The following is a 72,089-nucleotide window of genomic DNA, read 5'->3' as shown; positions in this document are numbered from 1 at the left end:
ACAGCAGGTTTATTGTGTTCCCTGAAAAGATACCTGTGGAAATTACACCACACATGCATACACAAATGGAAGTGGGTCTATTCCATGAGGCAGGGAAGTTGTGAACCAAAAACACACTGCTGGTGAGGATGTCACATAAAATACCTGAAAATTGTCAAAACCTACAGAGACATATGTAGTCCTTATGTTGAGGACAGTAGTAGAGTCATGCATTTAAAATGATTTTGTTTTTCTGAAGCCATTCTGTTGTGAACTTGCACTGGTGTTTTGGGACATTACCCTGTAGTATCACTCAAGTTCTACAAAGTTTCACCTGACGTACAGATATACTCACATTATCCTGAACAATTGGGAATTCATCGACTGTTGGCCAAACCCTGATGCAGCAAAGCAGGCCCAAATCATTATGTTTCCCCCACCATACTTTATGGTTGTGATGAGGTTTTCTTACTGATATGCAGTGACCTTTTTATGCTAGATGTAGTGTGGTGTGTTCTTTCCAAATAGTTCAATGTTCATTACATCAGTCCACAAAACATTTACCTATAATGCCGTGTCAATGTGCAGTAAGTAGCAGCTTCCCTCATGGTGTCCTGCCAAAGACACTCTGCTTGTTCAATGTTTTACACACTGTAGATTCATGAACACAGATGTTAGGCAGTTCCATTGTAAATAAAGTAGCCACAGTCCCAAAGTGTCTCCATTTGAACTGTAGACTGGCAAAATGATGTCTTTGACATTTGAAATCCTTTCCAGCTTTATTCTTCTTGTGCAGAGCAAACCCAAAAAGTTTGTCAGTCAAAGTAATTCTAGTCCACACCAGATCAGAATTGTTTTGTGTTTTTATTTTAAGCAAATTTTATTTGTTAATACTTTTCACAAATTTTATGACAAATAATTGCAGAAAACTGTGAAATTCAAATATTTCAAATAATTCATATACTTTTTTCTTGCCACTGTAAATTCTCAATTAAAATGACAAGTAATAATTCTGCAGTAATAACTATGTGTCTTAAAAAGATTAGTCTATTGACAATTACTCTCTTTAACTGCCTTTATTTTTCTGAGAAGGCCATGATGCCTGCACAGTATATTCATCCTGGTATAGCATGCACAATAACAACTCTGCCTCTGTTGTAGAAGTAGGGGGTGTGGGGTTAATTAGGGGAAAAGTGTAGGACCTTGACCTTTGGGGTCATGCTCAAAAAGCCAATTCAAAAGCCTGACATATGTTGACTGGCTCTCCTGAACAGGGATAACAAAAAGAAGAGAGTAATGGTGTGTGCAGTACACCACCCCTCACCCAACCCCTGCACCCCCATCAGGAACAACACAGGTCTGTGATTTGTGATAAGAGCAAAGAGATCTTCCCCTTTCCACCACTGGTTCATCTGTTTCACAGCTTCTGGCTAACTGTGCATCCAGGAAAAGAGGGGGAAATAATGACAAGGAGCCTTGTTTCTTAATTGAACACACTTCCACATTTATGTTTTTGTCGATAGACATGATAAACCAGCTAAGTACAACCGTCACACACAGCTTTTTGATGTAATAGAAGTACCATACGTCCTACCTACAATTCTGGCATGACTAGAATGTGGTGTTAATATGTCAGGTCTGATCTGACAACTGTAGCCATAGCCCGACTGACGCTGATGTTGTAATTATTAAAGGAATTTAGACTAGGCTGCTGCCGAGAAAACGGTTTCAGAAAATGTGCTGCTGCCATTAGCTTATCCAGCCCCTAAAGTTATGGAAACAATATGTATGAAAATGAGCTGGTGAGTAAGATCCACTCCCCAGCAAAGTGTTTTGTCCCATAAGCAGCCTGCTGTTTCTACACTGATGAGAAGCTTATCCTGGGTATGTGGCCCAATAGACTGCCATTTTGCTTCTTTTTAAAGGTTGAAATGCACAGCTGATTTAATAGTTTCCCAGAGCAGTCGGCATGGTTACGGGTGCGGAAAGGCAGCAACTTAAATCTTCCAGTTGAGTCTCCGTGAACTTGCTGTAATCTTTGGACAATCTCTGTATTAACATCCAACTTCTCTCCAGCTCTCCCTCTGTTGCCTCTTCCACCGACTGCCTCACACCACAGACCAGCACAAAGAGGGTTGTTCTTCTCTCTAACAGGATAAAGGCTGGTGGATTGATCACATCATTACCGATCACATCCTTCCTTATTGCCCCTGACCCATCACCAGTCTTTTCAACAGACTAAACACTGACATGAAACAAGTACCAGTGCAGCAGGCCAGCCCGGGTTTCAATGAGTTTTTAATACATGGAATGACAATGGGAATAAAATGGCAGGGCAGGGACTCAGGTGATTGCTTACTGTTTCTCTATGTATATCCCTGGAACTTGGGGGGAAATGTAGCATGCAATGTGCTAGTGTAAGCCCTTTAGCAGCCACTGGCCCTGATTAAAACAGCACATTAAGATGCCACAGGCGCCTGAAAGACATCTTCCAAACTCCGGGTTATTTATTAGCTGGCCCTCCTAACACGTATTGACTGGCCTGAATTAATGTGCTCTTTCCACTTTTGCTACTGTTGATATGTTTAGTGCTACCGCTATTTGGAATAGTGCTTGTTACTCATGACCTCAGCTTACATTAAGATACTGCACATGTGTTGGAGTATGAATGTTCAGTGACAACACTGACATGTTGCTTAGCAGTGATATTGGATAGGATTAACCCCCAACTCCAAGTCAGAGCACTACATTGTACTACACAGCATCAGTTCTATTTGGACAACATTATGTTAAAAAGGGTCAAGGATGATAAATATCAGTAGAGCCATGTCTCTGCCCAGGACTGTACTAATGTAAAAAACTTCCCCATTGGTCATTGTATACATTGTATACTGTACGGTAGTGAGTATGACACTACTTAAAGTTTGTGATGTAGTTGTTTGGTGAGAAAAACAGTGCGAGGAGAAGGTTGGAATGGATGGATGGGATAGAAAACAAAATTTTACCACAGACTATTTCTTCCTTGTAATGACCATTTCTAAATGTTAACCATGTGTTTATTAATGTAACTTCACAACGAAGGCCAGGCAACCTTGGGTACGTACTCATTTTAAGCCAATTCGCAATCTTTTTACTAAACCTAACCAAGTTGTTTTGGTTGGATTTAGTTTGTAACCAAACTGGATAGCTTAGCAGAAAAAAATGAACTTACTTGTACAGTCCCTGAATGCCTCACATAGACATTGAGCGAGTAATTGCAGGGACGTAGGATGCGGAGAGGTGGTTGACCTAGTGGTTGACCAGTGTAGGGACGCATCAATTGTATGTGGTGATTGGAAGCTTAATACCTGTTTCAACAAGAGAAGGGACAAGACACTGTCACAGCAAGTCTCAGCTACAGTATCATCAGCCCATACTCACCTCAATTGATGGCAGCTGGATTCTCTCCCGCATGTGAACTCTAAACACATTCTGGGTGTATTCTCACGATTTGCTACAGTTCGCAAAAAGACATGACTAATATGAAAGTGTCATTTATAGACGTTTTGCTACCTGATGATTCTGTAGTTGCATTGGTCACAGAGCGAGTCACAGAGAAGAGTTGGAAAAGTTTAACCTTCATGAATTCTGACAGCAGAGACATAGAGCCACGGACGATCACCTCACTGTGTTTACACTGAACACAACAGTCTGAAAGCACGTTCATGGTTTCATGTGCACTGAGGAATTGTTAGCGATTCATTTTCCTTCCAGTTAATCCAGATAAAGCCCTGTCTTATTCCGAATCAGTCTACAATATAGAGTACTCATCTGTTTATGTCCAGTGTGTAATGTTGCCAAGTTCTGAGATCTCAGCACTGTATTTCAAACAAAAACCCAAAACCACACTCCCATCTGCAGGGCTTAGAATCCTCTGAGGCAGACTGAGAATGACTGTCAAATATGTTGGGAGAGTGTTTAGTGCTGTGAATGAATTGGGAAATGCAGTTAATCCCTTAAACAATCACTGACCATTAATTAGCACAGTCATAAACAATATCATCATAGTGCTGCTGACAGAAAACTACTCCATGCTTGGTGTTTTTAGCTGGGATTTTTTTCTCTGCACAGCCTTTTTCTGCATCAGAACCCATACCAGTTATTACAGCATAGCAACCCTTTAACACTGGAATATGTTACCCACTTTCAGCCTCAGAACATTCTCGCCATGTGTTTGTATTTACAGTCACTCGTGAGTTTTCTGGAGTCAAATCATAGTTGAGTCATTTAATGTTCACTGAGAGACTTTAAGGACCATTATACTCTGCTAAAAACCTCAAAGAGCACAGCTAAGGCAAGGTCCAGGAAGTGTGAGTCACAGACTTCCATCTGTTACTGCCCTACCTCTTCAGAGTCTCCATACTGCTCCCGTTGGTGCAGCAGCATCTGAAGCCCTAAACTCCAGGGACCAGTCAGCTCTACGTTGCTAACCTTAAAGTTGCCTTAACTTAGTTTCTGGGAGCCAAGCCAGGCTGTCTGGCCAGCCTGCAGAGAGCAACAGAGGTGGGGGACAACAAAAGTGGACCCTTCATTCCTCCATATGGCAGGTTGAAAGCGGTTGCTGCTGGAAGAGAGAGGAACCATACACAGCAGCTCTTGGTGCTGAGGAGCTGCTTGTTATATTACAATGAAGTCTGGGAATAAAATATCACTTTGGCTCAGAATTATGCTGTAGCATGAAGTCTAGAGGGAGTTAGTGTAGGCATTGAGCCAAAGTATATCAGAGTTCAAGACATATGCTACGAGAGAAGGATTTTTGTCTTGTTTATAACGCTGATACACATTGAAATTGACAGCTGTCTAATACCCAGATGTCTGTTTTAAATCCATGTGACAAAAATTTATATGACCCTACTGAATGGAGAATTTGGCCTCACTATACGTTAAACAAACATCATCGTCCACCAGCCTCTACAGGTGATTGCTATGGCAGATTGTCGGTTCTAATAAACTCAATCAAAACCTAATCCTTTCTTTACTGTTTTGTCAATCTTAACCTGCAGCTGTTGCAGCACTGCTCACCGTCACAACTGGGCTTCTATGGTGCATCACCCTGCTGCACATTTAAGACTATGATGCTGAATTCACACGCTATGATGACAAAATGCACAGGGCTGCACACTAGCATTACCTAATGATAAATAACTTCAAAGAACAAAACATTAAGCTGCTGATATTGCATTATAAATAACTGGCCATTTCAGCTGTAATTAGTGAACATTTAGTGAGTAACCTGCTAGTTAAAGTGTCTCTTTGGTGCACAACCAAAGACTGTCTATGAGGGAAGATGCTCTGCTGTGTAAGACTACTGTATACACAAAGGGGCTGAGTGTTTCTGGAGTTCATCCAGATGATGTCTTTGATGTTTAGCTGTTATGTCCACATAAGTTGACAACAGGACTTATTTTGTATTCTTTCTTTTATTCAAATTATATAAATAATTTAAGCATAAAATCTTAATATTTTTAGTATAGTGCATCAGATTAAGACCACTTTTCATACACGGATAAAAATAAAACAAGCTGCTTCAATACAGCATAAAAGCAAAGTGATCAATATTATAAAATCATATAAAATAACATAACATGACTTGATGTCAAAGGTGAACTTTACCTTTACAACCCGATACTCTGTCCTTAGACAAACACCCCCAACAAAACCCTTTATCAGCAAAAAGAAGCTGATCAAAGTGCTGTACAAATTCAAGTATAATAAAATATATATATATTAGTGAACGTTAAGATATTGAGAACATAAAAGTGTAAAACAGAAATTACAATACTGTCTAAACGTCCTAACCCACCATTAGATTAGGTCCTTGTTTTACTTCACATGGTGTCACTTTTGTCTACAGAAGCAATTTTTTTCCAGCATTTTGTTTTTTTTAAGATATGTACATATTTCCTATATTTCTTAGTTGTATTTTAATAAAGAGAATAATGAGGATAGGTATAAATATATGTAATCATAATACTATTGCCAAGACACAGTACTGTAGTTAATTTGAAGTCCTTTAGCCTCTGTTATGGTGCACGCTGTTGCAGCTTTGCCATCTCTCTCTATATCATTTAAACTTGGACACACAAACAAAGCATTTTTTACCACCGGGTTCTATGTTGCACAAGTGACACGACTCATAATAATGTGACAGCTTGTTTATCATGTATACAAAGAAATGCAGGAGAATACACAATATATATCAACTGAAACAACTTAAGCAAGCATTGGAACAACATGTACTGCCGTGCGTTTGACCCAGTGGTCAGACACTGCATGCATTATTCAAGCAGATGCATCTCAAGGTACTGTGTTATACTTGATAGAAGTTAATGCGCAAAAACCTGCTCACAGGAAGTTGTTCGAGTACGAAAACAAAACATCCATTTGAAACCTGTTTGCCCCGAACAGCACAAACACCTATTACCTGACTAAGTACCTGGTAGACAGTGGCGTCTTCAAGGTAACACGTAAAGGTCAGTTGGCATCTTTGCAAACCCCTGAATGTCACCCGTTGCAGCAGATTGACAAAATAATATGCACCCATCGCTTTATGCTTGTGGATGGAAAGAGAATAGAAAAAAAAAAACATAAAGGAAAGCATGCGGGGCGCATTTGGGCTTTTTCCCCCCTCTTTCTTTTTAATCAGAAGAGAAGACTGACATGTCCAATCATAACAAAACATCAGCTGGTAAATGGGCCTTCGCAATCACTGTCAGCCAGCCTTCATTAGAAAGACCCCCTTTCCTGGACATCAATCAACGCTTTATGGACTGATTCCTTCATTCATTATTTAATTACAGCTATTTCTTTATTTATTTAACCACTGAAGACTTTTTTGTGAGGCTTAATCACTTCTTTGTTGGCAATCACATTTCTACTTCTTGTTTATGTCAGTTTTTCTTTCTTTTACCCTTTTTATTTATTTATTTATTTATTTCGGTAACAACTTTGTTCCTCAGTGCCCACTGAACAATAGCTAAGACGGAACAGAAGCGTCGGTCCTATCCCCACCACAACAACTCAAAGGGAAGTGGTCACAGTGCAGAGTGTCGAATATTTGATCAACCCTACAAGTGATCTGCTAAGACTGCATCGCTCTGCTCTCTAATTCGAGTACGTTCAATGAACTCACATAACCAAAAACAAACAAACAGACAAACAAAAACAACATCGCTAAAAGTGGCAAGCCCTCTGCAGAAATCACATGCAAAATAGCCAACTGTGGAAATCTGGAATTATTTCCTGAAATTAAGCCCATTAGCCGTGAAATTATTTGCTTTCATTTAAGGCGCCGTGCAATCCAGTTTGAGGTGGCACACATGCACGCCGCACCTCTTTCCAATTTCCCACTGATCCCGCGGAACCGAACATCCACAAAAGAAGCGGCGTGGGTCACCTAAGTATAGAAATAAAACGATATATCCAGCTGAGAATGAGATTGGAATGTAAGATTAGCACGGCTTTATCGTGATATTCACCCAAATCCCCGATGAACATCAGCAGCCAGCTCACTTTTTCTCACAGTTTACGCTCACAGAGAAACAGAGGGAGGAATCACAAAGCAGAATTCTACATGGGAATGATCAGCTGATAGTGAATTCATGATGGATTTATTGGATATGGACTATTACTGGAATTTAGATAAACAGCAGAGAGTATCGGATGCCTGCAGTTGCAAGTGTGTTGGAGCTGTCTTCTCTTTCACAGCCTCACTGTTCTCTAACTTGTATCATCATTAATCATGTTAGGATTAATCATGTCAGAATTGGATTACAGATGTGGTGAGATAGGTGAGGAGGAAACACTGTTTCACCTCAGGTGATTGGAGTTGACCTTCCTTGCCTGTAGTAGCTGTTAGTGACCTTAATGGCCCAGTGATTAGGTGCTGAAGAATAACCCCAAGACAGCAGTATACGCCAGACGTCCTAAGAATGTGTCAGAGCTGAAGTACTCTTCAGACGTTGTGCAGGTCTAATTCACAGCTACAGGAAGAACTAGCTTAATGTTATTACTACTACCACATTACTATCATTGTTTCACTTTCAATAAAGACATGAAACTCATGACCATGTTTCATCAGCTTAGAAATGTTTGTTGTTTGTTAATATTAGTAACTTTGGTGAAGATCAGATCAATTTATTCAGAAAATCATAATTGGAAAAAGTTCCATTACCTTGTCTTTCTACTGTAATACATGAGAGACACAACCTGGGGCTAGGTATAACTAAAAAAAGTAAAACATGACAGGTGCCATGTACATAGCTGAAGATAAAACTAACCAAACCTAAATAATAATAATAAATAATAAAAATAGATACTTTATTGATCTCCTTGGGAAAATTCTTTTGGGACAGGCTGCCCCCTTGAGGCACCAAGGGTTCAGGGTTCATTAGGCTCAGGTTTAGGTCACAGACAGTCAGAATCAGTTCATCTTTAAAACTTCAGTGCTGAAAGTAATCCAGCACCCACAAACTGGTTGGAACTCAACATACACACATACAGTACAGAAATCCACAGTTTGTTCAGATCCTGAGAGGATGGAGGAAGAAGAGAGACTTCTGTGCTTGTCCATAAATCCAAAAGAGTCTGCTGTAGCCTGGAAAAACTATGTCGGACTGCAGGTCACTGTGGAAGGTGTTTGGACCGATTGGATCCCTGAGAAGCGCAAACTTTGAATGAGGAACTGGTTTCTACAAAATGAGAAAATGTAAAAAAAAAAGGTGGAGTGCACTTCTAAAATACTTGGTGTGTGTCTACATGGACTACAGAGTCGTATAAATGTACCAAAATGAGCAAAAATGGATTTAGCAATATATGGGCAGTTAAATGTAAGTGGCAAGTCACATTCAGATTATCTCAGTAAAGCTTTACTAAAGGTTTTATGCACCAGTGACAGCCACAGTCAGAGACTCCATCACACTCTTGGGAACGTGATATGTCGGGACCTCTTACTTCTATAGATCTATATGAATGTAATTTTTTTCTTCTTCTGTCTCTAACAGTTGTGTCTTTAAATGTCTTATATTTGTTATTTAATGTCACTTATTTAAATCAATAATTGCCACATGTTTCATCCACCACTAAATCATATTATTTCCCAGGTGTGTGCACACCCCACCTACAATCTCCCTCACTTGTCATTGACAAGTGTTAAAATTAAAGATGGGATGTTTTATGACATCAGTGTGACTGTAGGCCTGGGCGCATCCAACACTGTCCTTGGTTACATGTCTGGCATATGAGTCTGGAGGATGAGCTTCACTCAGTGACATGTCTTCTGAAGATTCTGAGAACGCAGTTGATTGAAACTAAACAATTAACCAACCAGGTTCTTTGTGTGGTTGGTCAAAAATGTCAGTCAAGTCTTCCAAGAAGCACTTACAAAGCAAACATTCAGACTATGTACTGTGTTGATACTGTAGCTGTAGTATTTAAACTTAAATACTAAGCTATGATTTCAGCCTTTGGTTGACCAGCAACTATAAACATGTCTATGTGTGTATCAGAGATACACACATAGTATCTGCACAGGATCAGCAGGTGGATAATTATAACAGATCAATGTCTCAGATTTAGAGTCAGATAAAAAAAATTCAGTTATCTATCAATTGTTTAAGACTTTTCAGATAAAGAAATCATGTGTTTTATTCATAAGAAGTTAATTGATTTAGAAATGTGTGGCAGAACAACAGACAAAGTGAAAGCTACAAGGGTGAATGCTGGCACAAAGTCAGAGACCAGCTTTGGCGGTAATAAACCGTTAGCACAGGTGCTCCTCTGGCAACTTGTTGCCATGAGTTGTGGTTCTTGACACAGGATGTTTAGTTCAAACAAATGAAGAGACCAAATGAGTGCATGCATCCAATCTACCAGCAGAAGACATGTAGATATGGGTTCGTAAGCCACATCCTGTGGCTGAGTGACAGTGCTGGATGTGTCTTCACAAACCATCCAGGGCAACGTTTGCTTGCTGCAATTCAGTGCTGCAGAAATTGAACATGCCCCGAGCACTACAGCAGGATGTGATGTCTGACCAGTGGCACTGGATGGAGGGAGACCAGTAGATGTAAAGGTCATGACAAAGTAGAAGTCCAGTGAATGGAAATAGGTAGGGGCACAGCCGAGAGTCTCCAATGACTGCAGGCCAGTGGTGCTAATACATAATGAAGACTTTGAGGAACTGATCCTAAAGTCCCTCTAACCACTGGTTAATCCCTCACTCGACCCACTCCAATTCCACAATCTGCCTCAGCCCAGAGTGGTTGACGCCATTATCGGCCTGCCTCATCACATCAAGCCCACCTGGATAAACCAATGGGTACAACTTCTCTGTGGAGTGATATATACCTAATGACTTCAAAACATAGGTCCTGTCCTGCTAAGGAGGAAATGTAATGGATAAGGCAAGTCATTTCCTAACCCTAACCCATATAAAGAATAAACGTTCAATAACTCACTATTAGTTTCCATCCTTGATTAACTTATTCATCTGTGTCCTATACATTAGTTGTTATTAAATATTATTTTAAAACACTGCAAATATGTGGGAGTTTATTTGGATTAATTGGCTGGACAACCGCTTCTCTCAAAAATGATCGGCGACTGGACTAAAATGGACAATTATGTCATTCTGTCATTTTAAACATCAAACATAATACTGTTCAATATCCACAACGATGTGTAATACTCATCAATTATCATACATGCACATTATAACTAATTTGTAGCTATGTCTTTGTGGTTATTTAGAGTCTTTTCCTGAGCAGCTTGGGGCTGTTTCTCCCGGGCATTATTAAAGTTCTTTGAATCTTGGATCGTGCATCTTGAATCTTGTTAACAGAGACAGTCTAGAAAGGAGGGCACCTTTAAACCATATTAACATTTCCTTCTGCATTATATATGCAAACACCAAGGCCTTGATCATGATTAAAATAGGAAGTGAAAGATTATTGCAGCCAGTCTGTCATCCCCAATCTCTGACACTGTTTTCCTGTATTTTTACTAGATTTGTCCATTTCTTTGTTCTCTGTGTCATTTACACTCATTTGAACTCTGCTGCTTCCACTGTTTTTTTGTTATTTTATTTTACCAGAATGGTAAAAATAATCTTTTTATTATATCAATAACGAAAGTTCACACTTTCTGAGTTTTTCGCATTAAAAGCTTACCTTTAAAAGAAACTTTGCAATGCTTTTATTGGGAAAGTTTTGTTTTGATGGCATTAAGAGTAGTTAGAGCACTGTGATCTATTGCATGGTTCCCCCTAATTAAGGTCCAATGAGGCCAAAAAAATTCAAATGGCTGAACTTGACCCACAGTGACCCCATTATACTGATAAATTAATGGCGTCAAAATACTGAAAGACTGAAAGATGTGTTTTCCTCAGTTACTGCCCAACTTTAGCCCTTGAGCAAGGCATGGAACTACTGCAATAAAGCCCATTCACACTAGTGGTCAAACAGTGACAGGCAACATAAAATAAATGCACCTCAGAGGAATTGTTGCAATCAGTATATTTGCTTGTGGGATGAAGAAAAATTGCACAAATCATTTCTGTTGACTTACAAATTCATGCTGTAGCAAATTGTCTTGACAGCACTAAGTGAACGCAGAGCCAGAGTCCAAACCAGAGGGAGCTGTCATAGCTTACTAGCTGTGTTGCATCATCCACTTGTATTTAACCCTCCGAATGTTTAAGCTGCTCCACCAGACCATGATGTGCAGGCGGTTTTGAGAAAGATTGTGTAAATCAAGTGCATGGACCACCTTGGCATGTTCCTAGCGAGGAGGACACATTTCACAACAACAAAGATTCATTCATTTGCTGGCGTTGTTTTGGTGCTGTTTATCACAAAATACAAGCTAAACCAAACACCCCATAACAATCAACAAAAAGGTATGTACATTATGTAAGTTTAAGTTGTAATTCAGCCACTCAACAGTTTGTGGTCACCTTTGTCTGATTCTCTGAAACAGATCTGGACTGCACCACACACATGCACTCTAACACACCATGCTGTTGTAGCATGTGCTGAATGAGGCCTGGTAATATCCTGCTAAAATACATTTTAAAAAAACATTACATACATATATACATTTTATATGCACAATATCTCTCTAAAATCCTAACATAAATCTCCACTGATGGTACCTTCACAAGTTTCCACTGTCTTTCTGTCTTTTCATCTGATATGAGCAGTGACCCAGAGAACTCAGTAGCATTTCCGCACAGAATTTATGTATGGCTTCCACCTAGTGTAAGTTTCAGGTTACGTTTCTGGATGGATTCTCTTAATGTTCTCACAACATTACATAATGTGGATGGTGAAAAACAGAAAAATTCTGTCACAGAGTTTGCCACTACCCATTTTTACTTGCAGAGACTGAGCCTTTTATTGATGCTCTTATCATACCCAATCATATCCCCTCGCTGTTACCAATTAACCGGTATAGCAGTGACAGTATAGCTTGAATATTATTGAAGTTTTCAATAAGCTAAGTCCCAAGCTTCTGGAAATGGAGTTTGTACATGTGCTGTTCAGTCTATACATCCACTGCAGATCATACAGAATGCAGTTTAATGTAGAATTAAGAAAATAGCTGTTTCAGTAAGATGATGCATTTTAAGATTCTTTTACTTAACTATTTAACCCCAGGTTTTTTGTTAGTATGGTCCTGGTAGATCCCTTCATTCCACAGGTCCCACATTACTGTGCTAAAAACTAACCCAAGGATCCATGTTCATCCTGTAATGGTTAGTTGTGTATTAAAGGTTCTGTTCAAATAAAGTGGACAGACAATATAAGATTTCCAAGTCAGACAGCCTAATGATTCTGCCATATTATCTTTGGGGGTCCCAACCATTGGATGGGTGATTCGATTCCCTGCTCTTCCTGTCACATGCTGAAGTGTCCTTGGGCAAGGTACTGAACCTGTGTGTGTGTGTGTGCCTGTGTGCGTGAATGGGTGAATGAGATGCAGTGTAAAAGTGCTTTGAGTGCCAGTTAGGCAGAAAAGTGCTTTATAAGTGCAGATCAGTTACTATTACTACAACTAAGGAAAATCCACACTTCTGGTTTTGTTGATGCCTGCGGAGATTTCCATTGGAACGAACCAACCTCAACCTCCCTCAGCAACATGTATACCCTCCACACCAAAAACGTGTTGAGAAGATTTTCCTACACACTGACAGTGACAAGGTTAGGAATTCTTATTTTCCTCTAAAGTATCAAAGCAGAAACTGTCCCACAACATGTTAACTTATTGTGCTTTGACTTACTGTAAAAGTTTAACACAAATGGAAGAACATTTCTGAGTTCCACTAAAGACAAACTTGTTTTGAAGTGCTGATAAAATTTTGGATAGTCCCAGCAATGATGTATATTAGAGTTGAAATGCAATGTTTAAATGAAAATCAACAGACAACAAAATGTTGAAGATTGGTTTACTGTAGTACTACTGTACAGTAACAATGGAGCTATTTCATTATATATTTCATATTTTGATATCACAGACACCATGCAGATAACCTTAGGATCTTCTGAAACACAAGCCAGCACACATAAACACTGCCTTAACACTTGCCTGGCCCTCACCCACCACCCCACTGTGTGGTATTTCCTTGTACACAGAACCACACCTCTACTTCATACCCCCTGTCCCCCACCCCCTCTATATTCCTTAATGATGACCTGTGAAGGCCTCCTTTGGTGGAATAAAAGGGGATAATTGGCTATCATTGTCCTCCCCCGGCGCTGCAGCGGTAGTGATGGCAAAATGCTGGTGTCCAGATGCCCAGACCCCGGCTCTCACAGCCTTAATTAGATTGAACCTGAGGCCCAGGAAAAGCCTTCCAACCCCTTTCTGTTTCAATATAATAAGACACACACACACACACACAACATTAGTATGCCATCCAAATCTTAGTCATACACACATTTTTACAATCACTTGCACAAAAGTCAGCAAACACACCTTTTAGATCGCTACCCCCCTGCTTATTTTGCCTTGTGACCCCTTAAAAAGAACCACAACAGCACAATGGGTCCTCACAGATGTTATGTGTTATAAACGGACAGATGGTTTAAATTACAGTATACGGTATAACACTATGTGGGGTTGTTGGAAAAAAATGTTTGTTGGATATACAGGGCTGTGACATGCTCCAGTAGCACAGCATAGAGGCTATTAGAGTGTCTCCTACCATAGCAACACCAGACATTTTATTAATTAATCACTGGTGGGTCATTGTCTAAAAGTGATTCATAATTGTCATTGCTGGGTTACAGTCCAAAAGTGGGTCACAGGTCTGTACTGCATGGCCCACATGTGAATTGTGAGCATGTCATGTTTGTCCAAAAAGGAACAAAATACTTCATTTGCTGCACTTTACTGCAGGACCACCTGCAGTGATGAAGAAGAACTATCAGTTTTTTCTTGAGGATATCCATTTCACTGATGCGTTTTTAAAGGTTTTTTAGGGAGAAGGTACAACTCATTGGTGGTTTTAGTCTTTAAATGGGATGTGTTCAAAATACCAAAAGTATAGAATAAAACCAATTAGTCCTTATTCTGATTAGCTCTAATGATTAAAGACTAAAGATGTGCAGAGAAAGAAAAACATGCACGCAAACATTAGGATAAAAACACTCCTTTAGTAACCACCCACAGAATTATCTCAGCACCCCCTGAGAGGTCCTAGAGTCCTTGTTCTGAAACACTGATCTACAATAGATTAAGGATACAGTATGTTGTCTTGGATGTGACTGTACTTTAGCAAACAACTGTAAGTCTTGCAGCACAGAGAACAGTGTGGGGTTCATAAAGCTCTGGTCCATTAAGTATTATATGGTCGTTGGCAGGAAATGCCCGAGGGAATAAGCGCTTAATCTGTAAATGAATTCAACTTTGCCATAAGCAACGTTTACCCAAGTAATTTAAAAAGCATAAGTATGTACTGTCAGGTATCTGTGCTATTCAAATGACCTGTGCTCTCATTCCTGCTCTGTGCTAAATTTACATTGAGATTCATTCATTCAAATGCATCCGAGATTAATCAGAGCTAATGCTGCTGCGTGCTGTAAAAAGGACCTTTAAGCATGGTAACCAAGCACCCTTACATGTATTTACATTATTCATGAGAGCGATTTGGATAATGCTGCATTCCACTATTCCTCCCTCTATGGCGTGTTAACATGTATTAAGAGTGATTTGATGAGATGTGGATTCATGGCAAATGGGGGTGTCGATTACCACTGGAGTTAATAGCATTGAGTGAGCAAATGGTGCGAGCAAATTTCATGCACTCGCGGAACTTTTATGTAATTCTTTAAGGAACAATACTTTTAAAGCCACGCACGGTAGCAACATGCACATTTGATTCCCGAAGCTGCTATTTATCAGCCGTGAGTAGATGCAAAAGCGTCGACTCTGTTAGCATGCTAACCTGTGTGAAGTTTGAGCCTCTGTGATTAATTGGCTCCTCGGGAAAAACCACACAACAGGAGCAAAACACCACGATACAAGCATGTTAACATCTAGAGAGTGCAATTAGCAAAGCGCTTATCCGTGGGAGCAGCATTCCTCATAGCTGCTGGTGCCACGTGCTACTTCCTGCTGCATGCTCACACTCAAGAGTTCCCCTTGTACGGATGTCAGATTGTCTCAGTATCTACCTATTAACTGTTGTCTCGTTCTGCCATTTCCATCAGAATCAATCAACACCTCCCTCAAGTGGCGGAGAGCCAGAAAATAACGTCTACTCTGTGAGTTTGACAACTTTGTCACCGCCAACCATTCGGTGAATAGGAGAGAAGGACCTGAAAACAACCACGGGTGATTTCACACGAGTGAAGTAGCAGACATAGCAGTAGGTACTGTGATACAGAAGGTTTTACACTGAATAAAATCATATTAAGGAAATAAAGATTATGACCTGCAAACAAGGAGCTCCATGTCTGTATGAAGGCACTGATATGTAATTCATACGCTCCCATATTCACCTTCAAACATGCAGCATATTTTGTGAAGACTATACAGAGCACACAAACTAACAGTAGCAGTAAGACGTTTTTATCCAGAGCAACTTACAGGTGACATACAAGGTACAAGGCAAAGACAGGGTAAGCGTAAGGAGGTCTTGCCCCGTACTGAAGGTGGGCCAGGATTCAAACCGTTTAAAAAAAATGTTGATTGATTGTTAACTTGTTAACTGTTAATCACATTTCGAAGGCAACAGATGACCTGGATACCTGGCCGGATACTAGATAATGGATAAATATTATAGGTTAATGCTTGTCTGTTAAATCCTGTTAAACAGGGGTCTCCCCATCATGACACACTCCTGTGGATAATTTTCCTTAGGAAAAACATTTTGGGGATCCTACTGTGACAATGTTTCTCATGCATCTACTGTCAAATATCTACGGTAGACATTAATCATGCAAAAATATTTGCTGGCAATGTGGAAACTTCTTTCACCTTTTAATTGTAACATATAGAAATCATGCTGACACCCAGGTCTAATTTGAAAAGTGGGTCACAAGACGTTTTGTTAGTTTGGACCATAGGTAAATTCTAGTATGCAGCTATTGAATTCTTCTGTTCAGGACTAAGAAATGTTGTGGATTGCCAAGTATGGATGCTTGAACCTTTTTATATTAAAACAGAAGAGATTGCTACTCCATCCATGCTGTTCAATTGACAGGTGATGTCTGGCAAGTATATATTTTTAACAAATCAGTGGTACTAAAACAATATTGGTTGTACCACGTTTGGATTTCTACAGTATGCTCACATTTGCCCCTGGCAGCAAGCTCCACAATTGGCCAAAAGAGGCTTTTTTCATCTCATAACTTTTAACAAGAGAGTCCCTCAAAAGGACAGTTGTTCCGAGCTCTGACACTATCAGGGTAATCTTCTGCCAGACGAACATGATGCTTATCTCAATAATGACCATCAAAATTATATTTTAATGCTGAGATCGGCACCGGCAGTTGTACCCCAGGGAAGGACTTCTTAGAGACGAGTGCAGCTAGATGTTATCCAGTGTGCTTGGTTATCAGATCTGCTGCAGAGGATGTGAGGCTTCCCAAACTGTGTTGAGGGAGGGGAGAGAGAAGGGAAAACCATCCTGCTGCCCAGGACAGTGTGGAGGGTGGATGAGCTTGATGCAGCACACACATACACACACTAGCAGCTGAATGTTCTCTCAGTGTGTTACACACTGTCTGAAGACATGCATCAATATTAAAGCTCCTCTCGCTGTCGGTCTGTCTCTCTGGCATGCAGCTCACCCCAGGGACAGGCATAGATTTTACTACGATGAATGCAAATGAAACCTCTTCTTCTGCATGTCTGACACAGTAGCTTGAACCCTCTGGGGCAATGATAGTCCTCAACAACCTCCACCCCACTCCCTACCCCTCCATTACACATATCTTCCAACAGCAACACTGCATCAGAGATTTGAAACCTGATCAAGCCAGTTTTCACTGGATGAAAAACAGATCCCATCAAACTGTAACAGAATCAGATAATCTTATAAAAATAGGGGAAGAGCCTAAGTGCCTAAGGCAGAAACGATTTGAGCAGCTGCAGCTAAGGGGCCTGGAGCCTACAGAGGGACCCTGAACTAGCAAATTCCAAGTGTGAAGTCCTCTGCTACAGTTGTACTAGAGACACTTGGATGTGTTGTGTGTCTGTGTCTTTTCCACTTGGCAAAGTTGATACAATGCTGATGATCACTGTTCATAATCCAACTGGCTTTCCCTGTTAAAACCTGCAGATTTACAGCATACGTTCATCCAACACCTTTGCTGAGACTTACCTATCTCAACAGCAACTTATCAGATTGCAGTGAAATGTGCCAGTGACCTTGTCCTTTGACCTTCCCTGTGTCTCATAAGTAGGTACAATAGGAAGTAACTGTTAGGCACGGGGAGTGATTCAATCAACTGTATAGTTTACTTTATCCACATCTATCACGTCCAAAATGCTCTTTTTAGTGGCAACTGGACTTGCTTGTAAACCTTCAAGATGCTTTGTCTCTAATTAGAAATGGTTCATAATTTCCAATGAGAATGCATATTTCTTTATCTTATCTTATCTTATCTTATCTTATCTTATCTTATCTTATCTTATCTTATCTTATCTTATCTTATCTTCAGTTCTAACTGACTGGCTTGGGAAGCAGGCTTACTGAACAAAATCAAAACGAAACCACTTTGGCAGTGATGAAAGAACTGCATTATAAATATCTGATAAGTGGTATTGTAGACCTCCTTTTCTATTGAGACAGGGTTGTTCCAGTTTGACATTAATGCTTAGTACCCTTCTTTGTTTAGAATGTGAACATAAGGATGCACCAGACACCTGGCACTCTCAGGTTTACCAAGCAGATATGAACAACTGTCCAAACCTCAGCATATAGATGACCACAAGACAAGACAGAGCCAGAAGAGAACAGAAAAAATGTACAAGGGGCTGAAACGAGAATAAGAGAGGAAGGGGAAGAAAAAAAAAAAAGATAAGAGAAGAAGGAAGAAAAAATATGAGAGGAGGAGGCCTATTTATCAGTCTAATTATGAGAGACAGATCAGAGGCCCAAGTGCATAGTGGGATGGTCTGAGTCAGGGAAAAGAATCTGGCCGGTCGCGCTGCATATTAATAGAAAGCAGAGGGTGGGGAGGAGGAAGCATTTTATTAGAGAGACTAATGGTGGATGCGAGTAAACCTCTTTTCCAATATCTGGGTTGCTCTGACCTCTCTCATCTCCATGGCCTCTTTTGAATAGAACAGCTCTCAGATAAGCTGGAGCACTGCAGGGCGACCTTCTCAGATTTCAATATGAGACACCAGATTTTAACCCACTGTGCACCAGGGAGGAGAATATCAGGAAAAAAATGGTAGCCAGATGTATTGTGAATAATGATTCTTGAAATTTGCAAGTGGCGTTAGTAATGCACTGGGGAAATTTCAACTGCTTCACCGGGTCCACAGTCAGTCTTTTTTGCCGAGGCAGTAGATGCTGTTTGCTTCCCAGTTTGGAAGAGCTAATGTACCTGTTTGTCTTAAGCTCAGCATTGACGGTGTGAGGGATCGCACTCAACACCTAATCATGGTTTACTATGGCTTTTGGTGATAGAGTGTTTCACATAATAGACATAATGTTTAATATTTTGTTTTCCTTAATCTGTGCTGGGTACTACACTACTACATTACTACAAGTAAAGCCAGGTCACTTTGCATTCAAGAGGATTTTCATTTCTTGTAAAAGTCTATGATCAAACATTTCCTGATCCACAATAACAATACCCCCATTCATAGAGAATGAAGGGGTCACCAGCAGAAGCCAAATGAACACTAGAGATCTGGCATCAATGTGTTAGAGTCTAACAGTTAGACAGTACTCTCTACTAACTTTATCAAAACAAAAATGCATTTTCATTGGAAGTATGCCAAGTGCACACTGTCTCGATTACCTAAAATAAGTAATAGATTACTTAATTAATTCTGACTGACTTAAATTATTAGGAATTTAAGGACCCATCAGAGATTGAAGTTGAAGTAAATTTTTGTTTGCTAGTATTAATACTTTTTAAGTATCATTGTACACCTTTTACAGGATTCAGGTTTCACACCTTTTTATTTTAGTGATTTGATTTTAATATTGGTAGCCCAGGACTTCTTTATAAGATTTATGAAACACATAAAAAAAAAAGCAGGAGATGATTCTGGCAAATTGGTCAAAGCTGTCATCAAACTATTTCCCCTTCAGAAAAGAAAGCTGCCCTTAAATCAACCTGAAAACTGTCTGGTCTTGTTGGGATGTTGGAATTTAGGTTGGAATGTGGCGGTTACAACCAGACCTATGGCAGACAACACTCTCAACGAAACTGAGAGAGAAGGAGAGTGGGGCGGGGGGTTGTCCGTTAGAGAGAGAGAGACAGGTTTTAGGAACTTTCCCTCTGATAGCATGCTCAGTATGTACAAATACCACAAAGCATTCACCAAACTGCCCTTTTTCTTTTAATCTCGCTACACAGGAATATTGCAATAAGCGCTAAATCTGATCACCAGCCCAGATTTCCTAAAGGTCACCTCATCTGTGAGTGAAGGCAAAGAGAGGGAGAGAGGCAGAGTGGAAAAAAACTGGATGGAAATTTACTGCTCAGACAAAGAAGGACAAGAAAAGATGTTATCATTAAATATAGTACATACAGGAATGAGTTTCTGCCACATGCAGAACTGCTAAACGAAAGAGGATCATTTATCATCAAATATATTCATCATATTGGGGCAAATATAGACTATTCAGGTATCAGTGTACACAAAAATAATACTGCACATAGTATATATATATATATATGTACAACATTAAGTGTAAAATAGTTTTTGTATACTAACTAGGCTAACTTGATGGTACAAGCCCTACATGCAGAGATCATGTCCCCAACATGGTCTTGATATAGTTTTTATTGTATTTTAACACGTTTTTGATACTAATAATCGTAAACACTCCACTTGTTTACAGCCTGCATGTGCACCTGACCAAATGTGTTTTTTGGCATTTGAGACTTGTGGTGATCGTGCTTGATGTTGCTGGTGTCCACCTCAAATGAGTTATAGTTAAAAGAAACTAGCTATTGGATAAATATTATTATATATTCTCTCGTGATCTCTTTATATACCAATAATAACAGAAAACATTCTGGAAATGTACAATTAGAAAGTCTTACATAATAGAGTAGTACCGTGTTTTTGTGTTTTCTACTTTAATACCTACTGTATATCATGACCCAGCCTGTACTTAAGCAGGAATACCAGATTTAGAAAACATAGCTCAGCAGAGTATGGGAACTGCTGACCTGAGCCAATTGTAGTACATGCACATGGTTTATGAGTTGCATGCTACACTCAAATTGAACATACAGTGGCAAAAAAAAGTTTATGAACCTTTTGGAATTTTATGGTTTCCTGATTTTACTACTAAAATGTGATCTGATCTTCATCTAAGTCAAAAGTATATACTATAACTATAATTTGCCTAAAATATTAACACAAAAAAGAAAATCTGATCTTTCATATCTGTATTGAAAGCAACCATAAAAACCTCACAATGCTAGTGGAAAAGATATTCAACCGTTATAATAATAATAATGGCCTCAAAAAAGCTAATTGGAGTCAGGTGTTAGCATAAATTAAGAAAATTAGATTGGAGTTGTGGACTAGAGCTAATTCAAGCAGGGCGTTTATGACAGGACACCACAAAGGAAGCTACTGCTACTTAAAAGAACATTGCTGCACGCCTGAAGTTTACCAAAGAGCACATTGACACTCCGCCGATTTTCATCTAAGTCAAGAGTATTAAAAAATATAATGTGCCTAAACTAAAAACGCAAAATAATATGGATCTTTTATGTCTTTAAATGAACAACCATAAAAACCTCATACTGTGAGTGGATAAAAGTGTGTAAACCCTTAGAATAATGACCTCCAAAAAGTTAATTGGAGTCAGCCATTAGCACCTGGCCAGCTTGCAGTGATTGGGAGAAAGATGAATTCCCAAGTGCATCAAATATTCTTCAGGATAATACGCGAATGTGTATATGTCAGCTGAAACTCTGTAGTTGAGTTGAGTGATGCTACAGGACAATGATCCAAAACACCAGAACAGAGAACGTCCACAACAGAATGGCTTCGAAAAAACAAAACCTGCCCAATAGAGATTAGTCACATTATATTTGTTAATATTCTTGACTTAGATGAAGATCAGATCATATTTTATGACAAATTAATGCAGAAAACCAAGAAATTCCAAAAGATTGACTGTTGACTGTTTCTTGCCACTGGATGCTCCTAGAAAGATGGTGCCATCTTGTGCTACAGCGTGTCTCTGGGTCCTCCAGGAGCCTGAACGCCTCTTCACGACCTTCAACAATTCATGTCCTGGTGTCCTTATCCTAATTCTGTCCTTTTTAATTCCATTAGCTCTGCTCACTCTGCCAAGTCTGTTCTTTTAGTTTGGTCTTTAAATGTATTAGTAGGAAGCATGAGTGAGTATTCAAATGAACATTTTGTGGTCTGAACATGAATTTCGGCCAGGGATACATCAGAAAGAATAACAGCATGGTTCATCCCAGTCATTGTGGAGAAGAGGTGCTGCTCTGAGATTTAAAAGCTGGTGACTTGGAGGGATAGTTGGCAAACTATTGTACTGAACAAGCTCACATGCTACTCAGCTAAGCTCAGATGCTGGGCCTCCCTGGTTTTATACAAGCCTGTGATTTGGTCTAACCTCACTTCCTTGTTGTATTGGAGGCTGGTAGGTGTTAGCAGGCCGGGCTGACAGAAAGATGGCAGGGAGATGTTGCTAACTGGCAATGCAGCCTGCAATCAAGACAATGCAGAGTGTTTGAGTCTTGTCAACAGCAGACAATCAACCTTGCAGCAGTAGTAGTCATGGAGCTGGATTTCCCATGTTTCTTTTTCTGTCTTTCCCATCAGGCCAAGCAATCCTGTCACCCTCCTTCAACCCTCAGGCCTCCTCTAGATAATTGCAGCAGTTACTCCACAATATAACGGATATATCCAAGATTAGAAACAGAGACAGGGACAGATTGAAATGCAGCATTTTAATTGAGGACATTTACTCTGTGCATCTGCATTTTCAACAATAAAACTCCCACTAACCAGTGGTGTACACCTTGCAGCGTTTCTCCCTCACCGACTGACCTCAATTTGTGGACTTCATAAAAAGGTGGACAGATATCTGGCCCCGTGGTCTAGGAGGTAATTACTAATGTTACCACTTCTCCTTGGGGAGGGAAGATGCGATGCCTCGGCCGGCGCTCCTGTTTGGAGCCAGGCCAGTTATTTCATGTGGAATCAGGCAGCATTAACCTCCTGGATGCAGATTCATTCAGTTGTAAATTAGCAAGTAATTAGAAGGCGCTCGTCATCTTCCTGAGACACTGCAGATGAAAAACATATCAACAAATGACTGGAAAGAAAAAGAGCCACAGTGGAGGTAGGTTTGGATGTGGTTTGTGATTTTATTCTTGGTATTATTGTATATGTTTAATGTATTTTTCTGTAGTGTTTTTTAATACGTTCCAAAGTTAACAGCCATCACATTACACAAGATGCAAGATTGTCACTCGAATAAATAGCACAATTCCACATTCCGCCAATAGGATTAAGTTATTTAGAAAATATTTAACTGTTAAAAGATGTTAAAAAGTAAATAAATTTAATTCAATTCATTAGTTTTTTAGTTTACATTGGTGCTCAGAGCTGTGAAACCTTCCCTGAATTCCTACAATGAAAGGCTGAATGTGTTCTTACACCTAAGTGGTGAGTCTTGCACTCAGCTGAACACCAGCGCATAACCTTACACAGTTTGTAGTCCTAATATTTATCTGCATGCACGTACATGTTTGCCAGCAGAGTGGTTAGGTTACACACAGAGGCACCACTCACACTCTCACAACCAGTTGAGGTGCAGTGGATAACTGCATTTGGGGATTACACAGTGATAGCAGCACCGGAAATCTCTCTTGCTGTGCGTGGTGTTTGTGTGTGTGTGTGTGTGTGTGTGTGTGTATGTATGTGTGTGTGTGTGTGTGTGTGTGGTCGAGCAGGATGATGCTGAAGTGGATTATGTGCAGGTTGTGTAATCCACAGGTTCTCTTATCTCTCCAGGGTAAAAACCATCACTCTTTGACTTGTAGGTCAACACACAGCTGTGTTCCTGTAGTGCTGCGAAGTTAGTGTATGTTACTCTACTGCACTGTGTAAATATTATATATATTATTATATATAATATAATATATATTATATATATATATATATATATAAGTATTAGATGGTATAATTTATATTTAATCTGTTAAAATGGTAAAAAATAAGTTAGTTTTTCTTTCATTTTATTACATTTGTGTTAAAGTTTGTATATGCTGAAAGCATCCATGCTATGGATGCCATATGGTTTCTCTGCAAATATCCTCATTTTGGGCCAGTCATGGTGAATCATCCCTTTAAGTCTATCCAAATCAGACTGGTGGCGTAGCCTTTCTGGCCTTTCAAAGTTTGAAATTTTGACCTTTAATTAAGAGACTCCCTGCCAGGCCAATCAGTGGAATGTCTGAAACGTCAGAGCGAAGCGCCAAAATATACCATCAGCTGTGGTTTCGTCAAAATCTAAGCAGCAGCTTGAGATCATTTGCGTTAAAAATGTTGACATTTAATCAGAGCGCCCTCATTAGGTCAATCAGTGCAGTTTTATGTCACCCCACTCACAGTCTTTCCAAAATTTCCATTAGACTAGTGGGTTTATTTACCTTTACATATATTTTCTAAAATGGCTAAAGTCTTAAAGCCGCATTAGGGGACACAATGACAGTGAAGTTAGAATGATCAGCTGATCCCAGGGCTGTGTGGCCAGTATGTAATAAGCAGATGTAAATTGACAAACTGTAACGCTTCCGGTGCCAAAAGGAATTTACAAATCAAAATAGCTGACTTTAAGCATTTGCCTGTTGCTGAAGGTCATAAGGTTAATAGTGCTAAGACGCTACATGACACACCAGGCATCTGACCTTTGTACAGCCCTTCATACTGTCTTATCAGTTCACGAATAAACATGGCTGTCAATGAAGCGCAGAAGGAAAATGTGATGTTCATCTGTGCCGTACGTGGGTTTGCTGAGCTGTTTGCTTTCGCTTTGCACATTTGAATCTATAGGCAGAGATCATGCATATTCAGTATCTATGGTGTAAGGAAATAGACAAACAATATATATATATAAATAAATTCTTATTTCTTTTTGAATCAGGACTGTACGAAAGTGGTGTTATTTGACTTTTCTCAGTTCATTTTCTGTGTGTTTTGCAGGGGAGAGGAGAAACTTTGGTAAATCCCTCCTGGTGGAGGCTATAGGAGCTACTTTGTCTTAATTACTGCAGGAGGAACAAGACAGCCCAAAAGCAATCATCTCTGTTTGTTAAAAGAGACGATGTCTGCCTGAACACATTACAGCTCCACTGTCTTTGGAGTGTATACAAACAGAGCAGGGAAGGAAAGGAAAGGTAAGGTAAGGAGGAGAGGTGACGAGAATAATGAGAGTAAAAGAGGGTGAAGAAGGGGAGGTGAGAAAGGAAATGAGATCAGACAATGGGAAAGGAAAATGACATGATAACATGAGATGGAAGAGGAAAAAAGTGGTGGACAGGACAGAAAGGAAAAGAGGCAAACAGATATTAGGGAAAAAGAAATACGAGAAGTGTTCGTTTGTTTTTAAAACGAGGAGTGTAGATGAGAAGAAAGAAAAAGAAAATGAGGTGAGAGTAGATGAGAGCCATAGGAAAGAGAATGAGGAGAGGGGAGGAAAGGAAGAGGAGGATTTGAAGGCAACGAGAAAGGAGGAAAGGAAACAAAGGAAGAATAAAACAGATAATAGATCAGAAAAAACAAGGTAAGGAGACAGGACACAAGAAACGAGAGGAGAGGAACAGCACATGGAGGCAACCACACAGAGGAAAACGGCTCCCAAACATCATCCTCCTCTCCTGTCCCTCTCTCCGTTATCTGATGAGCCCCTTCCCTGTCTGTCATGGCTGGATGATCGAGGTGGCCAATCGCGCTGTCGCTGCCCCCCTCCCTTCCAACCCCACCCCCTTTTCCTGATGCAAATAACCTCCCCACGGGTTCAAGGTGGGACATCAGTCCCAACTCCATTCGCTGAATTTATTACCAAAGGAAGGCGGTGGGGGGGGGGCCAGTATACATGCAGAGGAAGGAAAAGATACTCTCTTCACTCTGCACCTGCCCAACACCTTGTACACCGGCCCCTGTCTTCTTCTCCTCTCCTTCTACGTCTTCTTTTTCCCCACTGCTGCATTCCCTGGCGCCTGGGTGCACAAAGCTACACAAGCAGAACATCCCATTCACCTAAAGGATGTCCTGCCGTGCCTCGTGATGATGATGGCTGCATCTGCCGGCCCATTCTGCTCCTCATGGTCGTGTGTTGTCTGCCAAAGATATCGTGACTGACAAAGAGCATACGGTTGCACATATATATATATATATGTATGACGAATGCCTCTCGTGCTCACGCTCTAGCTGATACACTTGTATATAGTTTGCAAATTCTGTGATCCATTCAAACACATGCTGAACTTGTACCGTGGTGGTTTGACGCCCCACTTGCTCTTTGCTGGAAGGCTTCATTTCTATAATCACGGCCAGTGTGTGAAGTAAAGGCTATGGAACAGGGCTGGAGCAGAGTGATAATTGTACAGATAGTGTCACTCATGTTTCACCTCTCTCTCTTTCTCTCTCTCTCTCTCAGTCTATAATCTGTTTTTCCCCCTGTAACCTCCTTCTCTATTTCAAAGCGAAAAAACATCGCCTTCAGTGGTCAGATCCATCTGATCCTATCTCTTTTCTCTCGCTGGCTTTAATGTAAGCAGATTCCCAATCAGCCGAGATGAATCCAATCAAGGCAAAGGGGGAGGCGCAACAATCTAGGGCACTTTTCCCAATGACTGCTGCAGGCCAGGAGATTAGAGGACAGAGGCAGGGAGGGAGAGGAAGGGGAGGGGGTTAGAAAGCCAGAGTTTCTATGATGAAGAAGAAGAAGCCTTCTTGCACATGCATTCATCACCTTCACCTCCGTTTGTCAACTCCTCTTAGATACAGAAATGCTAATTTCCCTCCTCCTCTCCTATTCACTTCTCTCTTTTTTATTATTTCTACCATATGGACGCCAGCGAGAATGGGAGGGGGCCCAGTGTTTCTTCAAATCTGCATGACTACTGGTTGATTTATCCTCCGACTTCTACGCCCTCCCTTCCCTCCTCTCTCTTTTCCATCTCTTCATCCCTCCACCACCAACGCCCGGTGACGGCTCTCCTTCTTCTCCTCTCTTTCCCATTTCCAAAGCTTAACTTCATTGTCTCAAGCCCCACTCCGCTTTCATCTTAAGACAAAGATTTATGTAAATCTTTGGGCCGGGCGTTAATGCGGAGCGCCGTGTGAGAAATAGCATCCCTAAATCGTGGCATTGTTGTTGAAAATGACAAGGCAGGCCCGTTAATCCTACAATGCGATCATCCAAATGTGTCATAATGCCGTGTGTAGGCAGGCGAATCTGAATATCAAAAAGACGCCACGCACCTCTTATACAGCGCCTTCAGTACTTGCACCACTAACACACTACTTCCCTCTATCTCCTTCTTTCTCTGTCTCTTTTTTAAAGAACTCACCCTGCTTGTCACTTCACTTGTGTTAAAAAAGAGAATAAAGCAGAAAACGCCACAATGGGAAGTTTGTTGCACAGGAGAAATCCCCGTCACATTTAGCTCCTCTTTATTATTTAGCTTGTTTTCTGCCTCACGCGAAAGCTCCGATTCACTCGGATAATAACAAACTACATCTGTGTAATTGTCTAAGTGGCTGCGATTGTGAGTTGAAGCAAATCGATGGCTTTCGCTTTGTCACAAAGATGTATTTATTTCAGATGCGGCAATATGAGGCTTTGTGGTGGAACAATATACAGATACAAAGGGAGACAAAGGGCTGCATCAACACGCTGAGTCACGTCACCACATGTATGGAGCATTTAGCTAACAATCAGTTACCTTGTATTGCTTTATTTGGGGATCTGAAGAGGAGGCAGTGCCGCTCCTCGCGCCGCACTCCTACTTGATCAAATTGAGCCCAGCAGAAGCCTGATGAGGATTCATTTGCTGGGGGAAATTGACAGTGGAAGCGTGGCAGAGACCGTGGAGCGTGATAGCTGCTTTTTTTTTTTTGGAAGAAGCCATGAAACAGGCATGTCAATCAATTGCACGGGGACAAGGCGGGCGAATGATAATGTTAATAATTACCAAGCGCGTCGAAGGACTCCTCCCTGATTAGCCATGAAACCTCTGTCATAATCAAAACCCAGCCCCAGCCCTTCTATTCACCCCCTGACACTGTGACACTTCCTCGTCTGACCTCTTCCTTCTCTCCCCCTCACCACCACCACCTCCTCCTCCTTCATTCCTCCTTCCATCCCGAGGAGGAGGAGCCCAGCGGGGGTGAATTTGTCAGGGAGAATGGCGACGTTGATCTTGAAGGCTTAAGACCCTACTGTACCTGTCAACAGTGTGGCTGTGGCGCTGACGACCAGCGGCTTAAGTCATTTGAAGTTGCTTTTTTTTTTTTTAATGAGGAGGGGAGGAGGCACAGCACGCGCCTGACAGCCAGTCAGGGTCTTGAAATAATTCCATACCTCTGAATAACCAGAGGTGTCTGTCTGACTTAATCCAGCACACCGATCCCTCACACACACACACACACACACACAGGTGGCAGATAGGGGAACATCCTCATCCTGTCATAATGCAGTTCCAACTCTGAGTAAAGTTACAGTAACAAACAAGTATTTCTTCATTAGGCTCTGTAACTAATGATCAGCATGTTGGTGGATATGAACCAGGGCAGCAGCAGACAGTTATTTCATATTATTATTGTCACATGTTTAATAGATTATTGGTTTGTTTTAGTGAAAACAGTTTCTTCATAATTCTTTTTGTGGTGCTTTCACTGACGAGCTGAAACTGGAAACTTTACTTCTAAAAACGACAAAATGATTCATCTATTACCACAATACTCCTTTAATTACTATTAATTACTATTAATATAACTATTTTGAGCTAAACATCCTAAATTAATTTTCTGTAATCGTTTCAGCTCCCCCTGTATATTAATGTCACTACTTGATTTGGTATTTCAGCCCTTAGAGATTTGTTTGGGGTGTTACCTGATTCATCATTTCAGCTATTTTAAAATAAATTACTTGTCATTTTTAATCTCCCTTTTCAGTGAGGCTTCACTCTTTGCTTGCCCCCCCCCCCTCCCTAACCCCCCTCTCTCATATTGGGTCTCATTACTTCGCTCTCACTTTCTTTCTCTTGGCTGGGATAATCCCCCCTGTAGGGGACTTCAAAGTGCAGGCCGGCCAGGGAAAAGCCTTAATTACCCATTTGCCTTGAAACTCAAGCCAAATCACAACTCGCCCCGGTCCGTCCGACTTCGCGCTCCTGCCTCCCGCACACTAATTGTGGGTCTGGATTTCTCTTTCTCTATTTTTTCCTCCTCTTCTGCAGAAATGGAAATATGAAATTAAATCAAAATCAGAGCGAGAAAAAACCTGCAATGAAGCAGGTGATGAGAGTGTTAATGACCTCTTTTTTGGGAGCTGATTTGCCTCCATGTGTAGTCTTTCAGAAGAAGGCAGAGGAATTCAGTGGTGCAAGGAATCATTATCTCTGAGACAGTGCTGCTATCGATGTAGATTTCTGTAGATTTCTTTATATTGTAGATGTTGTCATTCAAGTTACAGGAACACAGAGCTTTGTGAGATAAAAACTAGGAATGATCTCTGCTCATCTGTTTGGTGTTGCTTTTAATAGAAACGCCACACTTGAGCTGACCAAAGGAGATTTTGTCCATTTCTTTAGCATCAGATTTAATTATAAAAACGTGTCATTTATCCATTGTGCTCTTTGAAAAAATGTTGAGCCCTGCTGATTGATGGCGAGGTTCAACATTTTAACAAGTAGCACTGCCACCTCTGAAGTTTCTGACAAGCGATGTCAATCAGAGCAGCGAACAACAGAAACGGGTGCCATTGTGGATGATAATTGTGCTCGCAGTGGTTTTTAAATGAGCTGAATAAACTGGAGGGTTAGACATGTTTTCACTGAAGGTTACAGATTTGATTATAGACACCCAGAACAAATTCAAATCTACTTAGTGCACTGTATATGTAGGGAAAGAAGCCTTTTAATGACTGCAGTGAGACAACAGTGAGACAAGGGAAGTATTTACGCTAGTTAGCAGTTCAGAACTATGTAGAATTAGTTCTGTTTTCACTCGGAGTTTTGGGTTTATTAACACATGATTGAATTAATTAGTTTATGGACAAAACATCCTATGTAATTAGAAAACTATATCTGTAAACAGAATTTTGTCTGAGCGTCAGTGTTATCTGAACCTCTCTCATCTCTCTCTATTGACATGTGGGTGACAAATGAAAGGAAAAAGTGTCTAAATAAGTGTTGATACAATGTTCCGCTGGACTGGAGCTCTGCTGGAGGGGTGGAACACTTTTCTTCCCTCATTTGGTGTTTTGATGATGGTGGTGAGCACTGTCTTGGTCATCAGTCTGAAATCTTCCATAACTCTGTCCTGTTAGCTTGAGATCCGGTATAATTATATAATTAATTATAGCATAATTATAATTTGTAGTTTCATCATTTTCATATTCCTGTCCTGGATGCATCCAGTGTTATGTTCCTCCAACCATTTATTCAACTTTTCCTTACATTTGTCAGAAGATGATAAAGGACTAGGTAGTATGCTATATATTATATGTTTTAAACAGGGAGGCTGCAAACACTGTCACTGACAGCTAAAGATGTTATTAGAGACAGTCACTACTATAAGAAAGTCCAGTATAGCTACACATAGTTATACTATGAATGTTGGTGTGTTGATGTGTAAAATATTAATATACACTGTGTGGCCTGATGACCTGTGTCCTGAAAATTGAATTTCTATACAGGTAAAACATAATAGAATATATTAAACAGAGGAACACAATTGCGACCAGATTACAGTTTGTTATAATAATGATGACATTATTTTATTATATAGATATTATATTTAGATGGAAAGTTGCAAATATGTTGATTCTAAAAATATAAATAAATTATTTATTTTCTGAAAATATATCTTCAATTAGTTTTTGATAATCTGTGTTATCAAAAAATGCATCTCTACAGCATAATTGTACCTTTTTAGTGATTGTGTTTTTTACAAAATGCTTTTGCAGTTGTAGTTTAGCTGCACAGGAATGTAATGTGAAATATTTTGTAATATAGATAATGTTAGAACACTTTTCACTGAAGGTTTTAAATTGGATTGAGGGTGATCGGGGGTATTGAAAAGGAGCTGTAGTTGGTGCGAACATTTCTGTGAACATGCTGAGTGTGTATCTCCCTACATGTCTGTGCTTTCTGTGCACTGCTAATGCACCTGAATTTGTCACACAATAAAAAGGAGAAGTAGACAGCAGGAGTCTGCAAGCCATGTTTACTGGAAGAAGCAAACGGCGTTCACTGGCTGCGTCTCACAGTGACATCATAGAGAACACCAACTGTAGCCTATGGGAGTCAGTTTATAATATGTAAAGAAAGTGACATTACAAACAGCATCATATCCCTACTCCGAAGACCTGAGCCCTTCACCTTTGCATTTTAAAATTATTTTCTCCAATTTACCCCAACATTCTGTCAGTATGTTGTGTTAATTAGATTTCAATTGGAAGGAAGAACATTATGGAAATGTCCCATTACTGGCTTAACATTGCTTTTGGAAGATGGTGGTGATCGGAAACTCTGTCCCATTCGGGGTTATATTAATAACCAAGCTTTTTCTGTGAGATTTAATAGAGTTAAAGATAAGAAGTGTAGAACGTTAGTCAAACCTAACCATTCTCTTAAAGATTTATGTTCAGCAACTAAAATGCGACTGTAATCTGCATAATTGGATCGATTCGATAGCTAGATTTATTAATGGAGTCACAAAGAAGAGGTGGCTGGGGTGGATGGAGGGCGAACAAAGTGCATAACTTCCACACTACAGACCAGAGTGTGGCTTAGGCTTGGGCCACAAAAGCGCTTTTGTTAGGGTTAGAGAAAGATGGTGGTTTCATTTAAAGATTAATAGCACCTTAACAATTTTCTGTGTTAAGCCAGACCAGTCTTTCTTTAACCTTAACCAAGTGCTATCAGTTCATAAACCTAATTCTGTAAAAGGTTAATGATGCTCGAGTCACCTCAGCTTTAAGTTGGCTGCTGTTCTTATATTGGTGGATTATGTGTTCTGTCCCAGCAACAGTGTATTTGCACTTAATATGTAGAGTAGTTGAGTTTCCTGTACTGTTTTTGACAGATCTGCTCAAAGAACAAAAAGAGACAAACAAGCAGAGGATGGAGAATTGTAACAGCTTGTATTTGTGCTCTGTTCTCATGCCGAGAAATATATCAACGGGGGAGGAGGAGGCATTTGCCCAAAAACTGACATTGGAGGTCACAAAGGTCAAAAAAGAAGAACCCTCAACCCCGATACACAGGAAGTCACCGCCAGTGCCAGTTAGAAATCACAAACAAATTAAATGAAAAAAAAGGCAAACAGATGAAAAACAGTGCAGTCATAGAAAATTATGTACAACCAGTGGAGTGGTAAACAAAACACTGATTTGTGTTTTTGTTGCTAAAAGGCTGTCAAACAACCTTTTTATATCGTCTTTTGTACAGCGGATTCATTATTACAGTACAGATTCATCACGTTCTGCTTTCTCCTGCCCAGTGAGAGGAAAAGTAGATAGTGGCAGCCTGTGAATTGTATATTCACCATTGGAATGAAGTCACCCTCCCTCTGCACCCGAAATAAGAGCAAGATGTCCGCGGGTACTCAGAGTACCCTATTCACAAAGGATGCACACAGCCTGCTAGTTTAAAAAAAAAAAAGACAGCAAGTGCCTACACATGTATTTCAAACCATCCATGAAGAATAATCCATTCCAGAAGAAAAGAAAATAGATACAAGTCAGGATTCTCATGTCTTTTTTTTTTTTTTTTTTTTGGCGTTGTTGTTTTTTTGTTTTTTTTTTTTCATTTTTGAAAAACAGAACCAACGTTCTGTGCTTTCTACGGGAGACAAGCTCCCCCTGCTTACTGAGCACCCACCGAACCACATCCCACAGCACCCAACCCTCCCACAACCACCAGCACCAACACCAGCAAATCCAAGTGGCTAACAGCTCAGTCATTTTTTAATTCATTTATTTTTTTTTTTATTTCATTACACCCAAGGCAGAATAAAGTTACTAAAACTTAAGACTTTTACAATTACAGTGACAAAAAACAGTTTAAGAGACCCACAATTTAAATTGGACTGCAAAACAAAAAAAACAAAAAAAAAAAATAAAACACCTTTTTTCTATTTTTGTAAAATGCCCAGGCATTCTCCAATATTACAAATACTGGTATACTTTTACAGTAAACAAGAGAAATGTAATATATATTCATATATATTTATATATATATATACTAAAACCCCGTCACCAAAAGAACAAAAAGAAAAAGAAAGAAAAACAATATACACACCGCCACTATGGCATTCAGAGAAACTTTAGAAGCATAAACTAGAAAAAAAAAATTGTTCAAAACACACATACACACAAATATTATTTTACCCTTGTACTTGTTTCAATACTGTAAACGTATTTTAAGACAGAGTGCACTAAATTATTTTTTTAAGATTCTGTTGTTCCTGATTTTTGTCCTGTCTCTTCCTTGACTTTTTCTGTGGCTTTTGTCCACTCCTGGAATTTTCTGTTGAGGGACAGATTCATGTCCTTATGAGTGAGGAATTTGATAAATATCTATATATAGGTTTTGTGCCTTTATATGTACATATGCATACATATATATACACACACAGACACATCAGTATTGTGCTGGGTATTCCTATACCTAAAGTCAGCATTGTGTCATTTGTGGTAATTTAAATAATTCTGTTCAAATGTCAAATTACACATTAAAGTTATTAATATTTTATACTTTTTTTTTCATTGTTCAATTAGATGCTTCATAAAAATTGGTGCATTTGTCTGAGACAATAAATAGGAAGATCATTATTCAAGGCACACTCTTGTCAAATTGAATGGCAGTACAAAAACTGTCCCAAATTAATTTATTATTATTATTTTTTTTTAATTTATAGTGCCAGCATTGGAAAAGTCAAGCCTAACAACCCTGGGCACTTCAGCAACTGGAGATCCCAAGCTCTAGACCCTGTAGTACTTTTTTCTGTATGCGAGGCTGTGTGCGTGTCGGACGGAAAAATCATAAAGTGCGGGTCTGTTGTAAAGAGCTCTCAACTTGTTACTTTCAAATCAGAGCTGATTTCAAAATAAAAGTGCCACTATGAGAAAAAAAAAGGGGTTTTGATAATTAAAATAACAAATGGAGTTTACTATGAAATGAGGATAAAGCCAGGACATTCAGCCAGGTAGGGCGTGGAGGGAAGGGATGGATGCTGTAAAGGCCATAGATGTCCTTTATGATTTCAACATAGAATGAAATGGAAATGCCTCTGGAACACAGGAATGAGTGGGTAAATAAAGAAAAGTAGTTCACCCTGAGATGTCCCTATGCCCACTCTCATTCTTCCATCTCTCTCTATGCATAATATTCTTGCATGGCTTCATGCTCAGTTTACCCCTAATAAATAATATGGCGTAGATCATATGGCTTCATGCAAAATATAATACATGGATGTAGGATTGTAGGTATGATGGTAGTAAGTGGAGGATGAAATGAAGAAATGAAGGATGGTTGTTGTAGCGTTGTCAGGGCTTGGTACTACATACCAGTCAGCAGCTGCCTTATTTAGATTCTGTATCTTCTGACTGGTTATGTTCTCAGGAGGAGACAGGGTTTATGGACCTTGGGATCCTCTTTAATTTTACATTTATTGTCAAATATGACACTCAGTGCTACATATCCAATTATCTTGACATGTTTTAGAGTCAGTTCATGCTACAATGCCAAAGGATTGTTGTCCGCGTATCATCATCATCACACAAAATAGACTAATTCTAGCATTCTCAGTTAACGCCACTTTCAAATTGAAGATTGAATTCTGCTTCTCTTCAAGAAATCACACATTTAGCTTAATATACAATTTCCTACAAGCAGCGGCCAAAACAGTTGTCTTAAAATTGACTTTTCTCTTCTAAAAAACTCTCAGGATATTATATGGGTTTTTAAAAAACAGATTAACGTAAAGTCAAAGTCAAAAAAAAAAAAAAAAAAGCCTAACTAAAAATGTACCTGCACATGCCAAAATCCAAAATCCAATAAATACAGAAATTATTGCACAGTTAAAGGCTCCACATATGTTATAACTTAACTGACTGATTGCTTAGAAAGGAACACCAACTGAGGCAGTTTAGACAGCTTCAGTTGGTGTTAAGATCTCCATTTTCAATTTTTTCTCAGTTGGCAGTTTCTTAGGCAAAAACACAAAATTAACCCAAAATTAATATTTCAGGAAAAGAGTATCCAGCTACCCCATTTGTTTATTTTAAAAGTCACAGAGTGGTGCAGAGTAGAGAAATAAGGAACCTACTTTAGGTTCTTTCTGCTTGTTCAATTTTGACCTCATTGGTCATCAAATGTTCTCCATGCCACTTTTTCATATGTTTTTCCAGAGTGCTGTACACGCTGAAAGGCATTTGACAAATGTCACAGCGGTAGACCTCCTTACCAAGCTGGCCATGTGTCTTCATGTGGCGTGTGAGCTTGGAACTCTGGGCACAGGCATAGTTGCAGAGCTCACACTTGTAGGGCCTTTCGCCAGTGTGACTGCGCCGGTGCACTGTCAGGTTGCTACAGTTCTTGAACACTTTGCCACAAAATTCACAGGTGTCACACCTCCTGCTGTCCTTAGAGCTAGGTCGGCCTGGGCCAGCGCCTCCGCCCAGATGAGGTGTGCTGCCTCCACTGGCAGTGCCACTACGGCCTGACAGGCCGCCGTCCAGCAGGTCGCCCGGAGGTGTTGAGAACCGCAGGCTCCCGTTTTCTGACGAGTGCTCGGAGGAGGTGGCGAATGGAGATTGTCTGGAGTCAGTGAAGCCTAGGAAAGGGTCTTTGATGAAGTGGCGTGAGGCAGCATAACCCACCAACCACTGGGAGTAGACGTTCTCAGAGGGGATGTGGGGTGCTGGGGGAATGTCCAAGTCCTTCTCAATTTTGATCCTCTTATTTGAGGAGTTGGACAGGCTGGGGCTGGTGATGGGGGTGGGCTTACGGGGGAACAGGCCTGAGAAAGAGTCACTGGAGCCACAGTTCCGGCCATTAATCGTCGTCCTCTCTTCCTGCCGGTGGTGGTTCATCTCCCCAGCCACTGAGTCATCATCCCCAGTGTCCCGCTGGCCATCTGAGCCCCTCTTAGAGAAGGGCATTCTTTTACGATTGTCAACTATCAAGTTATTGTACTGCTGTATAGAGTTGAGCCCTGTACCATCCACCATCTTCTCAAGGCTTAGTGATGACTTCTCTTCTGAGGGTGGTTTAGAACCATTCTCCCGATTCCGGTAGAACTCAGACTCCATGCTGAAGTTGGATTCTGGTCGACTCTCATTCTCAAGTTCCTCTTCTTCTTCCTCCTCTTCTTCCTCTTCATTGCCTTCCCCCTGGAAATCTCCATCTCGATTCTTCATGCCCTCACCTGTGACATCACTGGTGCCTGGCTCTGGGGAGCTCGTGGTAGACAGTCCATCATCTGAGCGCCCTGTCAGGGATCCAGCCTTGTGCATGTGGGTTTTCATGTGGCGCTTCAGTTTGCTTGCTTGAGAGCAGGCGTGGTCGCACAGCTGGCACTTGTATGGTTTTTCTCCAGTATGGCTGCGCCTATGAACCACCAAGTTGCTCTGGAACTTGAACGTCTTACCGCAGAACTCACAGGACTTGATCTTGTTCTGTGTTTGGGGAGGGGTGGTACTGTTTGGGGGCATTGGTGGTAAGGGAGGCGTGCTCAGAAAGGGTGATTTTGGCCCAGGCTGGAAAGGATTGGGGTTTAGTAGTCGGTGCATAGGGTTGGCCCTGCTGGGTGACAGTGGTGGTGTGGTGCTGTTGGTGTTCCCTGCCAACTCACGTAACCGCCTGGAGAAGTCCATAGACTGGGACTCCATGGCCATGGGCGTTAGCCGCATCACCCTCTCAAAGGCACTGGGGTGCTGGGAGATGAGACCCATTTCCTCTGCGCTAAGGCGTTCCAGCCGATGGGGATCCAGATGGTGCCGGGGAGGTGGGCTGACGAATGGAGGCGTGTTGGGAAGGCGGTTTTCCACAAAGCCTGGGGGAGGTTCCCGGAGCAGGGGTCCCGTCATCCTCAAGAGGTGAAAGGGGTTGTTGTCACCAAGAAAGCTCGCCAGAGGTGACTGTGGGATGGAGTCGTTGCCCAGTGGTGGAGGCATACTGATGCGCGGAGTGAGGGCTGTGCTGGAGGGGTTGGACTCCAAGTAAATGCGAATGCCATGAGTGTTCTGCGCATGCTGCAGCAGAAACCAGGCACTGGGGAAGGGCTGCTTACATGTTGTACATATATAGCTGGAAGGCTCTTCCCTGCCACCTGCAACACACAAACAAAAGGAATTCAATAATTCAGCCAAGACCTTCTCACTCTAACTACATTTCTACATAGACAAGCATATCTGAAAAAAACATTTGGCAACAACAAAATAAAAACGCAGATTTGTCTAAAGATCTTATATACTGTACACAGTGTTATGGCTTTGCATATAAAACATTTGCTGTGTGTAAACTTTTCTTGGTTGAAGGGCAGTGAGATGTGATAAGTGTATGTGCTTAATACTCCCAGTAGCTGAAAGGCCTTGGCTCATCATGTTGTCACATAAATGCTACGTACTTATCAAGCTTTTGACAAGTGCATTTTCACAGTTACACTGCACTGTCCAACGCTGGATCAACATGTTTTAAGAGGAGTTTAATCTCTCACTCTCACAGAGAGCAGCACCCACTGCGAAGTTCTGAATTACTACAGTGCATGTGCCACTGTTCGTGCGTGCGCGCACACATGTGTATCTGCATCTGGACTAACACGTAGTGTAAGCATGGCGGTGGATGGTACGTAAGCGTGTGTGCATTTGCGAGTATGCTGAGTGAACGATTCGAAGAAAGCTGGGAATCGCTCCAAGCAGACGGTCTGTAATGTTTGCTGAGTTAGGGATGCCAAACTCATATTGGTGAAGCCGGAGGATGTGCAGCTTCAGGAGTTATTAAAGGAAGACTGATCACACGCTAACAAACAAACATCTCGGCTTCTTGGCTGAAATAACATAACAGACAAATCAGGGTGAAATAAGTGCGAGGAGTTATTAGCATTCAAAAAATGCTACTGTAAATCAATCATTCCTCGATATTTTATAATGTAGTTTAGATCCACATCCTAAACTGCACACACTGTACCCGTCCCAGCATTTTAAAAGTCACAAATCTGTTTGGGACCTTAAATATTGTGTACACACAATACAGGGCAGCAAATATGTCAATTAATTTCAGGAAATTATTCAGGATGTTAAGAAGAAAAGGAGCAGTAACCCAAGAGAAGCACAACAGTTATATGCAACCAGGCTTAATATACAAGTAATGAACACTAAACTAGCTGAGGAGCACTCGAGGAGGGGTGGGGGTGCTCTCATATTTATTAAATGAAAGCTCATAGTCTTGACCTACTACACTAATTCCAGATACTAGTGAAAACATATGCTGCTGTTAATTGTTTCACTTATTTATATGTGTGTGTGTGTGTGTGTGTGTGTGACACTTTCTCAACCCAACACACACATACACTAAATAAAGGCCTGCATGCTGTATATAAATAATACTATTAGTGTTATATTTAAAGATATTGTGTGCTGTGATGATCACATTGCTAATGTGTTAGCTTCTATAACACAAAGATCATATAAAAAATGCTCAAAGAATATTTAAAGCTTGATGGTGCTAGAAAATAACAATTGTTAAATGCAGGTCAACCTTCTAAAAAGTGATCTAAAACAGTTTATAACAGCAATATTTGATCCTGTGACCTTTTGAAAAAGAGCAGCGCAAATAATAAACAAAATAAAATTAATTTAATAATTCAACAAGCAATCATTAAATTTCTCCTCCACATACACACAAAACTTTAATAGTAACATGGAAACATCTCTTTCCCTCTCTCACTCGCCTGTGTGAGAGAGAATATGTGTGTGTGTGTGTGTGTGTTTGTTAAGGAGGAGACGCGAGAGGCGGAACAGCTGTTCACCTCCACAGTCCTGTGAAGCCTTTTGACTTAATTATAGTGGACAGCGCGCACACACACACACACACGTGCACACACACACTCACTTGCACCGTCCCTGCTCTCTCTCTCTCTCTCTCTCTCTCTCTCTGTTTGCTCAAGCCATTGATCCGCAAGTAAAAGAGAGAGAGGCGCTTCCTTCTATCCTCTGTCTTTCAGATGAACTTTGGTGGCTGACGTTCATTTCTGTCCAACAATTAACAGCAGGGTGAGGTGTGTGTGTGTGTGTGTGTGTGTGTGTGTGTGTGTGTGTGTGTGTGTGTGTGTGTGTGTGTGTGAGGGACGGGAGAGAGAAAGAGGCTATTTCTCTCTGGCCGCAGCGGAGGGAGCGGGTTGTGGTATTTGTTTGGTGGAAGTGTGTGAGTAAGTGTGTGTGTGTGTGTGTGTGTGCCATCCCGGGGGAAGGGAGTCCAACGCAGATGGCAAATAAAGTATGCAGCCTGAGGCGAGAGCACATTATGCTAATTCTAATGTCAGCTGTACTTTAATATACGACTCTATTTAATCACCCCATTATTTCCTATTTCCATATGAAAAAACAGAGCGAGCGGGAGCTGCTCATCACTTTATTTGGTAGAATGCAGCGCCCCGTGTTTTATGGAGTGTTGTGTGTGTGGGGGGGTGGGGGGGGTGGAGGAGCGAGGGGAGAGAGGGCGGCCTGAATGAGAAAACACAGTCCCTCCTCCGCATCTGCATAGATACTTGTTTCTGTCTTACCACCACGCACACGGACACATTTGAATTATAACCTACTGGATGTGCATTTACAGTAAGTGTAGGCTGTGTGTGTGTGTGTGTGTGTGTGTGTGTGTGTGTGTGTGAGAGAGAGAGAGAGTGAGACAGAGAGAGGGGAGCGGTGGTGGGGGTAAAGGGTTCTTCACATTTCTGCACAGGTTATATCAGTTCACTTTCTGTTGCGCACGTCCTGCTTCCTCTTTGCAGAAATATCAACAGAGTCCTTCCTCAGGTGGATAAGGTGGTAAGATCACTGCCCTCCACGTGGGAGCCTGAGCTTCAAATCCTGGCTGCTGGTCTACCTCCAGTAGGGGCCCTAAGACCTCCTTATGCTTACCTTGCCCTGCCCTCATGTGCTGCTAATTGTTGCTGTGTTAGATCAGTGCTTCCCATCAGTCATGTTCAGTGCTGGAAAGTAACTAACTACAAAGATTAAATAACTACTGCAGATTAGTACAACCTCAGCTTCACTACATTTCAGAGGCAAACGTCATCCTTTTTCTCCACTATGTTTATTTGATGTGATTCAAAACCTATGATCTTGCAAAACAGCTTATACAGAGTTAAAACGAGGTCCATACATTTGAGCCACTACATTAAAGTGATAAACAAAAGAATAAATTAAAACCAACAATTCTAATTTAATAATCTAATAATGAAAGAGTATTCTAAAAAAAATACTTTTACTGCACTCTTGTACTTTTACTTAAGTAATATGTTGAATGCAGGACCTTTACCTGACAAGTATTTTTTGTTTGTTTCCTCTCTGTTCCCCTCTTCACTCAGTGTGTGTTTAAGCCTCACTACTGCTTATTTCATCTTAATAGATACTCAGTTACAGTATTTTGTACAGTTCAGGTGTAATCAGCACAAATAGTGCTCCATTATATTACATTTAAAGCCATAATTCTTGAGCTCCTCTGAGAACCCTGTATTGACAATATTTAGAAATAAAATGCAAGACATGATTTAACAACTGATGTCCTGTCACAGGCTACAGAGACAAACAGGAAAGCCGACAATGAAAGTTGAGGCACAGCGCGCACGGCTGACAAGACAATAACGAGACGATATTACTGCTGAAACATTTCAAAAGACTTTGGTAACATATCAGTTCATGTGAGGTCTCGACAAGGGGAAACTGTTCATTTCTGCAGATGTGGTCAGCAGCTGGGGGCATTATTTCCACGTAGCCACTAAAAGCATAAAATAATATATATTCATGCTTATTGCACTTCAAACACAATATCATCTGCTAGCCTTGTTCTGGGATTTCATTGTGGTGCAGTGGAAGTACGGGCTGCTCTACATTTGTCTGTGGTGTTACAGTAGACTCCCAAAATCTAATGGAGAAATTAGAAAGAACTAGTTTTAAATTGGCAAGTGATTTATTTGAGAGGACGAGTGCACACACACACACACACACACACACATACACACACACAGAAATGGGTTTGGAGTTTTGGAACCTCAAAACTATGAATAAAAAGATTACAATCACAAATGTAAAACATACGGTGCTGACAAAGAGAAGTGACTTCAGTCGAAGAGACTCAAACCATTCCTCTCTCCATCGCTCCCCTCTCTGCATGTGTGTGTGTGTGTGTGTGTGTGTGTGTGTGTGAGCACGTCTGGTGCTTTTTAAGCATCTTTCTGTCAATGAAAGTGCAGCCTGGCCCTTTGCCTGTGTTTTGTTTGGCTCACATTCACACACACATTCACACACACACACACACACACCACAGAAAGTGAGGGAAAGGAAAATGTGTGCTGTCATGTATAATAAAAATTATATTCTTTTTTTTTTTTTCCATTTCTTTAAAAGGCTTTATTATTATTTTATGGACACATACACATATTTTGACAGCTGAAGTTGTGTCGAGAAAAAAAAAAAAGTGCTAACGTGTAGTCACAGTGTGTAAGAATCTGATATTCTAAATACCACTGTGCTGCTCTGATTTGTGTATGTGACTCCCCCAGCAGCACCATACGGAGGAGAAACGTCCAAAGTGAGACAATACACAGTGACAAACACATGGCCATCCTGCAGTAAGCTCTTCCCTGCCTGCCTGCATTCTCCTCTCTGCGTTTCTCCTTCCTGCTTCACTTTTGCCCAGTATAAAACTCTCATTACTGACTGATTCCAGTTTTCAGTATGATTCAATTTGCCATAATTACTGCGGCTGCTGCTAATAAAAAAAAAAAAAAAAAAAAGGGAAGAGAGGGAACGGCTAGAAATCCGGTGCGAAGGTCAACTGGCAGTTAGCGGCGTTCATTTTCATCTCAGTGTATTCATCTGGGGCGGCTAATGGCCCAATTTTCTCCCCCTCGCTCCTCAATAAATATTGCTGGAATTACAGGTTAAATAGCTAAATTAAATCACAGCTATTACAGATGAGGAAGGGAGGACGAGAAAAGGAGCAGAGAGGGAGGCAAATATGTACAATTACAGAGGAGGCGCAGAATGCCTCAAAGTGTGCAGTTAATGTGGCGAGGGTCGGATTATTACATAAATCACTTTTCTCCAGGACGGGACCAACACTGAGAGACTGGACAGTGGAGTCAAGCTGACAAAGGAGCAGCTCAAAGCTGTTGTTGTATGTGTAAGGAATTATTTGAACTGACTTTTAACTAGAATTAAATGAAATGATGCGGAACTGTATAATGCTGATGATTAAATCCTATAAATCTGAAATCAAATTCTAATCATTAGGTTCAAAACATATGATCTTTAGAGAACCATAGAAAGTATTATAACAGCTCTAGCATCCACAAACAATAAAATGTGAAGCATTATGACAGAGGAATATCAAAGGCTCGCGACACAAGAAAAATGTGTTAAGAAAAATGCATCGTATGTTTCAATAATGTTTTCCAAAGATCTGATCCTATTTCATCTAGCTATCGCCCCTTAGTGAGGTGGTACTGTCCTGTCCCTCCCCCCCCCCCCCCCCCCCCATGCAATAAATAGTGTGACTGAGACCCGAGCAGGTCTGGAACGCAGGAAGTGCACCAGCAGACGTTTTTGATGTAACGGGGGGGGGCAGTGTCAGTGCTGAGGCATTTACATACAGAACAAAGCAGACATGAGCCAAGGGTACAGTGTCTCTGGGAGTCTGTGCTGGGTGTATGTGTGTGCCCCTCTTGGCCTTTCATTGCACTTGTAAAAAGTTTCCTGACATTTTTTTTTTTTTTTTTTTTGCATTACTAAGCCGGCAGCATCATTAGCATGTGTGTGATCTCGACCCCCCCCCCCCCCAACCCCACCCCCAGCTCCGCCCAGATACACACACACACACACACACACATATATACACACACATAGAGCCACAAGGAATCCTCACCTTGCATGACTAATGTCTTGTTTATCACTATCATAGCACAGCAACAATTACATGCAAATCAGACAGTGTGTACCGGTGTGTGTGTGTGTGCGTGTGCGTGTGTGTGCTTCCATCCTTGCAGACACATCACACACTCCTATGTGTGTATATGTTGTACATACAGTACATCATGCTACAGTGACTAGAGGAATGCTTTTTCTTTTTTTCTCCTTTTCGTGCTTTGCGGACAGTGAACAAGTGTTTATTGTGTGTGTGTGTGTGTGTGTGTGTGTGTGTGTGTGTGTGTGTGTCTCCTCTTAATGAGATAATTTCAAAAAGCAGAGCTCTGTTCGGCGCCGGGCTCCCAGTATTATTTGAGTAGTCTTTTAGTTTTGAATGAAGTGGCTTGAGTGCTGGGTTTTAACACCATCCAACAGGCTTTTTAAATTGTTTTTAATAGCCCGCGACTAAAATCAGGACCACACAGCAGCAGCTTTAATTAAATTGGCCAAACTATACGGGAATGAAAATCTTGTTCCTCCAACAGAAGAGCCGCTACAGGCTTTATCTGACGCGTCTAAATCAGTGATTCACTACGGCTAGTACTTCACAGCTCCCGGAGCTCAGCTCGACCAGACTAAAAACTCCTTCTGGGAAAACTGAGTCATCTCGGAGCTCAGCTCACCGCAGATGCTGTTGGCTGGAGACCAAGAGGCAAACCCCAAACTCTTGCTGATCTACAGGCTGTCAGCCTACACACCACGAGCTGGGTTTCCATCCACTCACTTTTTTTTCCCTACATTTGCTTTGAAGTATTTGAAGAATTTTCAGCTCATTAAGGATTGTTTTGTGGAAAATACAGATTTTGGGGAGAATAAAATGTGGCATGCGACTTAGCTGAACAGCGTTTCCTGTCATTTGTAGCCCTGTTTTCAGAAAATCTCCACTCAGGATGAAATTTGTAGAAACACTACAGATAACTAAAAAGTCATTAGTGTGTGGTTACATCCACATCTCATACCAAGTCACCAGCTCATGACCATGGCTAATCCAGATAATAGGTCTAACAAGAGGCAGAGAGAAAGACAACAGAGAGTCCAGCTTTTACAAAGGAGATGATAGTAGAGGAGGTACAGCAGTTACAGTGATTATATACAGTGTCGCCTGAAGGTCTGTAGATCAAATGAGAAACTAATGAGACAAAAATATGCTTAGTCATTTATTTACTGTGGAAAAAGTGGTAGTGGAGTGGTAAAAGTATGTGAACCTCTGGGAGTATCATTTCACTCAGGTGTTTCAATCAATGGCAGAAGAAGAGTTGCTTGGTGCTCACCAAGCTGGGAAGGGTTAGAAAAGATTTGGACACATGGAGAACATTCAACACCACTGGGCCCACTTGACCAGCTACAAGATGTAGTTAAGGGTGTGACTAGAAACTTCACTGACACAAAGTCATGTTGCAATTTTAGCAACATCTCAAAAGTTTTCCTGAAGCTGTCTTCGACTCTTGAGTGGAATAAACAAAGAGAGCGCTGGTGTCCAACAGAGCAGGTTGATCTTACCAGGACTGGTCCAGACAGGTGAGTTAACAGGTAAAGCCAGAACAATCAACATGAGCCGCATTTATTTTAACTCTCTGTCCTTTAACTCGGCTTCTTTCTGAGACCGTGCAACTTTCTTTCATCCCTGCATGTGTTGAACTTTAGCATTAGGCTCATCTTCTCAGCATGTTATCCAGCTAACAAAGGATTATCATTGTGCAAGGTGTGCGTGAGTGTGTGTGTGTGTGTGTGTGTGTGTACAAGCCCTGACAGTCATGGCATAAAAAAAAGGGAGGGGAGGCAGGGAGGGAAGGGGCTTTGACATTCTTATGTTATGAATTTTAAAGGAAGGCTTAGCCTATCATAGCCAAATTAGAATGCATTTAGCTCATTAGGGGATGAGGAAACGCAGCAGGAAGAGGAAGAAGAGATCCTCCGTCCCTCACGCCACATGACACGCAGAGAGTTGTAGCCAAAATTAGGAGAGGGAGATGCAATCCAAAACAAACTACTGCAGCAAGTGTGTGTGTGTGTGTGTATGTGTCCATGTCTCTGTGCCCTGTTAACAAATTAGAGGGATTACGAGAAGAGAGAGCCAGAGCATAGCAGCTAATCCCACACACTGGCCCGCACCACTGCACCTGGGAAGTAAGTGTGTGTGTGTGTGTGTGTGTGTATATAGGGGGTGTGGTGACAGGAAGGGCTCTGTGGGGCATCATCCTCCCCCAAACACACCCCCTGGTGCTAGTGGTCCCCTAATCCTCGACACACACACACAAACGATGAGCATACAGGATGCACATGGTGCATGGCACTGTTACTGTGTATGTTGACTGTCTGACTACTGCTAGTGAACATACTTGAATATATTATGACATGGATTATATTCTGACAAATTTCAATATATTTATAGGTTCAATAACTACAGTGATGATCGAATATAACAGTGGGAAATCACGTGACTTCTTTAAAGGAACTGGAAACCACCACGCAGGCCCACATTTGGAGGAATAAACAGCATATGGAGGAAGAGCTGTGCCACCTGGTTGTGATTTATTCAAATGGCAGAATGTATAAGACCATCAGTCCTTATTGAGCATGCTCAGGACGGCAGCCTGTCCTCTGAGGTTTAGTCATTGACATCTTGTCAGGTGAAGCGTTGGCTTGCTGTCTGTAGCCACAATAGAGAAACTCTGCCATGAGCCTGAGTTGACTGGGACGGCAGTCCAACACATTTTTGGATCCTACTCTCGGTCCTCTACGGCTCCCTGTCGCCTGTCCCATCCAAATCCTCCACTCTCCCCCTTCCCTCCCGTACCCTTTATGTAGAGCTTGTCCAAACTGTGCACTGCCAAGTGGGAGTCTCCTGGAACACACACACACACTTGTAGCAGTGCCCCTCCTGTCTGAATAAGACATATTACAGCGGTGCCTGACAGCCGCATCGAGAAGAAAATATGTCTCTGCCTCTCCCTCTCTCTCTCTCTCCACCAATAAACCACACAAAGTCGACCGTAATCCTGGTTTTATGAGTTCAACATCATGCCCTCTGATCAGTTTCACCTTTCCAACTTTCAGAGCAAAGCCAAAAGCTTTCCTTGTAAATGTAACCTTTAGCAGCGGTTTAAATATGTCGTGTCGAATGTGCACAATAAAAGGAGCCGTATTGGAGTTGACTAACTTCACCTGTAGAGACACAAGTGGAAAGAAACAGTTTGTTGAGGCGGAAAAGGAGGTGAAGAAGGGAAGAGAGGGGGTGAAAATGAAGGAGTGTAGCTCGGGGTCTGAGTGTTATGGTCAGACTCCACTTGTTTATACAGAAATGGCAGCGAGAAGTACGAGCTCGGGGGAACGTTAGTGTGTGTGTGTGTGTGTGTGTGTGTGTGTGTGTGTGTGTGTGTGTGGGGGAGGAGGGAGGGCAGGTCGAGGACGAGAGCAGATCCAGACCAGATGGAGGTTAAAGGAGGGCATGGATGGAGGGATGGGGAGGGATGAAGGGGAAGGGGACAGGTCTGCGCTGGAGACCCTTATAAGGCCTGGATGGCTGGAGAGCTGTGGAAAGGCAGAGTCACTGCGAAATACATATACCTGCAGCCAGGGACACAGCAGGGGGAACAAGCATGAAGTCACGGTAACATGTGAATTTAGTTTACTACGTTCTCACAGTACAATCTCACAGTTTACAGTAGGGTCACCCTGATGTTAGTTTCTGTATTCATTTACTGAAGTGCTGTATTGCTTTAAAGTAAAGGTGTAGGTTTTTCCAATCCTTCCAACCTTTTCATAAAGTCAGTGTTTTTTTTATTTTCCTTAATTTGTCAAAATATTGCATAAACTACCACCAGGTAGCCGTTCATAACACACTGCAACATCTACACGAGGACATTAACTCTGCGTTAGGTCCTCGTGCGATAATAAGGTAGCATTAATAAAAAGGTGAAGGCTATAAAAAGGAGGAGGAGAGCTGACAAAGAGCGAATGAGAAGAACTGGAAAAACCTCTTTGTCATGCAGGGACATGTCCCTCTGAGAGGTCTGGAAGGAAAGACCGCAGGGCCTTATCTCAGCAGTCATACAGCACAACAAGACGTGAACAAAAAGTGGGAAGTGGCTGATGATGCAGACTAGAGTGAGTCTCACGCTCACAACACAGTTAACAATGGAGTATACTGGTGACAAAGAAACTGCCTGTCTGGTCTGTGATGTCACCTCTCACACTTGGTTATTTCACTTTTTGTAGGAACTTAGCAAATTGCCTGCATTTCGTCTGATAATGTAACTGATGATGGCTGGGACACAGTGAAGCTTAGCATTCGATAATAGCACCCTTTATAACCCCCTCCACTAGGCCAATATATTTCCAACATTCTATATATATAGAATTTTTCCATACATTATATGTATGTTACACACACACACACACACACACACACACACACATATCTGAAGTCGTGGAGCTAGTGGCAAGTTGGTCTGAGCTGAGATTGCAGCCACTGTTCATTAGACTCAAGTACTGACCATTTAGGTCAAGACAGGCCCTGCTGGATCCAGTCTGCTCGCCTCTGTGTGTGTGGGCTTTGTCTAGCTGTCATAGTCAAGCTCATATCAAGCTACTCAGGATGCACTGATCTGATTTCCCTTGCTAGCAACACTCCTCACCGCAGTCAGGCAGATGCCAGCATTGTGCAAGCAGCCGTGACCGTCCACCAAGGGCCGAGTCCCGCTGACGGCTAGTTGTGCTGTTATCTACTGACCAATCACAGCCAGGAAGAGGAAGAAAATGTTTTAGGTCCTGCGGTCGGTGTGAATGGCTGCGCGGGAGGTGGTGGTAGAATGTTGCAGTGTACCCAAGCATTGTGATGACATAATAACGCGCTGTGCGGCCGAGGGAACAAAAACAATAGAGAAGCCCTCTGGTGAGTAAGCAGCCTTAGACGGGGAGAGAGAAAACACTGTGCCCACCAACCTGCAATTTCCTCCCAGGTATGCCTTTTATCTGCGAGCCTTCAAGTGGTGCCAAAGGGGCAGCTGAAATTAAGCTGTGTGTCAAGCATGGCACACAATGTAGAGCAGTAGCAGGGATGCAGGCTTCTGAAATTAACAATCAGCTACAGAATCAATATTTAGAACATGTCTGTATGTTATGTAGCACATGGAATGTTTTTTTTTTTTATTTCCCTTGAAAACTCCTGCTCAGTGCAAAGAAAGAGTGGGTCTGCCTGTTTCTAATCAGAGGGGTTGTACTTCCAGTTGTTGGCCCTCATCCAGCATTTATTTGGCCAACCCCCAACCTGGCTCCAAATAGCAAATTACACAAGCGATGAGAAATTTTAGCCTAACCAACAGGTAGAAAAGACTGCTCCCACATGGGAAGCACCCTGATCCATATACACAAGCTCTAACTACCACAATAACAAGGTAGATATAATTTAAAAGCCTTATTTGCTTTCCTGGGAAACAGGACACAGGTTGCTTTCTCAAGAGAAAAAAACTATGCATGTTATGGATTTATTTACAGATGAAAAAACGGGAGACAGCAGCAGCCTAGCTCCTCTCCTCCGGCCCTCTTTTTGTTATCTGTGATGTTGCTCAGAGAAATCAATAGAACAACTGTAGATAGCAAGCTTTGTTTATCTTTTCCTCTAAATGAATAATTCAGGGGTGTCAGCGGGGGTGAGGCAAAGCTTTGATACAAACGAAAGGGTTTGTTGTTCGTGTGTGGGGGGGTGTGTGTGGTGGTGGTGGTGGTGGGGGTTTAACCCCCTCCTTATCCTAGTCGTCTTCCCCCCAGAAGTCCAGAGGAGAAGAGAGATGCTGAAAGCAGTTAGAAAGCTGGTTCTAGGTGAAAGAGACTGCTGCTCTAGATTTACTGCACTGTCAACAGGAACACCGGACAAATGGACAGGTACGAGCACTGAAAACATTAAAGCTAGGTCAGATCACGCTTCTCCTTGGTTCTATGCTGACCAAAGTAAAGCTTGGTTGGACTACAGCAGTGGGGCGGGTGGTGCTGGAGGAGGTGGTAAATAACTTCAAACCCTTTAACTGCACTTTAATCGCACTTGCACCTCATGAAACAGAAAGAGTTCTTCCTAGAGCACTTCACTTTAAAGCTTTTCTCCTTGGCTTGGATAGTTTCTCTTGTACCTCCCTTTGGATAAAAGCGTCTGTCAAATGACTAAATGTAATGTAAATGTAAACAGCGCTAGAGAATGATACAGCAACTAGAAAGACAGCAAATAGCTCTATTGCATATCTAGGTCTTTGTTGTGAGATGTGAAAAGGCGGGCTAAAGCAGGGGGTGTGCTCGAAAAGGACTAGTTCAGGTTAAATGTCAAAAGGGCAAACATGTTTATAGATGTCCAGAATGGTCCTGAATGGTGAAACTAAACCTGCTATCGGGCTGTTAGAGTTGTTCAAGGCATTTCTGAATGGGGTAAAGGGTGGTAATGCGTGGGTTTTAATGTTAATAAAAGGTCTATGAGGGGTTTTAAGGGATCGGAGCTACAGTGGACAACGCAGCAACGAACCATCTGCTGTTTTCTTGACATGACACAAACAGGAAGCTTTAAATTGTTCTTGTGTCATAAGCTTTTGATTGTAAGTCCTCCCTCCTTGTGTGTAGCTCGCGTAGTGTTAGCATGTGAAACTGGGGAGACCTAAACCCTCCTAAACAAGGGGATCAACATGTATTTGTCAGGCTATGCCACCCTCGGCTGCATGCACATACATACATACACACGACGAGGCAGCAAACATTTCCAGCAAAGTCGCTAAACCTCAGTGTCCCACCTTCACCATGGACACACAAAAGCCCTCAGGCCCTTGTAATTGAGGTTTAAATCCTTTCCTAACATTCCCCTCCCATCCCTCACTCTTCACCAAACATGGATTGCACCAACACAGGGCCCCTAATCCTTCCCAGTTTAACCAAGTGAGAAATTAGCTTTTGTTAAGTGGTGATTTGGCCGGTGCCAAACGCCAACAGGCCATTGTAGAGGAGAGAGGCAGTCATGAGTCCCCCCAACGCAGCAAACTACTGTGTAATCCCATCCTGTCCATGTGGCCGGGCTACAAATGCTGCTGCCTGTGACAATATAAAGTTATTTTTATTCAGGAGCTATGTATCGTTGTGCTGTCCAAAGACATTTTGATGCATCAACGTGTCAGAGGGGCTTACTGTTTCTCTTGCTGCCATCTCTGACTTTACAAAATCAAATCTTGTATGCAGAGTCGTAATAAAATCCACCAATATCGGGTTGATAAATGACACAAGAAAACCGCGGCAGATTCAGAGCCTCAAAGCCGGCGAGAAAGAGCAGATCGTTCTGCAGGAGACGAGGCGAAGCAGAGCAGAGGGGGATAACTGCCACACAAAATCACTGTGACTTTGTCTCTCTGAGCAAAAGTCAGGAGCTAATTCAGGCAATTGTGCAAAGGCAGGAGAGATTTTCAGGCAACACAAATGCAGAAGACCTGCTGATGACCTGCAAGCCAAACCCAGGTCAGACTGTCAAGTCTACTCCCCCACTGTGGTAGGAAGATACAACAGTTCGACTACACTCAAGGAGTCTGATGTCTTTATGGAACACTTTGCACTCTAATTCATGCAGGGGTGTGTTTAGCCAAGTTCTTTGTTTTTTATTTTGTTCATACGTCTTTGTTTTGTTTCTGTCTTGTGTGCTAAATGCTTGTTGTTCCATCACACTTACACTGGACTGGTGGATATGCTGTATCTCACCTCAACTACACGAGAGGGGACAAATCCTTTTATTTATTCTGCCCTAAGTGAACTTCCTGTTCACGGTGTCTTCGAGAGAACACCTTACAGACACCAGAACCTACGGCTGACAAATAATAGATTATGTAGAGTGTGTGCGTGCGTGCGTGTGCATTTCTACAGCACAGTTCTGCACATCTGCATGACCTCCAAGGCAGTGGTTCAAAAAATGTATCTTCTATCTTGCTACCCCTTGTGAGAGTGCCGTGTCCTATGTTGGGACGCGCTGCCCTATTTCTATTTCTCATCATGCACATATTGACTGACTTCCTTTTTGATCTTTGATATATTAGTATGACAAAAGAATCATTATTGAAAGGTCCATTTACTAGTCACTGGCCCACTTCAGGAGCGTTCTAACACTTCTTACAGCCTTCATCCACACAAGTTGACCATGAGGTTAGATCAACTAACTGATTATTTTATACTTATTATGTATGTCTTTTCCTATCACCCATCTATTCCCTGTCTTAAATGCAGGTTAGCTTGTGCAGCAATGTAAACATTGTGAATTTTTCGCTTAATTGCAGATGGGGCATTTTCTAGATGCGCCAGGCTGTGACACCCACCTTCATTCTGTGAGTCTAAAGGTCAGATACACAGTGTGTTGGGAGATGCAGCGTTACTATAATAACGGAACACATGGGAAATGTTCACAGTTTTTTACAAACATACACTTACAAATAAATATTTCACATTTTCAAATTGCGGTGCAAGCACACGCAGAGATAACTTTGTCAAGTAACAACACAGCACAGACAAAACGAATATTTGCTTAGAGAAAAATTGCTGTGTAAACATAGACTTGTTGCAGAGTGACACAAAAATTAAGGTGTATACCCACACACACACACACACACACACACATACAGTGAGGTGAAGTCAGTTTGTCTGTAAGCACTCACACACACTGCAGCCTAGCGTACAATAGAATTCAGATGAGCACTGGGTGCAGCCTTTCCTGCAGGGCCTGGATCCTGAAATATCATTGGCAGCGAGTCCAGTGGCAGTGAGATGAATGCAGGGGGAAGTATAGCTTTTGCATCCAGCCATTGTCACCTCCGTATGCCCCCCTACCCGTCCGCCCCCGCCTTTCTCTCTTTTCTTTATTCACTTTCACATACTACCTGCCTAACAGCGGCTCCCCGCTCAAGCACACAATCGGAAACAAACTACACCTAGTGCTTTATTGCCTGATCTGATCGCTCAGTCACAAAAGCCAGCACGTCATATGAAAGCCTCTCCCATCCACAGTGGGTTTACTCACCAAGAAGCCTATATGTTATTCCCAGATTACATTTCCTTCACAGCCATCAATTCAGCTCCGATGGCACGTCTTGTGGCTTCATGCTAGTTTTGTCGAGCTCTACTGCACATGTACAATGTACAATATCTTTTTCTGTTAAGTTCATTCATTCACTAATTAATTAACTACACATAAAGGTCATGTATTTGGCTTGTTTTTCTAATGTGACTCCTCCTAAAGTCAGGTGAGCAAGCCAGTACCTGAGCTGAGTTACACGAGCTAGTGGAAGCCTGGAGGTGAGAACTAAACTTTGGCTTTCAATCAGAATAGAATAATAACTTTGTTCATTTTCTAAATTAATTGCATTTTTAACAATCAGCTTACTAGTACTAAAACCAACAATGAATTACCTCTACTCCAGAAGACAGAATTTATACATGACACCCCCCAAAGATCCCCCCCAACCCTTTGGCAGCCCTCTCACAAAATTAATTGAGTATCCGAGAAATCTGATATTTCTGTATTACAGCCTTTACATTAGGAAAGTAACATTGGGCTTGGTGTAGCATTAGTAGTCTATCAGCTGCTTCCAGTGTGCTGCATTCAGGGACCGCACAGAGTGAAGGTCTAAAAAATACAATTAATTTAGAAAATGACCAAAATGTAGGATAAAGCTGGTCATTATCTAGCTGATATGTTTCTCCCTCACAAAAAGTGTATGCTGTCATTTGTTCCAGCCTCTGAAACACACAGCCTCTTGCATTGGTGCAAAATACAAAATGTCAGCAGACTAACAGAACAAGAAGCTCGTGGAATAAACAAAGTGAGGTGCAAATGCACGTGCTTTTCACTCTTTCCTACTCCCTGTACTTAATAGGCTGGAAGAAAAGTCAAATGATGCTAAGCACGGATTTGTAGCTGCTTTCTTACTCATCACTCACGTCCTGATCATTTGTTAAACAGACAGGTGAAACCAGGCTCGAGACTGACGGACACTGTGGTAAATAGAGGCTGTTTTTTGAAAAATGACCAAGCTCATTTCACTTTGAACTGAAATACCCATTCAAACTATAGGATTTTAAGATTATTTATTTATCAGGCTCAACAGTTAGCGTGAGCAAAAACAGGAGCCACCTACAAAACCAGGAGGGAACAGACAGACAGGTGATCAGTGGGACGTGCAGAGCAGAACAGGAACCTCACATGAGCTCTCACCACTAAAAATGGAGAGAAACCAAACAACACAGAGGAATCTTCGGAATTAGCACTTCAAAACCTTTATCCGTGCCGGCCTGTGATTCATGTCCATCCTGTTAGAAATGTCTTTGCGTTGGCCGGTGCCCCGGACTCTTCATGCTGCTAATAGCTTCTGGCTTTAATTCTGTCATTGCGCTCAGATGAATCAGAGACCACAGAGAAGAAAAACACATATTTTCTTTTTTCACCAGGACTCCGAATCGCTTGGTTTCTGTGCATTGAAGGAAAACACAAGACACGTACATTCAAATCCCTGTGCCCAAATCAGAAGCAAAAGGCCAAAGAAATTCCATGAATAAACGGCTGAACTCGGGAGGGACCGTGAAGAAACACTCTAACTGGGTTTAGCAGAGGACGTTTGTTAAACCTGATCGGCCCTGTGGGGAATTCAAATGAGCTCGGCCTTGAGGGAAAAGGTTTAAATAAATGGAAAGCTTCTAAAATCAACCTGTGCTCACTTAGATGCCATTTTCATCAAAGAAAAGCTGATTTTCCAAAGCTATTAAAAGCCAAACAGCAAAGTAGACGTCACGTCTCGGTAGCTGTTAAACCGAGTGGTTTACAAAGTGGGGTCCAGGGACCTCTCAGAGTCCTCTAGAGGGACAATAAAGATGCATGAAACACATGGCACAAACCCTACTCGCATGCTGCTGCGTTTGAGGAAAGTTACATCAATAATATCACAGGAATCCACCAAATTTCAGCACAACACACACACACACAAGCAGGTGGCGCGTCGAAGAAGGACACCGAAATAATATTCTTATTAGGACCACGTGGTCATCTTTTAAGACGCTGTGAATATCGTCCAATCTCTATGTGAGAGCAAAACAGTCGCTGCTGTTTGAATTGAAGAACTGAGAGTAAACAATGGGTTCACAAATGGCTACCTGCCAGCCACTGTCAGTGTGTGCGTGCCTGTGTGTGTGTGTGTGTGTGTGTGCCGTGTCGACAAAATGAAAAGGATTCTGACTGAAAACCCTCTCCTGTTACTCTCAGCAATTAAAGGCGATTTCAGAAAAGTTTTGGACAGACACAGGAAGAGAGCGGGCAAGAGGCGTCGCCTGAGAAACAAACCGCACCAATCTGCCATCTATTCTGCCTCAATAATACCACAAACCCACAAACAACCCCCTCCCCACCCTCTTCATCGTCTCCACCCTGTCTTCATCCTCGCTCTCTCTCTCTCTCTCTCTCTCTCACACACACACACACACACACACACAGCCTCTTCCACCAATCTCATCCCTGACGCCAGGACATCAATTTTCGCAAGTCGCCGAAAATTACCATGCATGAATGCAAAAAAGGCTGATCAGGAGTAATTAACACGGCTTCATATGCAAATTTTATTAATGCAGAACTACAAAGTCATTATGCAAATGAGGGTTTCGTCAAGCCTCTTGACAAATACTCCCAGCTCCAGCCATCTAACAGCCAGGATGGATGACAAGTCTGCTCGTTCACTTTAGACTGGAGGGATGCCTGCGTGTTGTAGTCTAGTTAGCAGATTACCACTGGTTAGCGCTGGTGGCTACTAGTGTGTGTGTGTTTGTGTGTGTGTATACAGGCCACTCTGTGCATGTGTAAACTGTGTGATTAGGGAAGCAGCTAATGGCTCCACAGTAGAGTAATGAACCTGAGATCCAGGGGATGGAGGAATGAAGAGAGGCAAGGGGAGTAGGGGAGTGGGAGGGAGGGGGGAGGGGGGGAGGCTACGATGATATGAATATGCATGATGCTCACTGGCTTTGATGATTAAAGAAAATTTTAATATTTAAATGAGTGCATGCAAAGTGATTAACGCGGCAGAGAGACGACGAGGCGAAAATCACAAAAAGGGATTTTGAAAATGCTAAGAAGCACACGAGATGCTGCTTCGCTTTTTATGCTCTATTAATGGTGAAAACTCTCTCTCTCTCTCGCTTTCTGTTTTTCTCCCTGTGCCTCCGTATGTCCCTCTACCCCACTCTCCCTGTCTTTTCCAGCACTTAAATCTTACTTGTTTTCAACCCTTGGTGTCTGGTTTGTGTCCAGGATGCTGGATTTACAAAGGAACTCACGTACACACACACACACACACACACACACATTTGTTTTCATCCCCCATGAGATTCACATAGATTAATTTCCTGGAGACTTAGACAAGCACTATTTGCCCAATTGTAACTAGGCCTAACCCTAACCGTAAACCTAGTCATGCAAAATTTCCCACATCTCCCCAAAAGCAAAGCAAAGCACACACACACACACACACGCATTTTTGTATGGCAGTCAGTGAGAGGACACTCATTGACGTAATGCATTCAATAGTCCCCTACTGCAGGATAGTCCATGCTAATCTACACTGTTTACATTTTTAATTTATCACGTTTTCTGCCTTACACTAACTCTAATAATCTAGTCTTAACCCTGAAATCGCTCCTAAACACCCTTCTCGTGGGGACCGGCTAAAATGTCCTCACTTTGTAAACATGTCCTCAGTCCAGTAGTTCAAAATTCATGCTGTCCTCACAATGATGACATAGATATGAAAGACTCAGCTCTTCAGGTTTTAGTCTTTGTGAAATTACAATAAATAAGAAGCTAATAATCAATCTTAACTTACTGAAATTATCAGTTTGTTTAGGAACATAATTCTACAAAAAGAGATCTGACAAATTGCAACATAGTGCGGCTTTAAGCAGCATTTTGGATGCAGGACTACACTATATGTTTATTATGATGGAACTACTTTTGGTTAGGTAATAATTAGGTGATCGCAGTACTTCATCCACAGCTGCTTGAAGGTCGTGTTGTCAACATGTGCGTTTAGCTACCCACTGCTAAGCCTACATATAGGAAGTGGAGCGGTTATGTGATGTGTCGCCTCACTGATGCTCAAAACACTCAAACCATAAGTCAGCTGCTTGGCACAGCCCAGCGTTTCCATTCCTACACGTCTTAAATACAGTGAGGGGCTGGTCATACCTGAATGAATAAGTTTGTCTACAAAGCCTTTTTCTCACATCACAGAAAAAATGAAATATTGTACGTATGTATATGTAAAACCATACAACCATACAGGAACTGTGCGTGTGAGCACATACCAGTTTTAAACGGGCTCTCTTCTGATAAAAACAGGCCACTATCTTATCACAGGATAAGGAAATCAGGCGTCTGATGTTGGTCCGTGTGCCACATGTGAAGAGAGGCAGTGTTATACTAACATAAAAAAAGTAATCAATTACATTTTTTAAATAGCCCGGCCAACACCGTTCAAAACTAAAAGAGCCACTTTCTCATTTCTTGATGTGTGTGTGTGTGTGTGTGTGTTCACATCCTTTCAGGGCTATTAAAAATGCATCAGGAGTGTACTGTGTGAACACTCTTGTGCACACATACAAAAGTGAAACTAGCCAAAAGCACAGAGAGGTATGGAGAGAGAGAGAGAGAGAGAGAGAGAGAGAGAGAGAGAGAGAGAGAGGGAGCAGCGATACAAACCGGAGTAATTACCACTTCAAAAAAGGCCGGCGCTCCATCCGAGAGGCCTCCCAGCTTTATTGAAACAACGCAGGAAAAACAAGAGCAGCGGGCATCGTAATGCCTCTAAAGTACAGGCTGTTATATCAAACACACACACACACACACACACACACTGAGTCACACTAACACAGAAAGACACTGTGTCGTGGCTCTTTGTTAAGCCTTTGTGCGGTTTCATTTGAAAGATAAATAAGCATATGGTAAATATTTTAAGGACACACCACTGTGCTCAGTCATTATTTATTAAAGATGTGTGTGTGTGTGTCTGTATGAATAATGTTTACATAAGATTCAAACATACACTCTTAAATATTATTTTTAAATTGTGCACGTGTGATTTTTTTGGGTGCGTCTTATTCTGCATATCACACATCCGGATTGAAATACCGTTTATTAGTTATTCTAGTTTATATCTAATAATCAACTCTGTGTGTGTGTGTGTGCGTGCGTGTGTTCCGTCTTGGTCTGTACGAGTCACCATCTGTGCGTGAAAGAGAGTGAGAGACAGAGAGAATGAACTGGAACAAAGACAAAAAAAAAACACAAACAAAAATAAGTCAGCTGGGAAACAGGCGACAGAAGAAGTGAGGGTGAAAGTAGAGGTAGCGCTAGACAGCTGGCACGTGCACACACACACACACACACACACACACACAGCCTGTCAAATGGCTCTGTCAGATTAAAAAGGTGTCATCATATTTGAGTTTGTCAAAACTACTTGCACCTTTCTATGTGTGTGTGTGTGTGTGTGTGTGTGAGAGAGAGACAGAGAGAGAGAGAGAGATGTGTGAGCCTCTCCACTCCAACCGGACTTAGTTAAATGTCTGAATTAAACTCTGGTTGACAAGGCTTTAAGGGCTGCACAGCACCGTGTCAGGCTGTGTTAAACACTCCTCAGTGACGTGTGTACCCTGTGTGGATGTGTGTGTGTGTGTGTGTGTGTGTGTGTGTCTCTAATCCACACTGGGTAAACCTGAGCTCAAAGTCTGGAGGGTGTGTGACCAGATCCCCACATCAACAGAACTAGGTGCACGGCGAGCTAAGACCCAGCAGAAAAGTTGGGGTTGTGCGGGGATTTCTGAGTTGACATGGGCGCACGAAGGCAAGTTGAATTAGAGGAATGAGGAGTCAGCGGCTGTGACGTAAGCCACTGGGTCTCACTGTGCACGTCAATATTTGGCGTCGTAGGGTGCTGTATGTTAAGCTAAAAGCCTGCACAGTGGAGGGTCAGCTGGTTAGATGGGTGTTTTACAGTAATAATGACATTATCACATCATTATCATGTTTCTACTCTTCCTCCTTCACTCTTCTTCTTTCTAACCCTCATTTTTTTCCCCCTAACCCCAATCCACACTGTGATGTTTCCACAAATAACTCAGCTTTTTCTATTTGTTGTCATGACGGCAGCTTCGATGCTCTACCGAGGTGCTATTTTAAGAGACGTCTGCGCAAATGCCTCCACTCAGTGAAGACACTGAAGGGGTACCTTTACAAGACGTGGAACGTGGTCGACGAAGCGTCACCGTTTTTTTACGCCCCGGGAGTGTAAACAGGTTGAAACTGATGTCCAGGTAGAGGAGGCTCTTACCACGACTAGTGGACTTTTCAACATGGCATTTTCACTCATGGTATCCAACCCACAACAGTCATGTTCATGTGAAAGAGACGCAATTAGAAGAAGAAGTTGTAACAGTGTCCCATAAAAAGAATCAGCTAAACTGAGACTATGACAATATTATATTGTGAAAATCTGTGGACATGACAGTGAGCGATGCTGACGAGAGAAGGGGTATTAAAGAGTGCCTTCCTGTGCTAAAACCAGCTGATGAATAATAATAATAATAATACTAATAATAATCTGTGTTACTTTATTCACACTCTCAGTGTGTGTTGTGTTACCTGCAGACAGATACAAGGAGGAAAGTAAAAAACACTCCCACAGCAAGAACAGCTCTTCTAATTTAGGGGTTTAAAAAAGTTGACGTGATGCATGTGTGTGTGTGTGTGTGTGTGTGTTCTATTTCACGTGGAGAACAAATGGAAATGAAAAAGCTGGAGAATAAAGGAGTGGTTTGACCTGCTGGGAGCCAATTACGAAGCGTTCGTCGTCAGTCGTGTTCTGAGCTGACATTCAAACTCCCTGATCACTTTTCCCCCCTCGCTCGCTTTCTCTCTCGCTCTCTCTCTCTCTCTCTCTCTCTCTCTCTCTCTCTCTCTCTCTCTCTCTCTCTCTCGCTTCCACCACTTCGTCTCCCCTCCTCCCCCCCTCCCTCGTTCACCAGGTAATGAAAGGTGTAAAAATGTACTGGAGGAAAAGCTCAGTCTGAGTTGCAAAGAGGAAAATTCCACCTGCCATATTTCAATCCCCCAGTGATTATGAGCGGGGCTGCGCAGTGTTCTCTCCAAATTAAACTCCGGCTCCATTAATAAACCCCTCTGTCCTCTCTTCGTGTTAATAAGGTGCTAGTTGGACATATTTCATGTGGAAATTGAGAAATACCGAGGGTAATTTTGAAACATAAAATGTTATTGCAGCAATATAGTTTACAGTTGCTGCAGTGCACGTCCAATTGAGCCGCTAATATGTTTTTGCTTTTAATGTGAAAATTATTGCACGTTCTGTTATGAAGAAATATTGTGCAATTATAATCTGAAGCCTTCCAACGCCGAGCATGTGGAGTTGATTTCACAGGAGAACTGCAGTTAGATATATTGCAAACATTTAAACGCAGGAGGAAAAATACACTTGCGCACATAAATATGAATAATGCCGACCTAATAATGTGGCCGACACCAATCAATTAGTGCACACGCCCGAGCGCGGCTCTGCACACACACTCCGAGACGGTATTAGAGGCATTTGGATCTGAAGCCATGGCAAAGTTACAGAGCTAAGTGGCTTTGAGAAGGTTCAAGTGGCTGTGCTGTCCACAGTAGCTCTGTGCAGCTGCCTGGCACACTTGGAGCAGCCTGGTAAAATATTGATGAAGTTCAGACCCAAACACAGTGTTTTACAGCGCGGGCCAAACCGCAGACTGACACGTTCCGAGGAGCTCTGTCCTGCTCCGGCTCGGCGTCAGGAGAGTTACCTGTGAGTGCATTTCCTCCTCTGGCTGTGGGCCAGGCTTTTATTTATAGGTTTGTTTGTTTTTTTGTTTTTTTCCTGCACACGTTTGAAGGCACAGTGCAGATCAGGGCTACTTCCATATTAATCATACCGTTCTGATGCACTCTCAGAAACAGGTTTTGTTGGAAATTTCACAACAGTCAAAGCCAGATAATGTAGAATACATTCGTTAATTAAATATAATATAACTAATCAGTATTTTATGGTGAAAAGACGCCTGTGTTCCTATTAGAGGTTCAGAGGGTTGAACTACAACACAGTGAGGATTTAAATTCGATTCCATTTGAGCTTTGATTCTTGCTCCTACTAGTTTACTGGGGTTAAGGTTTACACAGCAGCTGTATTTAAGTGCACCTTGAGTCACACTTGTGTTTGAAAGTTGCCAAACTGGATTCGCCTCAGCTTCATATATACATTGTTTGTTCAAACCAGGGTGGGCCAGACCAACGTTCAGGCTGTTTCCGAACTCTGACTAAGTCCCACGTTACATTGCCACTGAGGATTTGATGGTACCCCAAAAACTATGAATGTCCGTCCTAGCCACACAGTGCTGTGGTTACAGAGACGAGCCAAACACACGAAGAGCCGGGCTTCTAATTTCAATGTACCACATGTCCGACTGAGAAATTATCTATTTCTAACTGCTTCCATCTTTGAGAAGTTCTTATTCAGCTGACGACTTTATTGAAATCATTGCACCTGCTGGCCGTCGGTGACCTCTGAGCCACAGACTAGTTGAACAGTGACCTGTAGGAAGGCAGGACAGCTGACAGGAGCTGTCGTGGCGCACTGAATATCCCACGTGTCCCGTCTTTCTGAGCATCTTGACTGGTCTGAGAGATAACGTCTGGTCCTCTTCCCCCTGCAGCTGCTCTCCTGCTAAACTGCCTCTTTACTAAACCAAATGTGGAACAAACTAGCCACTTTTCAACCCCCCCCCCCCCCCCCCCCCCCTCCCCGTGTTTTTTTCTTCCTCCTCTCTCATAGTGTTTTTTTTTTTCTTGGCTTATTTGAATTTTAATGAGCTTTTCACCTTTTTTAAGCAGATGGCTTAGACTGGATTTCTCCATGAAAGTCGGGGTGAATCTCTCTGTCACGTTTTTGCACACTTTGTTTCAACTAGCCGAGTCCTTGGGGGGGGGGCGCAGCCTTTCAGTGGGTAATGTGTCCGCCTTCTCCATTCTTTCTCTTCAATCCCTCTATCTATTTCTAATGAAACAAGCGTCTCTTTCCTTTTCTCTTGCCGGAGACGACGGGCTGTGTCTCAACGGGATGTCTTCACAAAAACTGAAGAGGTACTTTCATGTGTCGTGAATATTATAAAAAAAGAAAGGAATTAAAGGTCTGGCGATGTCCCCAACACCTCGCCATGCTTACTTCTAGTCCTTCCTTCCCTCTTTGATGGAATGGATGAACCTAACTACACTTGTTCTCTGACTACTGCAGAACTCTACCTAAGTAGAGTTCCCACTCCAGAACTCTCTGTGGATATGTTCTGAATTTTAGATGCTACTTTAAAGGCATCAAAGTTCTCTCCCTCAGAAACGCATACCATCCACCACGAGTGCCAATCTCTGTTTCACAGTGATTGTTGGCCATATTTGTTCCTGTAGAACTACTGGGTGAGTGGATCTACTTGTTGTTTTTTATATATTTGTCTTGTCGTGTAGGGACTCGAGGCAGCTGTAGAGGTGTTCGGAGTATTTCTGAACTTTGGGCCGAGCCACACATACATTTTTTATGCTAAGCTAGGTTAAACGAGTGCTGACTCCAGCTTCGGGCTGAAGATATGAGACTGATATTTGTCCTTTCATTCAACAGTGTGCCCCTTGTGCCTACCTGTTGGTGTGTTTTCCTGCTTGGGGCAAATTCCTTTCATGGGTGTGTTCCCTCTCCTGTCACCTCCTTCCCGTCCTCCTCCCACCTCCTCCTCCTCCGGTGTCACCTGGATGCCGATCTCCACGGGCTCCACCACCTTCCTAAGCTCTAGCCGTTGGCCATGGTGATGAAGGCCCTGAAGAGTGGGGCTCCCTCCTCCTCCTCCCCGGTCGGTCATCTTGTCATAGCAGCCATTGGCTAGCAGCGGCGTTTGGCACTGTTTCTTCTTGTGCTCAATGAAGAGGACGATGTCGCCCAGTGGGAAGGTCATCTGGCACTGGCCGCATGTCAGCAGGTCATGATCGGCGTGGAGACCAGGCGGCAGGGCATGGGCCAGACTGGGTTCCAATGGGTGGGGAGGTAAGATAAGGGGGTGGGCGGGCAGGCCAAGCATGTGGGGGGGTAAGGAGTCAGAGAGCAAGCCGCCATCTGGATGCTCAACCTCCGCTGTCCAGAAGAGAAACAGAAGAGACATGTCAGGTTCACTGTCACATTGAGATGACTGAGAATATTCATCGACATATAAATTCATAGTTTGACCACATGAGCTATAGATTTAGAGTATTAGAGTAGTGGTATGGGAGGAAGAGGCTGGAGAAAAGAAGTGAAACACAGTGGAAAGCAGGACAAGAGAGAAGCCACAAGCATCATCATCATTATCATCATCTCTCTCTCTCTCTCTCTCTCTCTGTCTGTCTTTGTCTCTCTAATACGAAATGATGGATTAGCAGCAGGTTGGCCATTTGTCGCAGCCTCCACATTAGAAATGCAAACAGATTTGGGACGTCAAATGCAGATGAAGGCTCCAGATGGAGCAGCCCACCTCCCTGCATACCTGATGTAGGTCTGCTTTTAAATACACCGCTGATAAACCTTCTACTTTTCATTTCGCCAAACGCCTTTCTGTCATAATGACAGGCTACGTTACAGTATAAAGACCGCGGAGTTAAATCGACACAAATATGAAACATTATCACCTGCGTAAAGGTAGAATTGATTACAGGACTGATGGATTAGACTGACTTGAGCTGGGTGTTCCTATTAAACAGACAGCTGTGTGCACAGAAAACCCCTAAATATATGTGTCATCAGCTTCTCATCTTTAAATAAGAAGCAATGTCCACATAACCAAGTATCATTTTTCTCTTATTATCCCCTTCAAGAGCTTGTGAGACCTCAGATTAATCTGGGGATGTCATGGGGGATTCTAACCTCAAGACTGGGAGCTATGGCTGCATGTATTATGGTTGAGATTCCAAAAATGTTATTGCCGTGGCAATAGGGATATTATGGTTGGTGCAACTATTACTGCATTAAATAAACTAAATAACATAAATAAATGATGTATTTGCAGCCATGCATGCACATGTATACACATGTATATCTGCATATAGAGTGCATACAGGTACTATATTACATTAAATGGCGAGACACACAGATGACATGATAACTGAACACAAAGTGTCTCCAGGGTATTAATATTAATAATAATAATATGATTGAGTAATAAAATAAATTGATGAAATGAATGTCATTATCTCTCACACACATCTTCATCCTTCTCCTTCACATTCATACGAACTTCAAGACAAACTTTTGTTTGTGTCAAAGCTTTCTACTCTATTATTGTTCTGTTGTTTATTGTGTCGCTACGACTACAGGAAGCGTGGGTGTGTGTGTGAGTGAGTGAGCAGGTGTACTGTACAGTGTGCGACCGCACACGTGTTTATCTTGCATGTTTGTACTACATGCATCGTGTGTCGTATCGCGTTTGCATGTGCATGCATCCAAAACACGCACACGTGCATATGCGTTGGGTATGTACCGTGTGTGCGCGTGTGTGTGTGTGTGTGTGTGTGCGTGTGTGTGTGTGTGCGGCCTGCAGGCTTCAGCCATCTGTCCTCTGCTACTGAAAGGAACAGTAGATTGTGTTTTCTTCAGTCATAAACATTAGAGAGAGTAAAGCCGAGCTGAGCTGACCTGGAACAAACACACCGAGCCCCCCCCTCCCTCCCCACAGCAGAGAAATTAACAACGTGTGTGTGTGTGTGTGGAGACTGATTAGCTTTAACATGATCTGATTCTTCTGTAACTAAATATAAATAAATATTATTCCATTTTCATTGGGGGATGCATAAATGCATGTTTCTTATTCACACACTGTAAATCCCGCTTTAAGGAGGCCGCCAAAAAACTAAATACGATATCGAGGCGTCTTCACACACACATTCATCCGCCCGAACGTATAGAAACGAGTGTCACTCTGCCCTCGTTTACCTAATAAGGCTCGGGTGAGTCACACAAGCACGCTAATAGGATTTCAGTTAACCGGGGCTGAACGGTGAACAGAAAAAAAAAATGAACAGAAGGTTTAAAAATGAACATTTCAAAAATAGTGGTTCTTCATAAATCATCTCCACTTTCTGTTAGAGCAACAGGTTTTAGGTTTGTTTTTTTCTTATGATGTTTGGCTCGTGTCGAGTGCCAAAAGTTGTGCTGCTCTCGATTTCTGCCATCGCTGGGGAGACGTTTTCTTCGAGCAGGCCTCTATCTCCAGGGTTCGGCTTCCTCTGTTTACCGCCCTATCAGTGGAAATGTGCTGCTGATCCATCCAGACCCTTCACACTCGCCACACAAGCGTCAGAAATGTATTTTCGCAGACACAAACGGGACAGCACATTAGCAGCAAGCTGCTTCTCAAATATTTGTTTTCCTCACTCTTTTTTTTTTTTTTTGCTAGAATCACAACTTCACTTATTTGGACTGAGGGACGTCTGCACATTGTTCCGAGTGTGTGTGTGTGTGTGTGTGTGTGTGTGTGTGTGTGTGTGTGTGATCAGAATGAAAGACTTTATCAAAACCAGATAGACTTCCCTGCTGTCTTTTTTTGTACCATTCCCCACACACACACACACACACACACACACACATGCACGGAAGGCCTAAATCAAGATTAAATCTTTGCGGGTAAGGCTGCACACACACACACACACATGCACTGAGACCAGAATTGTCACACACTCGTAGCATTTGCAGGAAAACACACCTGCACCTTCGCCCTCACAGTCGCTCGCTGCCCGCTAAGCTGCAGCCACATCTCAACATTTCTCCAAATGTAAAGAAAGTGACAGTTACAGCATGCTCTACACACACACACACACACACACACACAGCTGGGACACTGCAGTCTGTTTCACCACCTGCAATTTGAAGGTAACTTTACTTTTCACAGTCTGAAAGCTGCATCACTGATATTTCCTGGCATCCAGTTGGCTACTGGAATGATTTTTAAATATAAGAGCAGATCAACAGTGGTGCTACAGACACACACACACACACACACACACACTTGCAAGTGTACACACACAATGCATCCTTCACAATGCTGATATTAGTGTTAAGGATCAGTCGAACTGATGCGATTCCACATCGGTGAGATTCTTAACGTCAAAACATGAATTCTGAACCATCTTTGTACACAGGAAGTGGCTTTACATGCAGAGTCTGTTTGGAAAATCTTGAGCTAAAGCGTGACAAAATCTCCAAGCGCTAAGAAATGTACTGTGGAGCGTGCACGTGTCTTTATTTGTTGGGGATTCATAAGAGGAATTTTTGTCATCAGTTGGTTTTAATGATTAATATAGAAGGAATGCTCCTTTAAATGTAGGTGAACATGCTACGCTCTGAGCTCTGTGATACTTCTACTCTCTCCTAAAACAGCGCGTGTACAACTGCAGGGCAGCGTTTGAGCCTTTGTTGAGCGTCGTCTCCTCGCCCTCATTTCCTGTCACCTCTCAACCACCTCTCCAAACGACACCCTCGCTACAGCACATTTCGCAGCAGAAGCTCCACTCCGAGCGCGGTCCCAATAAATCTGCTTCACCGCAGCGCAGCATTGAAATGAAACAAATTCATCCCTCCGGATGTGAAGTGATATAATTATTAGATGTGGAAACAAAAAGTATCCACAAAAAAAAAAAAAAAAAAACAGCTACACTGAAATAGAAGCTCATCATTTACATCTGCTGCACTATGTCAACTAGAACACACACCACACACTCACACTGCTGTTAAAGATGTCACTCAGCCGCTGCCATGAATTTACAGTACACCGTGTAAATTAAAGTGTGACGGAGAGACACACAGTCAAGTACAGAGTGTGCAGGTGTTGACAGTTAAGAGGTTGTGGAAGAGGAATGTGGTCTTTCAGCGCTGATGTCATGATTAACACACACACACACACACACACACACAGCAGAGTGCATGTTTGCACTCTGCTACCCCCTCATTGGCAGAGCGAGCGCAGCACTGACAGCCTGAGAGCTCCCCCTAGCCGGAAGAGAGACATAGAGACAGACAGAGAGAGAGAGAGAGAGAGAGAGAGAAATAAGGAGAAGGAGGGCAGAGAGGGGTGTTCACCAAGCCTCAGCTGAGCAAACCAACACTGTGGTGTGCAGCCTACTGCTGGATGTGTGTGTGTGTGTATGTGTGTGTGTGTGTGTGTGTGTGTGTGTGTGTGTGTGTGTGTGTGAGAGAGAGCGTGCACAGCAACATGAGTTTAGGTATGCTCTTCGGGAACTGGAAACCCTCACACACACACACACATCCATACACTGTAAAGTATTAACATGCACTTTGCAACAACAACAACTATAATTTCCTGTGTGTTTTCACCAAAACCACAAATGACCCAGTGTCAAAAATCAACATTTTCCTTCTATCACGTTGAACACATATTAATTCGCGTACTTGAATGCTCTGGAAAATCCCTTCAGCCTCAGTGTCAACTGTCCACAGTCATTTTCACTTTTTATTTGTGCGCACTGAGCCTTTAAGCGGCACCAGTGCAGAGGGACACTGCTCAAAATAACGAGTGATTGTCACTGTTAGGAGCATCATTATGTAGGTATTCCAATGAAGAACGGCACTTCTGGCATTTTTGAAAACATCCACAGAACGTTTCCGTGCTTGTAAAAGAAGGACTTGTTAGGTTCTCTCTCTCTCTCTCTCACTCTCTCTCTCTCTCTAACAAAGACTTAGCCCCAGCAGGGTGCACGGCTATTTGACAAGCCAAAGGGAAACATGCATCTCAAGTGGGCAACTGCAATTTACACGCAGCCCCCTCTCATTCTCTCCCTCTCTCTCTCTCTCTGTCTGTCCTTGTGTGTGTGTGTGTGTGTGTGTGTGCGTGTGGCTACAATGGAAGCTCTGCTCCTGTGTTTGCGTCTCTTCACACTAAATCAGCCTCTCGGAGGAAAGCTGGGGTTATTTGCAGTGAATGAGAAGCAGAAGGCATGTCTACACCTTCGGGTGTGAACTGTCTGGCATCAGTGACGCCAAAACACACACACACACACACGCGGAATCTGCCCGACAAACAAATAAATATAGATTTCCACTGATGGATCTTTCCCACGTGTCTCCGAGGGACAAATGACACCAAATTCCTGGGTAGGTTTCCCACTCTGGAGGGATGGGTGCATTTGAATGTAGCAGAAAATGGGTGTGAATTAGCAGAGGAGCGTGCTGTGCCGGATTTGGGGCAGCATCAGACATATTTACTGCAGGAGAAGACAATAAACATGCAAATTATTATTCAATATTCATGCACAGCACTGAATAGTTGATTGAAGGTCAAAACTCTCATCCCTTATTGACTTCTTCTTTTTCTGTTTTTTTTTTTTTTAAAGTGTTGCAATCACACAAAAACAGATGGAAACAAAAAGGAGCGGATGGATAAGAGGGGACTTGTATGGCTTTAAGACAAATAAAAGAGACGGCTGCAACTTGGTGAGGACGCTGTCCCTAATATTTTCAGCTTTGAGAGTACAAATGCTGCTAAACTGCAATTTTAAAAATCAACAATTTGACCTCCAGAAAACGCCTGATATTTTCACGGCTGTCGCCAAACTGCATTAAAAAAATCAGACATTTAACCTCTGGTACACTTCGACGCCCAACACAGAATTCATGCACTGTGTGGGTTTGTTTGTTTCTTTTTTTCTTTTTTGTTTCTTGCTGCAAATTCAAAAAGATCACTGATTAAAACCCAGGTCAGATGGTTTTTATGATCTGACAGCTAGGAAGGGAATTATTCTGACTTTCAGGATGGAGGGGAGGGGGCACGCATGTGTGCATTTGCATATAGGTGGGTGGTTATGTCCATGCAAGTCTACATACATACGTGTGTGTGTGTGTGTGTGTGTGTGTGCTCAAGCATACTAAATAAGGGAGCATCTCTTACACTTGTATTATGGAATGTACAGCACCATGCTGCAGCCTGAACGGTGATAAATCAGACAGACAGACAGGTCACACACACTCACATGCACACACACACACACACACACACACACACACACACACACACACACACACACACACACACACACAGTGAGACTAAAGCAGCTTTGTCACAGGTGAAACAGAAAGTTCATTTATTAGCCCGCTCTCCCACATTTCCACGTCTCGTGTCTGTCTACCTGTAAGTGTGTTAGCCTGTCTTCTCGGGCTCTGTGCTGAAGAAGCTCACGTACGCGTATGTGCACGCCGTGACCCATTTCTAAAGAGTCCACACTGCAGGCCCTTGCCACACACGAGTCGTAGCTCGGTTAAGCAATCGAATCTCGACACAAGGCGATTTGACATCTGTGTCACTGTGAAGTGTCTTACAGTTTGCATGTGTGTGTCTATGTGTGTGTGTGTGTGTGTGTGTGTGTGTGTGTCTTTATGACCCTGTGGGTTGCAGATACAACACCATAAAGCTAGGCCACACAGCAAAAAAAGGAGAAAAACCTACACACGGCCATGCAGCGTGGCCCAGAACCTGGACATAGACTCAGCATGCTGACTACCTGGAAACACTGGTTCACACTAACCCAGTGCAGCACAAGTGATCTGATTTAACAAGTGTCACACAAAGTGTCTCCAAATAACCTCCATGTGGATTAAAGACTGATCTTTAAAATGCCTCAGCTGCACCTCCTCCTCCTCCTCCTCACACTCACTGACTTCTACTGTTTTTCTCACTCAGTGCCTCTTAGTAATAATTTATGCTTTCAGCACTGAGATCTCAGGAAGTGAACGGAGGCCAAAATAAAATCATCTCACTGCTGAGAAGTTTGGCGCAGAAAATTCAATTAAATTAAAAAATTGCAAAAGAAACAACGTGATTACTTTTTGTTAGATTATATGTCAGGTTCATTTTCGTTGTGACACCAAAAAGCTGATTTTATTTCTAAGCAATAAACTTTAAACGCACTTTATTTTATTATATTTATCCTTAATTGTGCTCACTTATTGTGCTGTGCGTAAAAAGTTCCGTGAGGGAAAGCCTTTTATTTCTTTGGCTGTGACTGTTTGCAGGTTTTTACTCCACAATGATCCAAACTCAGGTGGAAGAAAACACCACGAACGGGACTAAGTCGTCAGAGTGACTGCACCGCAGAGAAGCTGGCACGAGGTCGTCTCTATTAAAAGATTCAATAAGGAAAAAATAAATAAATAAAAAAATCAACTGTTCAACCTGAGGCACCGTCGTGTCTTCTCTACAGCGCGCACAGAAGAGAAATCATGTTTGATTTGCCTCCTGCCTCTTTTTATTCTTCGCGGCAGCTAGTGAATAGAATGAAGTTTTAACTGTTGGGACTGGTGCGTAAAAATAAAGCGCCGGCCTCTGTCCCTGTGTGGAAGATGGAACTGAATATGTTCGATTTAAATCCTCAAATTCAGCATTGACTTCTTTTTTATGTGCGTGTGTGTGTGTGTGTGTGTGTAAACAGAACAGCTGCTGTTTAAAGTCTTCACCGTTATCTGTTTGTGAAGAAAGTAGGAACTGATTTCAACTGGAGGAATATTACGAAAGTGTGTTTAGTTTGTTTATTTATTTTAAATTGTGAATTAATCTGGTCTGATTTTCTTCCTGCTCACCTCAAGAAATCAACGCGTGTAAAAGGTGTAAAGAAAATAAAGCAGCCACGTCTTGATAAACTCTTGAAGCGCGTCTCTCGCTTCTCCCCGTGATCTGCGTGTGTACAGTAAAAGTCAAACACGTCCCGTGCGCCGTGGTTAAATTTGCTTTTAAAATAAAAGCGGGTTATTTATAGAGCCTGATAATAATATTGAGGCCTTTATCTAATTTTGAAGATAAACCGGGAAAAGAACAGAAAAGAAAAAAAAAGGGGCCTCCAGGAGACACTTGGACAAACTTGTGCTCCAAGTGTAAAAATGTCCATTTTACGCAGCGATCATTCCGACTGACAAGCAGAGGGGAGAAATGATTTCATCCTGTGCTGTGGTGCTGGGAATTATTTGGAGGGGTACTTACATGTTATTTCTCTCTGGGACAGGTGTTGCGGGTTCCCCTGCTTGCGTCGGGACATCGCCCTGGCATTTACACTGGCATCGCCCGGAGAGCGGCGCTGGAAGGGTCGGCTCTCCTCCTCCTCCTCCTCCTCCTGCTGCTGCTGCTGCTGCTGCTCCTGCTGCCGCTGCTGCTCCTGTATACCGACCGCAAACTGGCCCCAAACTGACCGCTCGGCACTGGCCCCAAACGTGGCCCTCGAACTGACCTGTCCGCGACTGACCTCCCTCCTGCGGGCAGCGGCTCCTGCGCTGTGCGGCGACCGGCCGTGGCGCAGCGCTGGGCGGCCGGGCGCTCGGTCGGAGTTTGGTGCCAAAGTGGTCGCGCGCGCTTCCCTTCTTAGGTCGCGAGGCGGCGGCGATGGAGGCGGATAGTCCGGCTCTGCCTTCTGCCGCTTCACACCATCTGTCAGAGGAGAGCGGAGAAGGAGCGGAGTGGAGCAGAGAGACGCGGCAAGACGCGGGAGGTCGGCGGTCAGCTCCTGGTGGCCACTCACTACCTGTGTCCACTCTCCGGCCACCTTGGACACCGCGCGTCCCTGTCCGGAGAAAGCAGATGAAAGGACGCCAATTAAAGTGGAAAGTGGGTAAAATAGGAATCCAATTTTGTTCTCGCCACTTCTCGGGGTGTCGCCAAGTGGTGGACACTTCTTCTGCTGCACTGGCAGTGCCAGCCAGGCGGGCGGGTTAGACTTTAACTCTTCAAGTCAAAGCCCAGTGCTGGTTTGAGGACAGACTGCCACCCTCTTTTCTCTTTGTGCTGGAGCTGCAGAGTCCCGCATCCCCGGGCTGTGTGCGGCTCTGTGTGGCTCTGTGCGGCTCTCTGGCTTCTACAATGGGAGAAAACTCAAGTTCAAGTGCGGACGTGACGTTCAGTCTGCGGTGAGAAGGGAGAGTGGAGACTGAAGAGCACTGGGGGCGACTAGTGGTGGCTTTCACACAGACTGACACACACACACACACACACACACACACACACACACACACACACCACTACTCTCACACCCTCGCACACACTCGGGCGTGTTGGCGCGCACGGCGGCAGTGGTCAGAGTCGCTCAAGTAGTAATCCCCACCGGTGTCCCGTCGCTTTCTGAAAAAGGGATTTATTTAGTTTTAAGGTGTGACCTCAGGGGCTTCCGTACCCAGTCCGCGGGATGCTGGACACTTGCTTGTGTTCACATTTAAAAATTAGGAGTAGGCGCGTTGCGTGTCATTGTGCGCGGCTGCTTCCACACTTCTCCCATTTTGCGTGCGTAAATTGATGTGATCACCAGATATTAGTGGAATTTATCTTCTATTAACATTTGACCATTCTGCTCCATGTGCGCCTGTAGACGCCTTCGCCACAGTAAAGGTGTGAGATTCATTGTACAGCCTCACATCTTTACATTTAAATGCGCAAAAACATAAATAACAATTCCTTTTTCTTTATTACAAACTAATTAAACCCATATTTTTACAAGCTGACCCGTAAATGCCTCATTAAACCTTTCATTTATAATTGACTGCACTTTTTTAAATCAGGCTTGAAAACACATTAAAGCCTCGTCGTGGCCTAAATGTGCGCGCAAACGTATGGATCTCTCTCTCTCACACACACACACACACACACACACACTCACATTTCACTGATATTCACCCACTTCAGTCATTTAACAAGAACCTGAGTGTGGGGTGTAGTTGATGAAAACACACGTGGTGTTGTCTGAATGGTTTGATCCGCGCATCACCTACATTCATTATTCGATCTGAAGACGTGAAGTCGGTGACGCACAAGTCAAATCACTGCGGGCCTGCGGGAGCGG

The 72,089-nt window shown here is 42.4% G+C and overlaps 1 protein-coding gene across 1 annotated transcript; it reads right to left on the bottom strand.

The window, feature by feature from the left end:
• Positions 1-32,064: 32,064 nt before the first annotated feature.
• bcl11ba (BAF chromatin remodeling complex subunit BCL11B a) lies at positions 32,065-71,113 on the bottom strand. Its single transcript, XM_026356150.1, has 3 exons — positions 70,247-71,113; positions 61,882-62,367; positions 32,065-37,275 (listed from the first exon to the last, which is right to left on the bottom strand). Exons 1-3 carry the CDS (start codon positions 70,299-70,301, stop codon positions 35,273-35,275), a joined length of 2,544 nt encoding a protein of 847 aa, XP_026211935.1. The 5' UTR covers positions 70,302-71,113; the 3' UTR covers positions 32,065-35,272.
• Positions 71,114-72,089: the final 976 nt, after the last annotated feature.

The sequence above is a fragment of the Anabas testudineus genome, chromosome 12 (genome assembly GCF_900324465.2).
Source record: "Anabas testudineus chromosome 12, fAnaTes1.2, whole genome shotgun sequence".
In the NCBI taxonomy this organism is placed as follows: Eukaryota; Metazoa; Chordata; class Actinopteri; order Anabantiformes; family Anabantidae; genus Anabas; species Anabas testudineus.
The sequence above is the reverse complement of the archived record's forward strand: the minus strand, read 5'-3'. Positions and strand labels throughout refer to the sequence as shown.

Bases quoted from the DNA above. Each gene is read 5' to 3' on its own strand.
- bcl11ba (XM_026356150.1), bottom strand. From the start codon at position 70,301: ATGTCCCGACGCAAGCAGGGGAACCCGCAACACCTGTCCCAGAGAGAA. The intron at 62,368-70,246 runs GTAAGTACCCCT...TCTTCTGGACAG, and splicing joins GTCCCAGAGAGAAATAACAT to CGGAGGTTGAGCATCCAGAT. The intron at 37,276-61,881 runs GTAGGCACAAGG...TGTGTGTTGCAG, and splicing joins GCAGGAAAACACACCAACAG to GTGGCAGGGAAGAGCCTTCC.